Source organism: Panthera tigris, chromosome A1, assembly GCF_018350195.1.
Source record: "Panthera tigris isolate Pti1 chromosome A1, P.tigris_Pti1_mat1.1, whole genome shotgun sequence".
NCBI lineage: Eukaryota > Metazoa > Chordata > Mammalia > Carnivora > Felidae > Panthera > Panthera tigris.
The window spans coordinates 174,523,231-174,595,173 of record NC_056660.1 but is presented as its reverse complement, the minus strand read 5'-3'; the positions used below and the strand labels follow the sequence as shown (position 1 = coordinate 174,595,173).

The 71,943-nt window shown below is 47.0% G+C and overlaps 1 long non-coding RNA gene across 1 annotated transcript; it reads left to right on the top strand.

The window, feature by feature from the left end:
• The first annotated feature begins 34,261 nt into the window (after positions 1 to 34,261).
• Positions 34,262 to 40,286, top strand: LOC122231696. Its single transcript, XR_006208923.1, has 3 exons — positions 34,262 to 34,286; positions 34,610 to 34,708; positions 40,019 to 40,286. It is a non-coding gene; the product is annotated as an uncharacterized LOC122231696 (long non-coding RNA).
• Positions 40,287 to 71,943: the final 31,657 nt, after the last annotated feature.

Sequence of the window (71,943 nt, the reverse complement as noted above, 5' to 3'; positions counted from 1 at the left end):
TGGTCCTGCTCTAACGCCATCGTCCTCTTAACCACTCTGCAAGGTAGACACAACCTGCCCTAAACCCTAACCTCAGCTCCTACCGCCTCGTCCCCTGGACTGTCAGCCCAGCTAGGATGCCGATGTCCTTCCAAACTTAGCTGAGAGAGCAGAGCCCCTGTAGCCATTAATTGGGCACCAAACCTCTCTCACCTTGGGACCCACAGTCCACTCTGGGGTTCTCAGGGGTGGGGGGGACCCACTCTTCTCCCCAGGCCCGACTCGCAAGGATTGGCGAGGGGGCCTAGCCTTCTCCGGGGAGTAACTGAGATCGTTACATTATTTGTTAGGGCGTATGCAGCTGACAGGGACTGGATCATCTCGCAGCCCTGGAGGGGTTTCGCGATGCCTGGGGAAGAAGAGGAGTTCGCTGAATTCTCCTGCCTTGTTAGACAGCACCTCTATTTTTCTTTTTTTTTTTTTCTTTTTTTTAAAAAAAAAATTTTTTTTAACGTTTATTTATTGTTGGGACAGAGAGAGACAGAGCATGAATGGGGGAGGGGCAGAGAGAGAGGGAGACACAGAATCGGAAGCAGGCTCCAGGCTCTGAGCCATCAACCCAGAGCCTGACGCGGGGCTCGAACTCATGGACCATGAGATCGTGACCTGAGCTGAAGTCAGATGCTTAACCGACTGAGCCACCCAGGCGCCCCAGCACCTCTATTTTTCTGAGGAGCAAAGGGAGCCTCAGAAAGGGGAGGGGACTGCTTGAGTTCCCCTAGCTGGGCGGGGTGGGGCCGAGTCAGAGATTGTCCCAGACCCCTCTCTTTTGTTCCCAAGCTCCTGCTTGGGGGCACCGGCCTGGGGCCTTGCTGATGGGGTGGGCTGGGGCCTCCTGTCTGGAAAACTGAGGCCATGCCAGTGGGAGGCAGGAGCAACAGGGTCAGGCTTGTCCCCAGTATGACACGTATGGGGGCCTCACTCACTGAGCCAGGAGGGACAGCTGGAGGCCCAGGTCTGGGCTGAGGGTGGGGCTCGGTGTTCTCAGAGCCTTTATGTCCCAGCCTCGCCCACCCCTGGGGCAGGGGTGGGGGGTGCTGCTTTGCTGATGGCGCTGGGTATCCCACACCGGGGCCTGTCCTCGAGCAGGGTCGGCTGGCCGGGCTCTGACATCATTCCCAACTCAGGCAGCTGCGGCTCGTCGGGGCTGGGCACAGGGCTGCGTGCCGGTCACAGGCTGGGGTCCTGCCGATGGCAGAAAGCCTACCTGGCGCCCCACAGCAGCACCTAAGGCGCCCGCCCCTGAATCAGCACTTCACCCGCACCGCCTCCTCCCTCCGAGCGGGCATCCCCACCCACCCCTTCCAGATGAAGATCCCCATCTGGGGCTGTGACAGGTGATGCGAGTGCCCAGGTCAGGCCCAAGTTGGGGGAGGGAGGGAGGGCGGCATCCACACTGGACCGGACCCCACGGCTAGCCCCCCTTCTGTGGTCCCTTGAAGACTCTCTCCAGGAGGCGGCGGCAGGCCGGGCCTGTTAGGTCAGGCTGAGCCGCTGGGAAGAACTACATGACACGGCAGTGCCAGAGACCAGGACAGAAAGCAGCCCCTGGATTCTGGAGATGCCCTGGCAGCGACGTCTGGTTATCTCTGCCTCGTGGAGGAAGAAGCCAGCAGCCGGGACCCTGAGCGCCGGCCGGGCAGTGTGGCACAGCTTCTGAGCCTCCCAGGCTGAGCAGGGCTGGAGGGCTCAGCAGAGTGCCGCCCCCCTTCCCAGGTTTCCACCCAAGAACCAGGAACCCAGCTGGCCCCGGTCTTCTGGGGCCACACTTAATGGCCCAGAAATTGGCCTGAGTCCCCATCACACGCTTTGAGGCCTCCCCTTGAGAATTCCCAGTGGCCGTCTTCCATCTTCTTGATGTCCCTTGTGCCTGTCCTGCCCCCAACACGATTAGTGACCCCCATTAGTTTCTCTGCCCGAGGCTGCCGCCCTCTCTGCCCCTTCCTTCCCACCTCCAGCCCCTGTAATACTGACTGCGGGTGTTAACAGATTTGTCTTGAACCTGTTTGTCTGGGGCCAGGGGAGTTGTCACAAAGGCCTTAGAGCTCAGAGCAGGAAAACAAGTTATTCCAATCACTGTTCTTAAACCTTCCAGCTGTATTCCACCGAGGTTCTCCAGGGGCCATGTTCTCCCCACAGCCCAGCCTGCTCCCATGTGGTTGGGGCTTTCCTTCTCCCCGGACCCTTTTCCCTGCTTTTCTGGCTCCCCAGGCCCCTCTTCCTTGCCTCCTGGCTGCCCAGGGAAAGCTCCTCATTCCTCTGGTTTGATTATGCAGAGAAACGTAGTGTCCTTCTGGGCCTCAGACAAAGCTCTAAGCTTCCTTTGCTTTAAAACCCCAGGGGCGCCTGGGTGGCTTGGTCGGTTAAGCGTCCAAATTTGGCTCAGGTCATGATCTCACGGTCCGTGAGTTCGAGCCCCTCGTCGGGCTCTGTGCTGACAGCTCAGAGCCTGGAGCCTGTTTCAGATTCTGTGTCTCCCTCTCTCTGCCCCTCCCCTGTTCATGCTCTGTCTCTCTCTGTCTCAAAAATAAATAAATGTTAAAAATAAATAAATAAATAAATAAAACCCCAAAGAGCCTAGAATGAATTTTTCTAAATGAAACAGTCATCCACCCTGGGCCTTTGCCCTGTGAAATGTGGGACCTGCAAGTCAGTTTGAAAGCACCATTGTCTTTTATTTGTATGAGGCCAAATTCTTAGGTCTTCTTTCTTCACCAACTAGACAAAATCCCCTAAGGGAAGCTGATCTCCCGCCCCGTCCATCCCAGGGTACCTGGAGGAGATGGGGGTTTGAGTGAAGGCCACACACAGGGCAGGAACTGGAGGAGAGAAGGAAGATTCAAAGTCAAAGATGTCAGAGCTTGCAGAAAGCCCCAGAACTGGAGCAGGAGGCCAGCTGGCCTCGGCTGCAGAGAAGAATCTCATAGATCAGAGCATAGGGTTAGATGGAGGTGAGGGTGCTAAATGGAAAGAAATGCCTCTCGAACTCTGTGGACAAGGTGGGATGGGGAACAAAGAAAAAAAGACAGGAAATGTTGAAGGTATAGGGTCTGGAGAAATATGGTTTAGAGGATGGATTTCATACAGCTCCACACTGACTCAGCTGTTTTGCTGTCCTGGAAAAATAAAAAAGAAAATCCACAGCTTAGCTTTAAAAGTCGTAACAGAATTGGGGCGCCTGGGTGGCTCAGTCGGTGAAGCGTCCGACTTCGGCTCAGGTCATGATCTCGTGGTCCATGAGTTCGAGCCCCGCGTCAGGCTCCATGCTGACAGCTCAGAGCCTGGAGCCTGCTTCAGATTCTGTGTCTCCCTCTCTCTCTGACCCTTCCCCGTTCATGTTCTGTCTCTCTCTGTCTCAAAAATAAATAAACGTTAAAAAAAAAAATTAAAAGTCGTATCAGAATTAAAATCCACGGAAAGCAAGGACCTGCAGACGCCAGGCAGGTAGTCTGTGTGGGACCAGCCAGCCCCTGGGAAGGCCACGGGGACCAACAGCTCATGGGGGCAGGCACCGTCGAAAGACATGCAAGGTAAAAATACTTAAAAACACTGAGCCATGCAAATAAACACATAGAGGGCAACAGTAGGGTCTCAGCTTAAAGGTCCATTTAGAGGAAGCCAAGAAGGGAAGCTGGGGAACCACTGGTGGGTTTGATGGGAAATCATCACATCTGAAGGTCCTGAGCGTCAGAGATGCCTGCCAGCTTGTGATGTGATTTTGTGGCAGGAGAGCGCTGAGCTCAGTATTAAGCAGCTGGATCCATCCCGAGACACGATTTCTGATTTCCGAATTAATTACTCAGGAGCATCTATAATGTAGGCATCCATTCGCATTCAGGTGACAGCCACCGCCACCTACTCTCTTATGCCCTCCACCTCAAAAGTGCCATCGCCACGGCAGTCATCAACAGACATTTATGGAGCCCCCACTCAAGGCTGGACACCAGACGTGAGAGGTTCTGATTCATCCCACGTCACAGAGGAAGTGAGGGTTTCCTCATCCAGCCTTCCTTCCGTACCGTGGCACTAGGTCCGGTCATGAGATATGAGTGGTGGTTAACTCGGCTGGGAGGGCACCCGTCTGCCTCCTGTCCCCCCCCCCCCCCCCCAAATACACTCTGTCTGCTTCCTCTGACTGCCAACTGGGGATGACAGGTTATACCTACAGCATCCGGCTAGGACCGGGATACAACTTGCAGAATAGAAGCTACGTGCAAGTTCTTGATGACATCAGTGGTGCAAAACCCAACCCATATCTCTGTTTCATGCGAGAGACAACTGTATTCCTATCTTGTCAAAGGCTTTTTTATCTTCCGCTTTTCTATTTGAAGCAGCTGAACATAATACTGACAAGCCCGCACATGTGTGTTTTCTACCCAACATCCATTCATTCTTCTTGTAAACCGCTCCTTAGTTTCCCTCTGTCGGGCCACCTCCTGCACACTGCCTTCCGCCTGGGTCTTTCTGGAGGAGCTGACTGACCCAGGGCTGAGTAATCAAAGAGCTATAACCCCTGGTGACAGGAGTTGATTGATTCGGGCGTCAGCGTGTGCCCTTAAATTTCCAATCAGAACAGATTCCACGATTTGCTAAGAAGGCTACCTCAGCGAGGTGTACATATTTCTGTGGGCTTGTATTTAGGTACCTGAGCCCCGTGAGCTCACATTAGTTATTCATGACAACGGGAGGACAGCTTGCAGAGAAGGAAGCCACAGTGAAGAAAACGAAGCTAATAAGCAGGCAGAGAAGCTCATTCTAGTCACATAATTTTGGCTCTGGATTAAGCCTTGCCTGAAGCCTTCCGGGCTATTTAGTTATATGAGCCAGTAAATTCCTCTTGTTTAATGCATCCAGGAAGGATTTTTCTATCATGTGCATTGAAAAAAAAGCTAAAACTGATGATACGTTAGTTTGAAAAAGAAAATAAGGGTTCCAGTAGGCTACATATAGGAATCGCCACCTGTCCATCTGGAACAACACTGGGAAAAAGAGATCAGTAGGTTTCCCTCAGGACACTTTGAGTCATGGGACAGAGCACGCGTGTCCAACCCATAGCCGTGGTGTACGTTCCAGGGTCTTCCATGATGTGTTGGGATCCAGGCAGGGGACGATGGGTCTCTCTCCACTTCACCCTTTCAGTGTATACAAACATCGGCTTACCAGGCAGTAAGGAACTTTTAGCCCAGTGAGGAAAGGAAACTGCTCTGCCTGGAGCCAGTGGGGAGACTGGGGGTGGGAGGAAATGGGCTGCGGAGGGAGATCGGAGGGAGAATTGCTAAAGTATACAAAGACCCACCCAGCTGTGCCCTAAGGGGGATTTTCCTCTTGTGCAGCGAACATTACGATCCCCACCCCCCCCCCAAAGTTTAGCTCAAAATGAAACACTTTTCCCTTTAATAGTTTTTGGTTGTGTCAGTTCAAAATCCTGTGTTGTCTTCTTAAAACAAGGCTATCGTGTATGGAAACCAGTTTGACAATCAATTTCATCTTAAAAAATAAATAAATAAAATAAAATAAAAAATAAAAACCATGAAACTAAAAAATAAAAAAAAATAAGGTAGAGACTCTTCTTCTAAAATATATCGATTGAAAGAAAATACACAGGAAGCAATTAACGTCGAAAGAGGTACAGCATTTTGGGGAGACTGGGACAGCTACGTGCCCTTGACTGAAGTTTGAGAAAATCACGTTACTTCCTTCAGCTTTTAGGGCAACCCTCCTCTTCTGTGGGGAATATCACACCCATTTTACAGAGCAGGACAATGAAGCCCTGCGAGGAGAAAGGCAGAGCTTACAGTGGGCCTCAAAGCCATTGATCTTTCCATTGCCCACCCCCCTCCCCGTCCTAGGGCACAGGACCTCTGTCCGCTACTCCAGTGAGAAAGCCTGGCCACATAGACCCCACCCCTGGAAACCAATGATCTGGGATGACGCAGATCTCAGAGCAGCGGGCTGTCACAGAGTGGGCCTGCATGCAGGTGATAACTGCCACAGAAAAGAAGGAAAAGCCTGACCTTCCTGGATTCCTGCGCAATCCTTTGTTTGAATAGTTTCCAGGGAAGCCTAATTAATCCCATTGTTGATGCTAATGGGCTGCTTTTTTAAGACTCAGAGTCGATGCTGCAAGCAAATTTCTCTTTGATTTAAGGCTTTGGAAAGAAGACAGAAGTTTTATCAAACGTGCCTGGATTACGCTGTGGGCTCCGTGCACTGAGAAATGAAAGCCCATTTAGCTGTGACAGGGTGGCCAGCCCCCAGGAAAACACTGCGTCTTATGGTGGCCACTTTCCAAAGACCTTTCTCTGTTTGGGTTGTCTTTGGTGGGTTTTTCACTCTGTTGACTTGTTTCACAAACATATGGATTAAGAGCCGGGCCACCACATAAATTTTGTACCCATGACAGCAAAATAATTGTAATAATAATAGTCATTACCATGATAACAATAGCTACCATTTATTTAATTCTTACACATGCGGACATTTAAATATTTGGAAACCGTTGAAATATAAGAAACACTTTCTGAATGCTAATTGTGTGCTCGGCAGACGGAAGGGAATTATTAGACCTAGTACTCAGGGAAGAGTGAGGTACAGACTCATTCTCCAGCAGGCAGGGGATCTTGAGCCCACTGCTCTGAGGTCTGTGCCAATCCGATCACTGGTTCCCAGGGGTGAGGTCTGTGTGGCCAGGCTTTCTCACTGCAGCGGCCCACGGAGGTCTTGTGTCCCGGGACTGGGGACTAACGGAAAGATCAAGGGCTTTGAAGTCCAGTATAAACTCTGCCATTCACCTCTCTGGGCTTCATTGTCCTGCTCTGTAAAATGGGTGTGATCTCCTCCGCAGAAGAGCCACGTGGCCACAAAGTTTCAATGAGATGATGCGGTTTGCCCAGACTTTAGTCATTGGCACATAACTATCCCAGTAAGTAAGGAAAGTGGATTCCTAGTAGCGCTCCGACGAAGTCAAGGACGGCATTCCTAAAATGGGGCCTTTTGGACTGGGGATTGAGTCATAAATAGGAGTGTGCCATATGAGGAGTAAGGATGAGGACATTCCAAGCCTGGGAGAAGCTTATGCAAAAGATGACAGAGTGGAAGTGTAAAAGTCACACATCTATTAAGGGACAGAGCAGGGATTTGAATTTAGGCCTCTTGGACTCCAAAGCCTGGGCTGATAAGCAGGAATCTTTGTTTTGTTGCTGATGTGTTTCAAGTACCTAGACTAGTGCACAACACAGAGTAGGTGCTGACAAAGTATTTGTTAGTGATTCTTGCTGAAGACGTTATTATTCAAAGTTGGTGGTTTTTTTTTTTTAAGTTTATTTACTTATCTTGAGAGAGAGCGTGAGCATGAGCAGGGGAGGGGCAGAGAGAGGGAGCGAGAGAATCCCAGCAGGCCCCGTGATGTCAGCGCAGAGCCCAATGCAGGGCTCGAACTCACGAACCGTGAGATCATGACCTGAGCCAAAAGCAAGAGTCAGACGCTTCACTGACTGAGCCACCCAGGTGCCCCTTATTTTTCAAAGCTTTAAAAAATTACAGTGTATGTAAAAGACACATAAAGAACTAGAGAGAATAGGATATCACACCCCAATACAGCCATCATCAACTCTGACAATTGTCATCCGTGAATAACCTTTTGTCATCCACACCCCCCTCCCATCTGTACCTTGGATGATTTTGAAGTGAACCCCAAACATCCTATCATTTCATCTGCAAATATTTCAGTGTGCCTCTTGAAAAGCAAAAACTCCTGTTGTATTTTAACAGCTTTATTGAGATGTCACTGACATGTAAAACTTGTAGATGGGTAAGCCATCCACCTTGATGTTTTGAGATACATATACATTGTGTACGATCACCACAATCCAGCTAATTAACATGTCGACCACCTCTCCATGTTCACCATTTGTGTGGTGTGTGTGTGTGTGTGTGTGTGTGTGTGTGTAGTGAGAAGATTTAAAATCTACCCTCTTGGCAATTCCAAGTACACAGGATGGTATTGTTAACTATTCACTGGGCATAAATGAAAATTTGCACCCTTTGGCCAATATCTTCCCGTTTCCCCCTTCCCCAGCCCCTGGCAACCGCCATCCTCCTCTCTGTTTCTAGGACAAAAACTCCCCGTCTGAGATAAAAATCACAATACCATCATCATAGCCCCAAACAGTCAATAGTGATTTCTTCACATCATTAATCACCTAGTCAGTGTTTATATTGCCCAGTTGTCTTATAGCTTATTTGTTTGACTTGGGGTCCAAGTAAAACCCACTCTGATCGGTTAGTTGTGCCCTAAGACTCTTTTTAAACTGTAGATTCCGTCTCCATCATCCTGCAATTTATTGTCGCCGAAGGAACAGAGTCATTTGCCCTCTTGAGTTTCCCACAGGCTGGACTTTGCTAGCTGCATTCCCTTGGTAGCATTTAACAAGTTCCTTTGTCCTCTGTAGTTCCTGTAATTTGGTGGCTGGCCCTGGACGCTCCACAGGTCTAGATTTGCTGCTTTGGCAGCCCGACGGTGTATGCTGAACTGTGGGCAGGAAGCAGCTCAGATCCGACCGTACTGTCTCTTTTCCTGAGGTTCACGTCCTCCCATCATTAACGACAAAATCCATTCTTTCATCAGGGGCTGCAAAATGGCGATCGTCCAATTACACCTTCCTTCTTCGCCAGGATAGAAAGAGGACCTTCGCCGCGTCGGCGGAGATGCAGCGTGTGGCGAACTTCTCAGGATTTTTGCTTGTGTCCACACCAGAACTAATCACTCTAGGTGGCGAGACCACTACGCAGGCTATGAATGGAGCAGGTTGGGGACGGGGGGAGGGAAGGTGATAACTTCAGGGCTGTGTCACAGGCTGAGTGGCTTCGTTTGTGCTCAGGGTGGCATCGATGAGGCTAGTGCTAGAGGCAGTGTAGCACCGTCCTCAGTCTCCGGCTGGTAGAAGTCAAGGGACAGGTATTGGCTGGCCCAGAGCAGGTGCCTTCTGCTGACAAGTGGTTGGGTGGATGGATGGACAGATGGACATAAGCGGGGACAGCTGTTGTACACAAAGCGGCTATCTATAATCAAGAGATTGCCACAGGAGAGGGTATTAGACATGTAATTCTCATCACTCTCATACTCTGATCTTTACAACAGCTTAACAGAAGAAGCGCAAAGACATCTTGGCTTAGTGTTTTTCCACTCCGGGACTCAATATCCTTTATTTTATGTCTTCACTTGGAGGCAGAGCTTCCATAACATTTCCCTCCTTAAATTCCCAGGGGCCATGAGTGCTGCCTCGACCTGCAAAACAGCTCCTGGCTTGGCTGCAGCTACCTCCACCTTCTGAGCTCTTGATGTAATGGAGAGTGGAGACCCCCCATCTTGTTCCCTGGCCCCCCATTAAATGGTAATAGCTCGGTAGCTTCGGGGACTAATTGGCAAATCTACAGCTATCTGATCCAAAAGGAGGCAGAGAGAAAGACAGAGATTTAGTCTCAACCGATGAGCAAGAGGCAAAATTATCCTAGTCATGTCTCTGCCTGACGAGAGCCCTGCTCGCATGTCTCTGCCTGATGACAGCCCTGCTCATAGTCCGGAGGGCACGGCTTTCTGATACCCATTCCTGGGGATGCTGGCTGACTACCGCACACCACAGGGTAAGCGACAATGAGAATTGGGCAGACACTGGGCCAGGCACCTGACATGCATCGGGGAAGCCATACAACCTGGTGAGTAAATCTGACTTTTGCATATGGATTCAATTTCTCACTTAGCTGTTGCACGCTGTGTCCATTTGGGTCAGGCATTTAATCTCCCGGAGGCTTGACATCCTCATCTGCAAGACAGAAGAAATAATTCCTACCTCATAATGTATTGGAAATGGTCAAATGAGAAAATGCAAGTTGAACACCGAATGTGGAATCCATCAGTAGTAGCTGTTTCTGTCATTGTCTCTTATCCTGAATTATGCTTTTTAAATTGGGATGCTTAGGCACCCATACGGGGATTCTGATGGTGTTTTAGAGGATGGCTATATACATTTGGAGGATAAAGCTCTTCCTGAAGCTTTGAGGTTTTTAAAATTACGTCGAGGGAAATTTTCAATGATTAAAATAAACATGATATATTACAGACTGGAATGCACATTTTATGTTCAGTTTTAGAAATGTTTATTTACTGTTGAGAAAGAGCACATAAGCAGGGGAGGGGCAGAGAGAGAGGGACACAGAAGATCTCAAGCAGGCTCTGCACTGACAGCAGAGAGCCCGATGTGGGGCTCGAACTCATGAACTGTGAGATCATGACCTGAGCTGAAGTAAGACACTTAACCAACTGAGCCACCCAGACGCCTCCTTTGTGTTCATTTCTCTTTAATTAAAAAAAAATTTTTAAACGTTTATTTTTTGAGAGATGGCAACAGAGCATGAGCGGGGGAAGAGCAGAGAGAGAGAGGGAGTCACAGATTCCGAAGCAGGCTCCAGGCTCCGAGCTGTCAGCACAGAGCCCGACGTGGGACTCGAACTCACCAATTTCGAGATCATGACCTGAGCCGAAGTCGGACGTTCAACTGACTGAGCCACCCAGGCCCCACCACCCCACCCTGCCCTTTATCTTCATTTTTAATGATGACCCTGATTTCAAGGATATTTCATATACGTAGTAGCTACTTTAAACTGCTCCCCCCACCTTCTAGAATTGCCCGTGCATTCTTGTCTGCCTACTGCTCCCCAAAAAGCTTGAAAAACGGACTTCCCACCATCTGGTGCCACGGATACAACAATTGTCCCGATTCTGCAGATAAAGGAGGAGTCTCAGACATCTGATGAGTTAGGAGCCAGGATTTGAAACTTCACCAAGAAGTCTGTGCTCTTTCCCATGCCTGCCATTATATCAGAACTGAAAAGTGAATAATCATATCATATGAGGTGTGTCAGTCAGGGTTCTCCAGAGAAACAGAACCAACAGGGTAGATGTAGATAGACAGAAAGAGATTTTCTACGAGGGGTTGACTCATGCAGTTAGGGAGGCTGAGAAGTTCTATCATTTGCCATCTGCAAGCTGGAGGTCCAGGGAAGCCAGTGATGGAGCGTTCCAATCTGAGTCTGAAGATCTGTGAGCCCGGAGCACTGATGTCTGAAGGCTGGAGAAGACGGACGGATGCCCCAGCTCAGGAAGAGAGCAAATTTGCCCTCCCTCCACCTTAACGTTCTAGTCAGACCCTCGACGAACTGGATGACTCCCACGCACATCGGTGAGGGTGGTCCTCTTTACTCAGTCTACCAACTCAGTGCCAACCTCGTCCTGAAACAGCCTTACAGACACCCAGGAATAATGTTTTTCCAGCTATCTGGGCATCCCTTACCCTCGTCAAGTTGACACATAAAATCAACCCTCCCAGGAAGCATTCCCGACCAAGGCCCCACCTGCCTCCAGGCTCGGTCACTTGGCTTGGGTCTCCGCTGCTGTTGCCTCAGCGACACTTAGCACTGTCTCCATATTTGTAAAGCCCGTCTGCAATGCTAGGGGACTCAGCATCTAAGCTGGCCATGGTGTCACTGTTCCCCCATCCTACCCTCCACGGCACCCATCGCAGCTGGGAGCACCCCAGGGCCAGCAGCCCAGCCTCACAGGGGCTGCCGAGGTCAGGTGACACCATTGAAAAGTGGAGAGTTCGAGCCCAATTGGGGCTGGAGATCGGCAGTTGAATTAGGTCACCCTCCCAAAGCTGACAGAAACTTCTGAGACCCAGATGGGTCCGTACAGCCTTCCAGGTGATCAAGAAATGGTAATGAACGTACTTAAGCAGCTTGTATTGGCTTTCTGTCTTTCCCTACCTCACTTTCTTGCACTCACATTGTGCTTCCCTGACGTCATCGCCCCTTGGCCCCTCATGGAATATTAGCATGCAGCTTTCCCTCAGGCTCTGTTTTTCTAGGGGCCCTATTTTTAACTAGATGTCCTCAGTCTGGTGTACAGCTTCGCTACATTGCTGATGGTTTCCATACTTTTGTGAGGTTTGACTATAGTAAAACATGCATGATTATGGAAAGAACAGAGTAGTATGGGCGTTAGAGTTCTGTCCTGCCCGTTTCTGTCATTTACTCGCTACATGACTTGGGGCAAGTAGCTTCTGTCCTCTTCAGCTTCTTCAACTGTAGCGTGTTGGGGGGCGGGTGCTGCCAGTGTGAAATGGAGAAAGGTGTTCAGGAGACACAGACGTGGGTTCGAGTCCTGGCTTTGTCACCTTCTCGCTGGGTGCCTTTGAGCACATTACTTACTTTTCTCTGGGCTTCAGTGTCCTCTTTTATCAAAGACAAAAAGGAAAATACAGCTACCTGTGACGTTGCTCAGAGGATTACATGAGATAATGTAGGTAAAAGCCTAAACGAGCAATAAATGTTTGGTTAATGTAGAGAAATAAAGGGATTAGGTGGCACAAGTGTTTCTGATTCCTTCATCAAGCATCCCTTCTATTTTTCCCCCCCAATCATTTTAAAAGATTCTGCCCTGCCAAAGAAAACTACTCAGCAAGAGTAATCACTCCCTCATTTATTCATTTTTAAGCAGAGATGCTTTTGGAGCTTCTCATTAGCATAAAGTAAACAATGTGACACCACAGAACTCAGGCTGTTTCTAGCCTGGGGCAAAAACAGCTTCCTCCCTTCTTGCCTTTCTTCCACTCTGTGTTGGCTCTCTGCTGGAAGCTGAAGTTACTAGGATGACCGAAAGCAGTCGTGGTCCCTGCTCCCATGGATCTTTGCATCTAGAACAGAGTTAGATAATCGCCAAACGATCCACAAACCGTATTGTCACAAGTGCTGCCCAGGAGGGACATAGAAATCAAGAGGGACGAGAAACCAGAGAACGAGTGCTAAGGGTAATAGAGCTTGAGCTGGGCTCTGAAGGATGAGTAGGAGTTGATTACAGAAAGAAGGGAGGAAAAACTATTTCAGGCAGAGGGAACAGCATGGACAAAAGCCCTGTGGTGGAAGGGAGCCGGATGTGGACAGGGAATTGATGTAAAAAAAAAAAAAAATCAGAGCACTTAGAACACAGGAGCAAAGGGCCATACAGTGATAGATGAGGCGGGAGCCAGGCCTTGTAAGGCCTTGGCCCTGTTAACGATTGTGTTGTTCATCATAAGATATGAAACCATAGCCGTGATTTAAGAGGAGGAGTGACGCGGTCGGATTCATCCTGCTAAAAGTTTCAATGCAATGTGCATTGTGGGAGGAGTTTGGAGCCGATGAAAGAGAATGGAAGCAGAGACCAGGTAAGAAACTTACAGTTGCCTCTTTGAGGGAGTTTTGGAGTAGGATGCAGTCCAAAGGGATGGAGGGCGGAGGTGTTTCCTGAAGATGTTAGGAAGGGAGAGTCAACAGGGCCTGGTGACGGTCTAGATACACACAGAAGGGGAGATTTGTAGGGTTCCATTGTTTGGGGCTCAGCAGAGGAAACTGCCTCGCGCTGAGAGAAGAATGCCAGGAAAGGAATCCGTTTGTGGGAACGGGGAGTCACAGAGAGGAGGTTATGCCTTCGGGTTGGGACAAGCCAAGTGGGAATGCCTTGAGAGCGACAGAATGAGATGCAGTTTGGACAAGCTTTGATGCAGACCTGGGTTCTGGAAAAGGGGTCTGTGCACGAGGCAGAAGCCTGTGAGTCACAGCTGTGAAGGCGGTGGATGGAGCTGGGGGTGGATGAGATCACTGCTTGACATTTCGGGGAGCGTTCGGTAAATGGAGAAGCGTCATTAAGCTTTGTAAAATACTTAAAAATAGCTTCTGTCCTACCATCTCTTCACCCCCATCACATCAAGAACTTAAAAGATTTTAGAAGGCCAGATCCGGAACCAATAACCTGTTTGGTCTTTCAACGGACTTTGACCGTGGAATCTTCTATTTGTATGAATACGCGCAAAAAATGGTAAAGCCCTCAAAGGGAAAACAGAGCAGGTCTGGTTAAAGGTAGGGCTGTGAAGGGCAGGATCCCTGCTGCTCAGACTTCTCCCGCTCACAGGTATCTCTGTGGACCCTCAGGCTTTCAAGGAAATCAGCTGGCAAACTCCTGGCTTATACGATTTCCCGTTTGCCTCCACCCCTGAAGGTTTCTGAGTCTTTGATGGACTGAAGGGAGTGTAATGGATGTCATCAGTATGTCCGTGATGGCAAACGAGGAACCCAGGATCTCATCAGAACTCTGGGTTATCTTAGCAAACCTCAATTCTCCCTATCCCTGAACTTGAGACACGTCAAAGACTTTTAGCTGACAGAACTCCAAACAGGCCAGCTTTTACATGGGATGTAATTTATTTATTTAAGTTTATTTATTTGTTTTGAGAGAGAGGGACAGAGAGAGAGAGAGCAGGGTAGGGGCAGAGAGATGGGGAGAGAGAGAATCCCAAGCAGGCTCCTTGCTGTCAATGCAGAGCCCAATACAGGGCTCCAACTCACAAACTGAGAGATCGTGACTTGAGCCAAAGCCAAGAGTCGGACGCTTCACCGACTGAGCCACCCAGGTGCCCCACACAAGATGCGGTTTAGAACCCCAGCTTTCATCAGGCAAGAGTCTCCTTGACAGTGAAGGCCTGTTGGGTTTCCCGAGTGGCACCCTCATTAAAAAAAAAAAAAAAAAAAAAGGCAATTTAACTGTCAGCGGAACTAAGGGCATGTGTTGGATACTGCTCAGTGGAATTCATTCTACAGTGACAAAGAAGTGGAGGATGCCAGGAGAAGCTTGTGGGTCTGGGAAGAGGGAAGGGTGGCATTTGGGGAGTTTGCTAGTGCTAAATTTGCTCCATCTGTTGCATTAATAACCAATCAGTCCAGGGGGCTGGGAAAATGGGTAATTGAAGCATACGGTACCTATTAGGACCTATCTGCACATATGCAACTGCTCATTTCATCTGTACAAATGACTGCTTACTTATGCAAATGGCAGGTCTGAACGCCCATGCTGGGGAATTCTGCTGGGAGAGCATTTCCTTCGGAAAGGCTATGCTCAAACCCCTAACACGCTGACAAGTCTAGGACCTACCATGCCACGGAAGCAAAAAAGAAAAAGCTACAAGCGCGGCGGAAAGAGCAAAGATCCGTCGGAAGGCTGTGCTTTGCCAAAAGGGGCTGGTGAGCACGGCTTGTGTTGGTCACAGAGTGGGGCGGACTGACATAAAGGGGAGGTGCTCCACGCTGAGATCACTGAGGGACTGGGGGTCCAAAGTTTGGGAGTGGTTGGGCCACAGAGCCCAGGGTGATTTGTGGTACAGGCACAGGTGTTAGGAATGGTAACGTGACTAGTCATGTGACCCAGATATAACCTGGGGCTCCCTAGTGCTGAGGCAGCAACATGAAAGTCTAATGAGAACCAAGTGTCTCTTCGTGACTTGGGGGAAATTGGCGGGGAACCACTTGTGATTCTGTCTGTCTTCATACGCGTGCTTTCTCGCATGCTGTCACCCTATAATCCCTAGAGACTACAGTCATCACTGCCACTGGTTCCTACAAGGGGTCCACTTTCATTAGCCTTTTGTGGCTTTTGCACACTGTACCGGAGTAGGGTGATGTGGGGACCGTCCAGCCGAAGGTGTCACACCGTGTAGTTCCTTCCTAGTTTTCAGCCGTCTTCTCGCTCCCTTTCTCCCTTTTCCTCTCTTATTCTACCGCCTCATACCCTCCTAAGCAACCAACAGCACCCTCTTTTCTGTTCTGCTCAAGCTGAAATGCTTCACATACTCTGCGCTGACCTCGAACGCTTATCAAACTATTGTTCCCACTAAGACAACGATCGCTTTCTTTTTTTTTTTTTAAACGTTTATTTATTTTTGAGACAGAGAGACAGAGCATGAACAGGGGAGGGGCAGAGAGAGAGGGAGACACAGAATCGGAAGCAGGCTCCAAGCTCTGAGCCATCAGCCCAGAGCTCAACGCGGGGCTCGAACTCACGGACCGCGAGATCGTGACCTGAGCTGAAGTCGGACGCTTAACTGACTGAGCCACCTAGGCGCCCCCAACGATCGCTTTCTAAGAGGAGTTTCAGTGAATTCAAATTGTCGAATGTGTTACGTAAAAATGGACCCTGATCCAAAATCTAACACAAGCTTCTATGGATAACATTGGCCATTCCTCTGTTCCTATTGCCGTAAGGAAATGTGGGTTTGGCTAAGCATTATCAGTTCTTGGACAGGAGGTGACTTAGGATACTTGTGGCTCCCATTCAGATTCTCTTAAATGTTAAGGAAATTTATTATCTCACATCGTGAGAACTGTGGAAGTAAGACAGAGCTCTCCAGGTTGGCTATCTCAGTCGCTCAGTTACCTAATGGAAGACCAATATGTTTCTGCCCTCCACTCTGCCAGTTTCAGTAAATGAAATGTGTTCTTCCCTTGGCTCTTCAAATACACACTAAGTGGTAAAACGCATCCAGGCATGACAAGACACAACCAGGCTCAGACAAGAAAAGAAGCCATACCTTATATATGTCTCTTCAGAAGAGCAAAATTCCATAGGAGACACTGCTTCCTGTCCCCATTGGACCAGTAATCTGCCATATGATCAGGACAATCATTCACATTCACTGGTGTGGTAAGGGGACCCATTTTGATTAACCTAGACTTATCTCTGCAGCTTGAAGGGCAGAGGTTGCCTTCCTAAAGCCCAAGACCTTGGTGGGAAAGTCCCTAAAGCAAGTCTGGACCCTGTTGAGAAGGAGAGAAGAGAGGAAATAAACATTGGGTAGATAACCAATGTTACCTGCTCTGACTAAAAGGCGTTTCATGGAAAACAGAAGGGGGTTGCCATAGGGTTGTGGGCAATGCTCTTTCCATAATTCTGGCCATTACCATAGGCTTTTGCATAGGCACACACATGAAGGTAGAGAATTGAATTTCTTTCTCTCTGGACCACGAATCCTGAGGTTTGAGAAAATCTTTGGTCTTATTCTATCTGCCAGGCAAGCCCAATATCTCCTTGATTTTGTTCTTTTAAAATGACCAACTTCATCAATGACCACTCATCCCTACCCCGACCTTGAGCATGATGGATCCCATTACAGCTCACAGATTCTGATACATCACCTGCATTAACCATAATGGACATGGCCAGGGTGGGGTACAGAGTTAAAAAAAAAAAAACCTAGGTATGGTACACTGAAAAATGGTCCCCCAAAGATATCCGAGACTTGATTCCCGAAAACCTGTAAATATCACGTTATAGGCAAAAGATGCGATACGGTTAAGGATCTTGAGCTGGGAAGATTATCCTGGATTATCCAAATTGACCCTAAATACAATCAAACATATGCTCATAAGAGAGCAGCAGAGGGAGATTTGAGGCAGAAGAGGAGACTATGATGTGGCCACGAAGCAGAAAGAGGTCTGAAGATACTTGTCCCTGGAACAAGCAGCCGCAAGCCAAGGAGGGCAGCAGCCTCCAGTAGCTGGAAGAGGCAAAACCCGGATTCTCCCGAGGAGCCTCCAGAGGGAACGCAGACCTGTTGACGTTTTAATTTTGTCTCAGTGAACCTGATTTTGGACTTCTGGCCCGCAGAACTGTGAGGGATTAAATTTCTACCAAGTTTATCGTAATTTTTTATAGCAGCCATAGGAAACTAACACACCGGATTTAATCAGAATGAGAGCTGGTGGAGGGAGGTGTGGGTGGGAAAGTCATGCTGCCTCAGATTTTTTCAGGGGTTCCATCTTCAGGATACTAGCAAGAGGTGACTGGGACATGGTTGGTGCATGATTGTTTGGCAGATGCCCTATGGAGATGCCCACCTGCCAGAGTATATATTACATAGAGTATATAAGACACAGGAGATATATGAGCTCTGGTCCCAGTACCCGAAGAGAAAGGGATGCTATAAGGTCATTGGGGAAAGTGGCCAAAGGGACACATGCTCTTCTATATACCCAAGGCAACATGCCCTATGTCACCAGGAGTCAGAGTAAGGCATGGAAGGGGCTCCTTTTTAGCAGTCTAGCTTGTGAGCGGGAGCCAGAAGTTCCATTTGGGGGAGTAAGTACTGAGACCTCAGTGTACTTCCCAGGTTCGTGGAGCCTCCGAGGGTGTTTGTTACCTGGGTATTTAGATAAGAGATTGGACTCAGCTCATGTGCCAAGTTTCATTGATAGTGGCTGCTTGGAATGCCATGTTGAGAAGGGCTTAGAAAAGATGCCCATGACTGATGATCAAGGTCCCTCTCTGACCTGGCAGGGGGAGTCAGCATCCCCAGCAGGTGTCGTCAGCATCCCCAGCAGGTGTCTGTCCTCCCTGGGGTTCCTGGTGCTTTCTCACAGTTCCATATTTCCCTTTAGTTCAGAAACCATCTTCCGTCTGACCAACTTACCGAACCATCAGTCAGAATCACGGAGCACATCTATGTTCTAGGATCTGTGCTAAACGTTGTGACAGAAAAGTCCTTTGAGGTGCTTGCTGTCCAGAGGTCATATCTAAGTGGGCGTGCGTCCTTGCTGCATTTGACAGTGTCCTACCTCTCACTGGGATCACTGAAAGGGAAGTTTAAGAGACTCCTCAATGGGGATTTATTCCAGGGCTTTCTACACCTGTAGATTTCTTGGAATAATAAAAAAAAAATCAATAAAACGTTGATTTTGCCAAGTGATGACATAACAATAAACCTATCATATAGTATGATAAAAGGGTAAACTAGGATGATAAAACATGGAGTAAGTTTAGAATTATTAAGACTTTTCTACCCTATTGTTTCTTTTCCCAGTTTACTTCAAACCTCTGACAAGTTTCTCATGGGCTGGCGTTGAAACAGCATTTGGGACTATAGTAACTTCCTCAGGTTGCCGTAATGAAATACCACAAACCGAGTGGCTTCAATGACAGAGATTTCCTGTCTTGCGGTCCTGGGGGTTAGAAGTCCAAGATCAAGGTGTTAGCAGGGTTGGCTCCCTCTGAGGGCTGTGTGGGAGAACCTGGTCTGTTCCCTCTCCTCGCTTCTGGTAGCTTCAGGCACCCTCGGCTTGCAGGTGACAGCCTCCTGCACCCTCACTCCATCTGCCTCCACGTGTGTCTACATTTCTCCTTTTTATAAGGACATCTACCATAGTGGATTCATGCCCACCCTAATGACCTCACCTCACCTTCTTCATTGCCAAGACCCTATCACCAAATGAGGTCCCAGGTACTGCAGGTTAAGACTTCAACATTGTTTAAGGGGACACAATTCAACCCCTAATGGGAGTCTCTTGTCACCTAGCTTAGGAGATGTTATCTCACAGCTGTTAACAAATTCTCACAACAGTCGCGTGGGGCTCCTAAATTACGGATGCCCATCTTAAGGACGAAGACTCTGAAACACAAATCCTGCACAAACCCAATGGCAACCGGTCAGTGTCCAGACAAGGGCTGGACCCAGGACCCAGTCTGCTTCTTGTCCAGGGTCCTTTCGGGAGTCCATGCAGCTTTTCTTCTGGGAACAGTCTGGCCAGAGGGAAGGAGGCCCACCTGAACAGCAACATGGTGACCCAGCAGGCAGGCCCCAGAGCTGGAGAAATTTCTATCTGCTACTATGCTTGCTGCAGGGGAGTTAACCGGCTGAGTTACCTCTTTCCCTGACCGAAGTCAGTTAGAAACGGAGGAAGCTCCTGGGATACCGCTGGTGACTGGTCTTGCCTTGATGTCATTTTCTCCCACTCTGGAGCTAGAGGGCTCTGGTCATGTGCTCCGTAAATTATTTGGCTCATGAATTTCCCCTCCCCCCTCCCATCTCCTGTGGCCGTCAGGAAACTCATGGCTGCACAAGGAAGTGTGTAGAAAGTCACGATCCGCACATCGACACCCCAGCTTTCTCGTGTGATGCATCTTTTCTTTGGCCCTGGTTTTTTTATTTATATAAAACCGCTACTTTATTGAGCGCATTCGTGTAAGCTGCCTCTCTATTCCTTTGTGGATTGAAACAGGTATAAAGAAATGAAATGTTCTCTTTTTCCAGAAAAGAGGATGTTTCGGAAGATGGAAGTCCTTTTCATTTTTTCATGATAGAAACAGAAGATAAGGGAACAGTTATCCAATCGCAGGGGCTTTGTGCTCCGGAGAGAACGCGGCTATGATGCGCGTTACTAAATGCAGGGGCTGCGACATAAGTTTCTACAATTGGAGTAATGGGCCAATATTGTTATTTCGTCTCCATGAACATTTTTGTATGTTGTTATTGGGGGGAAGGGTAGGACTTGAATTCTTGCACTCTTTGTATTCAAAGTCACATTTATTGAGATATAATTTACAAAGAGTAAAACTTCTCTTTATCAGGAGTGCCATTCAGTGCATGGTGACAAAGTGCATTTAGAATCGCGTAACTGCCACCCCAGTCCCCGGTATAGAACATTTCCATCACCCCAGAAAGTTCCTTAGTATCCCTTTGTGTTCAGTGCCCTCTCCCCTCCTCCCCTGCTCCCGCTCCAGCCCACTCAACTGATTTCTGTCCCTGTAGTTTTGGTTTTTCTCCAAGGAATGTATAAATAAAATCATACCTTAGGTAGCCTCTTGAGTCTGGCTTCTTTCAATTAGCATAATGCTTTTTGAGAAGCATTCATGCTGATGCATATATGAGTAGCTGATCCCCTTTTATAGCTTAATAGCATTTCATTGTATTGATAGATTATTCATTCATCAATTGAAGGATATTTCGGTTGTTTCTAGTTTTTGACGAATAGGAACAGAACTGCTGTGAACATTTGTATACAGGTCTTTTGTGGACATAGCATTTTCCTTGGGTAAACATCTAGAGTAAAATTGCTGGGTCATCCATGCAATTGGCGTGCGGCTGTATAAAAAATGGCCAATTGTTCTTCCAAAGTGGCCGGATGTACAATTTTGCATTCCTGCCAGCAATGTATTCCAGTTCCAATTGCTCTGTATGCCTACAAGGTATTTGTCTTAGTCTGTTTGGGTTGCCACAAGCAAGTACCCCTGACTGGGCAGCTCCCAAACAACAGAAACTCATCGCTCACAGTTCTGGAGCTTGGACGCCCGAACTCAGCGTACCAGCAAGGTCAGGTGAGGGCCCTCCGTGGAGCCGCAGGTTTCTCATTGTGTCCTCGTGGGGTGGAGCGTGAGGGAGCTCTGCAGGATCTCTTTTATAATCCCATTCATGAGGGCTTCACCTTTATGACCTAATCACTTCCCACAGAACCCACCCACTAATACCATTACCTTTGGGGCTCAGGATTTCAATATATGAATTTTGCAGGGGATACAAACATTTAGACCATAGCAGCGTTGATGGTTTTTGGTTGTTTGCTTTTGCCATCCTCATTGGCGTGCAGAGCTTTATCCTTGTGGTTTTCATGTGAGTTTAGTTAATGGCTAACGAGGGTGAGCAGTTTTTATGTGCTTATTTGCCATCCCTATTTTTACTCTGAATAATTGTCTATGCAGATCTTTGGCCCATTTTTGAATAGGGTGTATCTTCCAATCATCGAGTTGTAAAGGTTCTTTATATGGTCTGGACACAGGTCAATGATCAAGTAAGTGTTTCACAAATACTCTCTCCCAGTCTGTGGCTTGTCTTTTCATTTTCTTAACAGTGCTTTCTAAAAGACAGAAGATTTTATTTTTAATATAGTCCATTTTATCAATTTTTTTTTTGTCTTATGACTTTTGCTTTTTGGGTCCTACCGTCTTGTACAAATGTTTGCCTAAACCAAGGTCACAGACATGTTCTCCAGTTTTCTTCTAGATGTTATATGTTTTTAGGCTTTACGTTGAAAGCTGTGATTAATTTTGAGTTGATTTTTGTACACAGCACGAGCCGAGTGTTGACATTCATTTTTCCCACATGGACATCTCATTGCTTCAGCACCATTTGTTGGAAAGTCTCTTTCTCCTTTGACTTACCCTGGTGCCTTTGTGAGTGTTCTCGTCCTTGATTGGGAGTGAGATACTGTCATTCACATCCTGCCCTGGCTTTCCAAATCTCAGCCTGGCATGGAACCTAGATGGAGACTTTTGTTGCATTAGGTAACCATCTGTAAAGGGGAAAATGTTTGCTGTAAGTGACTAATAAAAAAGCCTCCTAAAGCTTGATGAATTGGCCTCGACATCTCGGTGCTTCCCCCAGGTTTTAAAAGAGAAAGCTGAAAGACATCTAGTCTCACCTGCTCAAATGAAATTCAGCTTTCTCTGATTGGATGGTCATAAAACCTGCTTTTATCTGCCGCCCTAGTCTCTTCTGAAAGAAATCCAATTTAGCGAGTAGAATATAAAGCCATTTCCGGCTGATAAATACAAGCTGGTGGTGAGCCATGGAGAGCCTCTCTGCTTTGGCACCTGAAGACTGGCTGAGATGAAGGTGGTGTACCCGAGTTCACGGTCAGCCGTTCACCTTGGGGCCTGGGGCCACCTGGGGCCGTCGTAAGCTGCGGCAACGGAGCCTACCGTGTCCAGGGAAGAAGCAGAGGGCTTCAGACTCTTCAGGTTCTGTCACATCTGCATTCTCTGATTTTCGTGACTTGTTTCTCCTTTGTGACCCTGTTTCCTCACCCGCAACCTGGGGATAGTGTCTTCAGACCTGTGTCGGGGTGAAGAAGAGACGCAACACAAATGAGATCCTGCAGGTACTGGTCTAATGCTCAGTACTTAGGAAATTCTCCACGATGATAACCTGGTTAAGAGAAAACAACCAGGTGGACTTAGGGAGGGACCCCAAGGTTTAAATCCTTGCAGTGTGACCCAGTAGGAGACTCTCTTTTCTGATCCTTCTACTTGTAGGGTTGCTCAGTGGATGAAGCATAACCCCAGCCCAGTGTTCTCATCAGGGGGAGCACCTGATTGAGGGTGGTAGTATTTGGGATTATTTTTGGCAGGTGAATAATGCCCCTCCCCCGAAATACATCCTTGTCCTAATCCCTAGAAATTTACACGGCAAAAGGAACTTTGCTGATGTGATTCTGTTAAGGTTCATGAGATGGGGAGGTTGTCTTGGATTATCCAGGCAAGGTCTAAATGTAATCACAAGGGTCCTTATAGAGGAGAGTCAGGAGGGTCAGGACCACAACAGGTGGTACGGTGAAAGCGGAGGAAGATTGGAAGATAGTACACAGCTACTTTTGAAGACAGAGGACGAGGCTACGAGCCAAGGAATGCAGGCAGCTACCAGAAGCTGCAAAAGACAAGGAAATAGATTCTCCCCCAGGGCCTTCAGAAAGAACGCAGAACTTTAAGGAAATGACTTTCCCTTGTTTTAAGCAACGAAGTTGGTGGTCGTTTGGCACAACACCAATACATTATTATGATTATTATTATTTATACTAATTATCGAAGAAATTACAGACCCTTTTCTGTGGATAGCAATTCTGTATAGTTCTCTCCGCCTTGAAATATTAGTTACACGCCCATCGGTCATCAAAGGCCACCTTTGTTGTTGTTGTTGTCGTTGTTGAGGTTTCCACACTCTGGGCTTCATACTTTGAACTTGTGCGTCATCGTACAAATGTACTTCTAGCTTAGTACGGGTGGGCTGTGACTGGAACTTGACAATGGCCCTTCAGCAGCCTGAATGATGCAAAAGTGGACTGTAATGGTAGTGAATGCCCTGGGTAATCCCAGCCCGATGGTTTCCTCTGACCGGCCTCCAATGGGGGCCGCGCGCAAATCAAAAGGAGCACAGACTAAGGAATCCGATCTGGGTCTGACTCCTCCTTCACTCACACAGCCTGAGTTAAGTTACTGAATTTGCCCGAGTCTCAGTTTCCTTCTCTGTCTCAGGGAGAAGTGATTCCAACCTCTCGGGGGAGTATGATGGACCACCCTCCCCGCAGAGAGCATCTCTGGGATGGCCAGCACGGAGGGGTGCAGGGTGGGCGAGCCTCAGTATCCCCAGGTGCTGCGGCACCTGCTGGGCATGGTCAGGCCTTACAGGCCTTTATAAGAGCTTGGTCTGGAGGATTCCACCACTTGGGTCACTGTGATCATACCTTCTGGTCTTTCACAGCTTGAGGCCCGTGGTCAGCGCTGTCCAGGAGAGCTTTCTGTGGTGAGGGAAATGTCCAGAGCTCTCACACGGGTACAGCCGCAGGAATGCCTTGAGCTCTCGGAGGATGGCTAGTGAAACCGAGGAACTGAATTTTTACTTTATTTAATTTTATCCATTTCAATTTAAATAGGCAACCTGACTTGGAAAATCGTGGTGGATTTAAATGGCAACATCTCATAGCAGGTCAAGAATGAGAAAAACCACAAAGGTGCCGGCATAAATAACGAGGAAAGCAGAGCTTTTTTCACCAAAGAGATGCTGGATGTCCATGTTTATAAAAATAGAAAAGAAAAAAAAAAAAAAAGAAGCAGCAGCGGCAATTTAAATTTAACTTTTAATCCATTAAAATGAAACAAAAGCAGGGGCGCCCGGGTGGCTCAGTCAGTTAAACGTCTGGCTTCGGCTCAGGTCATGATCTCGCGGTTCGTGAGTTCGAGCTCCGCGTCGGGCTCTGTGCTGACAGCTCAGAGCCTGGAGCCTGCTTCGGATTCTGTGTCTCCCTCTCTCTCTGCCCCTCCCCTACTCACTCTCTCGCTCTCAACAATGAATAAACATTGAAAAATTTTACAAAAAATTTAAAAAATGAAACAAATTAAACATTTATTTTTTTCACACTAGTTGTATTTCAAGGGCCTGCTGCGGAGGCTGGGACTCTACCCACACTCAGCTCGCTCTTTTCCTCCCTGGCCACGTCCCTGAGTGCTCCCACCCCAGCTGTCTGTGTCAACCAGAGCCACCAGGCTCCCAACCAGAGATTCTGGAGTCGCTTGTGAATACTGGCCTCGCCTTCAGCATTTGGTAGTCGGTCCATTTCTGAAACACAGCTTGCACCTGGGACTGCTAATCTCCCCTGGAAACCGTTCTCCAGCCAAATGTGTCTATGTAGGAATGTCTAAGTGTCTTGTCCGTTATTCACCAGAGTGGAGCATGCTCCCTGCAATTTGCAGGGAAAATGCTCCCCGAGACTGCAGGCTTAGAATGCTCCAACGGTTCCAAATCACACAGCTGCCTGTAAAATTCCACTTGGGCTTTGCCTGGGACCAAATGCCCCCACGGACAGCTTCCTGTACGCTGAGCTCACAGCCCAGGATGCCAGAACATTAGCCGATTTTCCGTTTCTTCCTTCCTTCCTCCCTCCCCTCCTTTCCCTCTCCCTCCCTGACTTCCTTCCATTAGCATTGATTGGTCACATATTATGTGCGAGGAACTGTATGTGTCTTTTTCTTTTTCTTTTTTTTTATATATATATATTTTTTTAAATTTTTTTTTAACGTTTATTTATTTTTGAGACAGAGAGAGACAGAGCATGAACGGGGGAGGGTCAGAGAGAGGGAGACACAGAATCTGAAACAGGCTCCAGGCTCTGAGCTGTCAGCACAGAGCCCGACGCGGGGCTCGAACTCACGGACCGCGAGATCATGACCTGAGCCAAAGTCAGCCGCCCAACCGACTGAGCCACCCCGGCGCCCCTGTATGTGTCTTTTTCTTTTGTAAGCCTCCCAATAGCCCTGGGAGATACCTTTGCTTCTTAGAGGAGGAAATACTTTCATGACGGTAAGTTGGGGAGAGAAGATTCCAGCCACGGCTATTTCACAAGGCAGGACAAGGGAAGGCGCACGACACAGTGTCACTGTGCTGGAACAAACATGCAGGATTCTGGGGTCTGTGAGCAGTCAGGGTAGTCAAGCACCCATAGGTACAAGGTGGGAAATGGGGTGGGGGGGGCAAATGAGGCTGAAAAGAGAAAATGGCATCAGATTTGGAGGACGACGAATGGCAAGCCAAAGAAGTGAACACTTCACCGCGCCGACCACGGGGAGCCATTGACGATTTTCAAGCAGGAGTCTGCATACTTCTGTTTGGATTTAAGGCAACCTGCTTAGGGGGTGGACCGAAGGAAGAGACAAGAGGCAGATAAACCTATGAATCAATCAATCAGCATATAAGAAAGGAAAGGAGGGAAAGAGAATACAAACGCGTCGAACTGGATAATCGGGAGTATTGGGATACTTGAATGGGATTTTGTTGCTGATATTTTTGAGCTGCAGAGACGGGTACACAAACATCATGCCTAAACCTATGGGGCTGTCTCCATATACAAGTAAAGAGCTGGTTGTAAATGGAAGAAAAGCCATTTAACGGGCCTTCCGGTGTCTTACAGAGATCATAAAATTCAGTGTGTGTGTAAATCATCTGGGGCTCTGGTTCAACCGTGTGCGTATAAGATGGGGTCCAAGAACTTGCATTTCTTGGGTTTTTTTCTGCTTATTTATTTTGAGAGAGAGAGAGAATGTGCGAGTGAGTGGGGAAAAGGGCAGAGAGAGAAAATCGCAAGCAGGCTCTGCACCGTCAATGCAACGCCCGACATGGGGCTTGGTTCCACAAACTGCGAGATCATGATGCGAGCCGAAACCAAGAGTTGGACAGTTAACCAACAGCCACCCAGGTGCCCCAAGAACTTGCATTTCTGATGAACGCTCAGCTCAAGTGGAGGCTGAGGGCCACATTAGCAGGACTGAGGACAAATCCCAACATGGTTCTTGCAGTAATTATACAGCATAATTTTTTTTTTCCATTTGGGAAAAACCCGTAAGTGTAAAAGGATATACCTTTTGGACACCATCATCTGCCCTCCTGTCTCCCTGTACAGTTGCAATAACAGAGTAGCATCTGCTGTCTAAACATGGGTTTCGACTTTAAGAGAAGACAGAGCCTGACAGATGAAGGTTTTAAATCTCGGTTCTGCTGCTTAATGGCTATGCGACCTTGGGTAAATCATGTGTCTCCCTGCGCCTTCAATTCCTAGTGGTCAAATGGGAATAATAATCCTCGTTCTAATAATTACAGTTGAAACGGGATACCATTTTTTTCTAGGAAAAGACCTACGTTAGTACCTGTTTTCTGCTCAGTGGGAAGAAATCCACAGAGGATTTGCACTTTCCTGGGAAAAAAGAAACAAGTGAAAACAGTGAGCAGTGTTTGTTTAGCTGTGAGCCATTAACAGAGGCAGCAGGTACCGGGAGCGGGGAGAGCGGCCCCACCAGCTCCTTCCCCGGGCACCACCTCAGCATCTCAGCATCAAACCGCCAGAGTTCTGAACTGTGTCCGTGAGCATCTGTGCTTCATCTCGACTTATTTTGTGCATCCGTTAGCAAGACGTGTCCTCGGGTATCAGAAAAGCCGAGGAGAGGTTATGTTTTGGTTCTGGGAAAGATCAAAACATTTTTTTCCTATAAATGAATGGCCCCTGCTTCTTTGACGTAGGCCATTTGGGCTTATGAAAGGCTTCATAGGACTTCTCTCTTTTCGGATGGTGGGGGAAACCGAGAGCCGGTGTCTGGGCCCCGTGCACTATGGGGTAACATGCTGTGCATGGCCCTTAGCTGCCTTACCCAGAGCACAGACCAGACCCCCAGCTGCTTCTCTGCCTTGGGCGGTATGGATTTAGTATGTGTCACACAGGCCCCCAGGGAAGGACGCTCAGCACCACAGCCTGCATTTTTTTTCAAGGCCCTAAAGCGGCAAGATAAGTATTCTGCCTGGTCGGCCAAAGCATTCTGAAGAGATAAGGAAAACAGACAACAGGCCCCCAAAGCAAGATTCTTGGAGCCAACTACCCGTGATGTAATTTAGAGCAGCTTGAAGATTGGACGGCCTTTCGGCCGTGGAGAAGCGAATGGACGGCACAGCCGTCCGTTTCCATCGCACCCTCCGATCGCTGAGCATGTGGACGAAATGGGGGAGAAAAAAATAAAACATAAAACCTTGCAATCTTTTCCAAGGCGGCGGCGCGGTGCCCACACATCCGGGTGGCTCCGGGTTGGGGCTCTCCTGCTGGCTGGCCAATCTCGGGCGCGCCGCTTCATTTCTCTAAGTCTCGTTTCGTTATCTGTCAAGTGGAGATAACACCAGCTCGCTCCCGGAGTCGCTGGCAATGAGATCACACTTGAGAGAAGAAGCAGTGCCGGGCGCCAGGAATGCCCTGACAAGGCTTTCGGAGTGAAAGACTCGTTATTACCAGGCTCACTGTAAACGCCTGGGGGCCGGGGGAGAGGGGGGGCGCGCAACAGTTTTCCTTCGTGATGTACAACCCGCTGCCGTAGACACAGTAATAGCTCCATAAATGCCTTTTGGGCTAAACGGATGCATCTGTAATGTTTGTGATCGAAAATAAAATAGTCTAGGGCTAAGGAAAGTTGGTCTTTCTTTTTTTTTTTTTCTTTCTTTTTTTTTTACTGTCTCGAGATCGGAGTCATTTTCTTTTAAAGCACAAGTGTGAGCCTGGCCGGCGGGCAGGTCTCCCCAACCTGCAGCAGGGATGCTCAGTCGTTTTCCCACTTAGGGGTCTTGATGGACTCTGGCCGCCCAGAGGGCCGCGCGGGGGAGGCTTCTGGGCCTAATGGGAACGATGCGGGGCCCCTTCACGATGCCAGGCATAGGTGTGGCAGGGGACAAGTGACAGCACATGTACCGGAATTGGACATCCCTGGCCTACAGAATAAAACCCGGGAACACTTAGAATTACAAAACAAAACTTCTGCATAACTCCTGACTTCATCAAGACAGAGAAGAAAGAATATTTTGAAAATACTTAGAGCAGGGTGGTAATAAAAACGCCATGTGACTGAATGTGGGCTGCAGTTAAATTGCTTTTCAGGAGGAATTTTATAGCTTTAAATGATTATGTTGGAAGAGATGAAAATGAGAGAGAAACACACGGACTACATGTCCCACTTAAGAAATTAGAAACAGCACAAGCAAATAGACTCTAAGCAATTAGAAAGCGCGGATATAAAAATAAAAGCAAAAATAAGAAAAATAAGGGAAAAAAGATAAAAGGATATAATAAAACCCCAAATCGTTTTTTTTTTGAAAACTCTAAAAAATTTGGGGCGCCTGGGTGGCTCGGTGGGTTAAGTGTCCGACTTCGGCTCAGATCATGATCTTACGGTCCGTGGGTTCGCGCCCCGCTACGGGCTCTGTGCTGACAGCTCAGAGCCTGGAGCCTGTTTCGGATTCTGTGTCTCCCTCTCTCTGTGACCCTCCCCCGTTCATGCTCTGTCTCTCTCTGTCTCAAAAATAAATAAACGTTAAAAAAAAAAAAAATTAAAAAAAAAAAAAAAAGATTCTCTCTCCCTCTCCCCCGTCCCTCTCCCTCCCTCGTGCGAGCACATGCTCTCTCTCTAAAGTAAAAAATAAAATAAAATAAAATAAAATAAAATAAAATAAAATATCACTTAAAAAAAAAGAAAACTCTAAAAAATTTAATAAACATCTAGCAATATTGACAAATCTCAAACAAGACAGAAGACTCAAATTTTAAAAAGTACTTAAAATAGGAAAACAGACAAATGCAGGTCAGCAGAGATTGAAACAAGAAAAAATAAGATAACCTAGGAATAATTTGATCTTAATAAATTTCAAAGCAGGCATAATGGACAAGAACTAGAAACACATAAATTATTAAAAATGACTCAAAGACACAAAACCTGAATGGTCCATTAACTATTATGGGAGTTGATAATAAAATAAAAAAATTTTTTTTCCATAATGGAACAGGTCGTTTCAAATGCCACCCAAATTCAGAGAAGAGGAAACATTCCCCGACTCACTTTCTGAAGTTCTTGCAACTTGACATCTAACCCAGACAGTGTGGGCCAATCTGATTCAAGAATGTAACTGAAAACATTTCTAAACCAAAACGAATCCCTAAATCAAATTTAGAAAATAGAGTCCAACAATGGATTAAAAAAAAAAAAAAAAAAAGGAACAGGATTTGACCAAATTGAGCCACCCTTCATGCTTAAAAACAAAACAAAGCTTTTCTAGACGTAAAAGGGAACTTTCTTTGCCTGATGAGGTTTGTAGAAAACAAAACAAATAAAATGAAACAACAAGGGCAATAAAGAAACTGCTCAAAATGTCCTCCTCAAAGGTGAACCGTTAAAAGCATTTCCTTTTTATCTGTAATTAAAACAAGGAAGCTTGCTATCTCCACTAAATCTCAGTCTCATGCTAGAGGAAAATAAATGAGCTGTGTGAGGAACGGAAACAAAGAAAGTGTAATTATCTGAAGATGATTTAAATGTCTACTTTAAAAAATTAGGTAAAATGGAAACCAGTTTGACAACAAATTATGTCATATTTTTATTAAAATATATTACATTTCATATATTAAAAATATATTTCATATATTAAAAATATATTTCATATATTAAAAATAAATAAATAAAAATAAAAAGTTAGGTAAAATTATTAATGACAATGGTTAGTAAGACTTTTGGACATTTCCCAAAATATAGAATCAATGGCATTTACATACACCAGCAACAATTAGAAATTTTTCATTTAAAAGATAAGACCTACAAAAGTATAAAATTTCTAAAGAGATGCCAGGACTTTATGTAAAAAACATGTAGGCAATTTTACTTCCCTAAATATATGTTTTTAAAGGCCCAAATGAGCAGGATGACAGGCTGTATTTATAGGTAGGAAGAATCAATATTCTAAGTATATCAATTTTCCCCAAATTGATCTCTAGATTTGATGGCTCACCTGTCAAAATCCCAGCATAATTTTTAACGGACATTGACAAGCTGATTCGAACGTGAAAGCGAGGGGCCAAGAACAGCTAAGTAATTTCTGAAGAATGTTAAGATAGGGGCACTTGCCCTACCAAACAGCAAGACGGTATGACGTGGCAGAGGGATAAACACATAGATCAGTGGGCAAGAACACAGGATCTCAGTTACCCAGAGACACCCTACCCACGTAATATGACTTGATATATGACAGAGATGGCACTGTGGAATAATTCAATAATTAGTGCAGAGACAGTTTGTTAACCATATGGGAAAAATGAAATCGGATAACTGCCCCGTAGAAAAACCAATTGGGGATGGATTAAAGATTTAAACGGGAAAGGAAAAGTTTTAAACTTTTAGATAAATGTAGGAGCTTAGAGGAGGGAAACTTGAAATATGAAATATGAAGTGCAAGCTATAGGGGCACCTGGGTGGCTCTGTCGGTTGAGCGTCCGACTTCGGCTCAGGTCACGATCTCACGGTCCGTGAGTTCAAGCCCCGCGTCAGGCTCTGGGCTGATAGCTTGGAGCCTGGAGCCTGCCTCGGATTCTGTGTCTCCCTCTCTCTGCCCCTTTCACGCTCATGCTCTGTGTCTCTCTCTCAAAAAATGAATAAATGTTAAAAAAAAAATTAAAAAAAATAAGAAAATGCAAGCTATAAAGAATTTCTCTAAATGTAACCATGTGACGTTAAGAAGCCTTCATGAGTGAAGACAAATCACAAACAGGGAAAATGTATTTGAAACCTAAAAAGATTTAGTGTGCAGAATAGATACAGAACTTGTAGGCATCAGCAAGAAAACACCATCACCACCCACCACAGGCAAACAACCTATGAGAACGAGAAGCAAAAAATCTAAACACACAATTTGGAGATGAGGAAATACAAATAGTCAGGAAGCATATGAAAAGATAGTCGATCTTATAAGTAATCAGGGAAATGCAAAATAAGACTACAAATGAGATACCATTCAGTTCCCAAAACATTTGCAAACATTTAAAAAATTAGTTATTATCAGGGGTGCCTGAGTGGCTCAGTTAAGCGTCCGACTTCAGCTCAGGTCATGATCTCACAGTCCGTGAGTTCGAGCTCCACGTCAGGCTCTCTGCTGACAGCTCAGAGCCTGGATCCTGCTTTGGATTCTGTGTCTCCCTGTCTCTCTGCCCCTCCCCTGCTCATGCTCTGTCTCTCTCTGTCTCAAAAATAAATCAAAACATTAAAAAAATTAGTTATTATTAAATATTGGACAACATGTGAAGCAACAGAGAAAGTTGTACTCCTAGTGAGAGTATAAATTGCTGTGAATACTTTTGGAAAGTTTCTGACATTATCTACTAAGTCTTAATATGGCTCACTGTGTGAGCCAAGAATTCTGTTTCTCTGTATATACCCTGGAATAGACAGCCATTTCCACATGGTTTACAATAGCGAATTAATGCAAACCACCCAAGTGTTCATTAACAGGAGAATGGACAAACAAGTTATGAGATACTATGAGACAATGAAAATGAACCACCTCTATACATTAGCTAACACTGATGAATGTTAAAACCAAAATATTGATCAAATATTGAAAAGATGGCACGATATGATTCCATTGGTTCAAACAGCAGGATTTCATCCATTGGAGAGTCAAAATTCCAAATATGTAAAGTACTGATTTGGGATGCATTTACAGATAGTTAATAAGCCTATGAAGACGTATAAGTGAATGGTTAACACAAAATCTGGGGCTTAGGTAGCCTTGGTGGTCTGGGAAGTAGAAGGGTATTATGGGAGAGTTGCAAACTGCTCGCTAATAACATACTGGTAATGTTCCCTTTGTTTAAACTGGGAGGTGGGACATAAGTGTTAAACTTTACTTATTATGTACTATAATATAGATGCCATGTTATTATTTTTATATTTATTATTATATTATTTGCTATTATGCATAGTAGATGATGTACCTCCTAAATTTCAGGATTAATGTGAGTGGGTGTGGGGGGCACTGTATCCAGGAACTTCCCGTCCTTTCTTCTCCACGGAACCATCTGACCCACCAGTCACCTATGTTGCTTTTGGTTCAATATGAAGTTATTTTTTAACTTCGTGTCCCAAGAAAACGATTTGATTTTCCTGTCTTCCCCTTCCATTTCTCTCTCTTCATGCCTAGACCAGACCCTGAAATGTATTTTCTGTGCAACATCTTTGCTATGTGAATGGAATAAAACTGCATTTTCTTCTAGCAGGGTTATTTATAAAAAATTTTTTTCTTGCTTGCTTAGTAATTTGGTTGGAAATAAACGAAAAAAATTAACTTTTAGAGTGATTTGAAATAGAAATATAAAATCTTGGAAGGGACAAAACAAAACAAAACAAACAAAAAAAACACAACATTTTTTTTTGGTAGAAAGCGGTGTGTTTGCACTAGAAAAATGCGGGGTCCGATCCCACCGTGGCTTCCTGTGTGCCTGACTCCCCAAACCCAAGCTCTTAACCATCGCTCCATAATCCTAAAATTGATGACTGTTTCGAGCCTCAGTGTCCTCATCTGTAAAATGCCACTTTATCTCTCTGAGTCTATTCCTTCAGCATTCTCTGTCTCTCACAGGATGTTGTAAGAACAAATGAGAACACGAGAATGGCTCAAACAGGATGGAAGTTCTACAAAAAACTAGAAAGAGAATATGATCCGGCATTTCCACTTCTGGGTATACACCCTAAGAAGTGAAAGCAGGATCTGGAAGAGGTGCCTGTACATCGTTCGTGGCAGTGTTATTCACAATAGCCAATAGGTGGAAGGAATCGAAGTGTCCACTGACAGATGAATGAATAAACAAAGCGTGGTGCGTACAGCCAATGGAACGTTATTCAGCCTTAAAGGGGAAGGGCATTCTGACACATGGCGCGACAAGGATGACTCGTGAGGACATTATGTCAAGTAAAATAAGCCGGTCACAAAAAGACAAATGCGACACGATTTCACGTAAATGACGTCTTGGAGTAGTCAAATTCATAGAGGCGGGAGGTGGACTGGTGGTTGCTGGGGGTGGGGGAGGGGTGAGTAGACTGAGGGAACTGTTTAATGGACACAGAGTTTCACTTTTGCAAGCTGAGAAGAGTTCTAGAGATTGGTTGTACAACAATGTGAATTCACTTAACTCTACTGAGTTGCACACTTAGAAATGTAAGTTAATATGGTAACTTGTATGGGGTTTTTAATTTTTTTAAAGTTTTTATTTATTTTTGAGACAGAGAGAGACAGAGCATGAGCAGGGGAGGGGCAGAGAGAGAGGGAGACACAGAATCTGAATTTTTAACGTTTATTCATTTTTTGAGAAAGAAAGAGACAAACCATGAGTGGGGGAGGGGCAGAGAGAGAGAGAGAGAGAGAGAGAGAGAGACATAGAATCTGATGCAAGCTCCAGGCTCTGAGCTAACAGCACAGAGCCCAACGTGGGGCTCTAACTCACAGACTGTGAGATCATGACCTGAGCCCAAGTCGGACGCTCAACTGACTGAGCCACCCATGCGCCCCTGGTCATTTTTACTTTAGAAGTGCCATTGACAGCTGACCTAACTCCTCCACTGGTGGTTATGACGTGAACAGAGGCAATTATGTATAACATGCTAAAATGTGTCTCCTGAAGGCACAGGACTGCTGCCCCTGCCCAGCCCCAGCCCTGGAACATTGGTTTGTGCCTCTTCTGAAATTAGTTATAGGGCTTCCACACTCCAGCTTTTATGCTGGTGCTGGCATCTCTGTTCATAATTGACAAGGCAGAGAGTGAATTAAAAATTAATTCAAAATGCTTTGAAAGGAAATGGAGCTGATGTTTTCGTCTGAGTGTTACCATTGCTTGGCATGTTCAATGCCTCTGTTTAATCCTGGCTCAGAAAACTCTCAGTGGTCATGCCTGCTTGACCACCTGTTTTCTCTCATGTCTGGAGGAGGACGGGGAGAGAGTTCCCATGAAACGGCCCATCTGATTACACTTACGAATTGCTTCTCTTCAGAATGACCAGAGAAATGGATGGGAAGACAAGCATGTCTCCCTAACGCGTGCTGAAATGGCCAATCATGCTTTCCCCGTTGGTTGTTGATCTGGAATTCAAGTAAATATTCTTCTGCTAGTCGTCTAATTTTCATTCAGGAGCCCATGCCTCCTCTGTGTATCTGAGGGATGAGGGGGAAACCGACTGCACCCCCAGTTCCAGGAATGGGTGCCAGTCAACACCAGTCTCCCAGAGGAAGCCCTTTGTGGTTGTCTTGTCGCCTCAGTTGATCCAATTAGTCGGGCTCATCACACTGTTGTTCTTATTTGGAATGCTGGAACAGATGTTTCCTCTCTTTCTCTCATGGATGAAAAAACAGGTAGCCCTAGGAGATGTTGGCAACCATCTTGTAACAACAAAGGGTACCAAGCTTAAAATGTCACGCGCTATCCGATTCTAAGACTGAAAAACATTATTGTACATACTTTGTCCATTTGTTTCTAGTTGTTTCTGGTAGGAGGCTAAATCTGCTCCCCGGCACTCCATTTTGGCTGGAGGTGGAAATCTGAAGCATCTAAACGTCAAATGGAGGACAAAACCCTAATTGCTACCCCATGGGTCACGCATCCTCTCCTGTGACCTAGATTATGGAGGGAATAAAAGGCACTAAGGCCACACAGAGTGGACATGGGTTAGTTCGTCAGACGAAAGGAGCTCATCAGGCAAGCTGTGCCTATTTTAGTATCTGGCTGGATTGTCATGATGATTAATTGAGAAATTCTTCGAACAAGGATTGGTCTGGTATGAGCAGGCATTTCTTTCGTCTCTGTTTTGTAGTGTTAAGTGTAACAAGTCTTTCATTTCCTTGGTTAAGTTTATTCACAAGGATTTTATTCTTTTTGATGCTATTGTGAATGCGATTATTTTCCTGATTTCCTTCCACGTCTGTCATTGTGTGTGTACAGAAACACAACTGATTTTTGTGTGTTGACGACATCTTGCAACTCCGCTGAATTCATTTGTTAGTTCTAACAGGTTTTTGCTGGTTTTGGGTGGGGATCTTTAGGATTTTGTACATGTAAGATCACATCTGTGGGAACAGGAATCATTTTACTTCTTCCTTTCCAATTTGGTGTTTCATTTCTTTTTCTTGCCTAATTGCTCTGGCTAGGACCATGTCCAGTAGTATGATGAATAGAATAGTGAGAATGGGAATCCTTGCCATGTTCCTGATCTTTGAGGAAAAACATTTTTCATTTTTTTACCATTGAGTATAATATTAGCTGTGGGCTCATTCAGCCTCCTGTCTGCTGTGAGCAACCTCTCCACAGCATTCATGGTGGATGGCCCTTTATCCTCGGCTTGAGTAGTTCCATGAAAAGGGACTCGCAACCTAGTGAAGCACCCATTTTTATCGTTGAATAATTCATCATACCCACTAGGTACATACCCAACCCACAGGGCCTTCACATGGAACCCATTCACCTTCCCAAACCCTTCCCCTCCTTCAACTCCTTGTTCAAACATCACTGGTTTGGTGAGGTCCAACAGGCCACCATATTTCAATTGTAATCTCCCCTCTATCACACCCCAGCCCTTCTGTCCTGAACTGTGGAGTTGTTTTCTTCTTTTTTTTCCCATAGTATTTATCACTTTCTGACATACTCTATATTCTCCTTTTTCATTATGCTTATTTTCTGTTTGCTTATACTAGAATATGAGTTTCAAGAAGGCAGAGATTTTTGTCTGTCTTGTTCCCTGATGTATTTCAAGCGCTTAGAGGAGTATCTGGCATACGGTAGGGTTGATAGCTATTTAATAAATGAATAAATTATTAAGCTTATCTTCAATTTCTCGTATCACTTTTATTCCTTATCTAGTTTTCAGGCCTTTATGAGCCCCGAGGGATAGAAGGATGGATGAGATACTATCCTGGCCATGAGGAGGCTCGGGGTTCTGTGGTGGGGGCACCAGGGAAATTACAAGGCTGTGGGATAAGTATCAGGAGCAGCTCCCGACCCAGCTGGGCTGGGGGCCCTGAAAGGGAGGGATCCAAATGAAAGGATTCCTGCAGACGAAGTTGCCTGCATTCGTATCGCAAAAGAATCGAGAGTTGCCGGATGGTAGGGTTCTCAATGAGCAATTTTCAAAAAAATAGAGAATGGAAGGTTGAGAGAAGTACTACACCTTGTTTTCCTTTCTCCTAACTGAAACAAAACAAAGCAAAGCCCCACTGGCTATGATGATGACTGTAATTATCATAATCATTATTTTGCTGCTTTGCCATAGCATAGTTCAACCACTATAGTCAATGGGCTTATATTGTGGGAAGGAGACAAGGGGACCATTTTTCACTCTCTCATTACTAAGTTCCCCCCCCCCGCCACCCACCCAAATGGAGACACCATTGGAAGGTGACAGCAGAAAACACAGCCATGAATAATTCACTCTGCCTAACCTCACATGATTTCATGTTCTTTATGAGTTACTAATCAGCAAACGCAGGTTATTTAAGGAACAGAAAATAGCTCTTTAAAGTCAGGTAAAAGGATGTCCTATGTTCCCTTGTTTAAAAAGTAAGTAAACAAAACCACCACTAACCCTCCTGAAAATCCTAGAGGGGCTGGCTCCCTGGGCTTGGCTGCTTGTGGGAGCTTCTCAGGACTGCCGTGCTCATGAAGAAGGGGCATTCAGGGGTGGGACATGGTGGATGCGGGCACAGCAGTCATTCTTGGTGGCCCAAATGTCAACACTTCTGTGGAATTCAGGCACTTGGCAAGATCTGAAATCAGTAGTGTCTTGAACACCCAAAGTATTCTGCTGGCATAAGAAGTTTGCACCAGCGTGATGGGGCATATCTACCAAAAGCTTAATGACAATGCCTGAGGCTGTCTGTTAGACAAAGGTGCCTGGGAACTGCCTTCCCTCTTACCTGACATTCTTTCTGAGGGGACTAGCATGAGTGGTGGCAGGGCAGAGCTGGGCACCAAAGAGACCTGATTGTCCGTACATCCTATAAGCTCTTTTTTGACTGCGGAGAGGCCCCAGTGGGATAAGAAATGTCACAATTTTCATTTTTAGCCTGGCACACAGGAAGTGCCGATACTTATACTTGCATTGTTAGCGTTAGAAGTGTTCTTGGTGTTGTGTGACTGCGAGGCACAGTAAGACGAAAATATCAAGGGCCATCGCGCTAGTCATTCTCGGCTTGTCCCCCTCCCTGCTGAGCCCGCGCGGTATCTGGCTCCCTCCCGGCTTTCTGGGGCTCAGCCAATGGGATGGTCTGCTCAAAGGAAAGAGGGGTTGGGCATTCTGTCCTCCCTCACTTACTTCCTGCTTCACTGCTTTTTGGTTGTTTCTACGGCCATGGCTCCTATTAGATGGCCTCTCTTTACTTCCACAGCTGCCTCCAGGCCCTGCATTCCCTGTTCCCTTCCCTTGCTCCTTGGGCCTAAGAAGGTCATAGTTCAGAGGAGTGGGATCAGCCCCTGTGGGTTTGGTTAACCCTGCCCACACCTCCATAAAGAGCTTGGGTGGCTCAGTCGGTTGAGCGTCTGACTTCAGCTCAGGTCATGATCTCGAGGTTTGTGAGTTCGAGCCCCGCGTCGGGCTCTGTGCTGACAGCTCGGAGCCTGGAGCCTGCTTCGGATTCTGTGTCTCCCTCTCTCTCTCTGCCCCTCCCCTGCTTGTGCTCTGTCTCACTCTGTCTCTTAATAAATAAATGTTAAAAAAAAAAAAAAAAAAGAGGCTTTCCATTCGATCCCCTCAGCTAAACCCTTGGGTTTGCAGTCTGTAGCCTGTCGGGACCCTGACTAATCAGTAACTTAAACCAAGTTCCCTTGTAGTCTTGAATATTAAGCAAAGAAGGAGCCAAATGTGAGTATAAGGTGTACATTCATTAGGAGATAGAAATGTGAGATTAGGCCCAGAGCCTTTTTTTTTTTTTAAAGTTTATTTATTTATTTTGAGAGAGAGTGAGTGTGCGAGTGGGGCAGGGGCAGGGAGAGAGGGAGACAGAGAATCCCAAGCAGGCTCCGTGCTGTGAGCGCTGAGCCTGATGCGGGGCTCGAACCCATGAACCACGAGATCATGACCTGAGCCAAAACCAAGAGTCGGGCGCTTGACCAACTGAGCCACCCAGGTGCCCCAGCCCAAAGCCTCTTGATTAATTCTGTCCAGTGTGTGGCTTCCATCTGGCTCGAGGCTGCTTTTATTGGCCAGTCTCAGCTGCTATTGTCCCACGGCGTCTTCAAAGCATCACCTAGCATTGGCATCAGAGGATGTATGAGTTAAGGAAGCCATGGGATGCAAGCAATGGAGCGCCTGACTGGCAAGAGCTTAAGCCCCTATGGGGCTGATTTTTTCAAACAGAAAGTCTGAAGGTGGGTAGTGCCGGCTTGGAGGAGCGGCCTGACAGCACCTGGAAAGACCAAACTTCTCTGTCATTCCATTTTTCCTCGTAGCTTGTTGATGGTCACTCTATAGTAACATATTAGCCACTTGTCCAGGTATCCCATCCAGACTCAGAGAAGGAAGGGAGTGGGAAGCCTGCTATGAGGGCCACTTTTATGTCGAAAACAGCAACTTTCTCTAGAACCAACCGGCAGATTCATACTTAGGTCTCACTGGCCAGAGATCAGTCACACGTAGCCCCTCGCCCCAAGATCAGCTGGGAAAAGTAGCATTTAGCTTCTACGATTGAAAATAACAAGGTCAGACGAGGCAGGCAATGACGGCCGGGTCACACGAAGGCGGACTTACATCACGCTGTCCACACTCTCCAGCCCCAAACCCATCACTCTGCGTGAGAATCAGTAATATTATACCAGCAGTCATTCCCTTTTGCTAACACTGCCGTGACGATAAACAAAAAAAAACCCCGTGTCGGTTTTGCTCACCATTTACATCTCTGGTGTCTGGCACAGCTCTCTAGATGTGGTTGATGTTTAAAGAAATATCGAGTGACTGTAGCTAAGTATTTTTAAAAGTTTTTAGTCTGAGCAAAGAGGCGCACAAGATATATCTAATGTCGTCTTTTAAAAACAGCTTATCAGAAAGGGTTTATTAGTCCCCTTTTAGAGGCGAGGAAACAGAGATTCAGCGGGATTCAGTAGTCAGCCCAGGGCCCCAAGAGCTGGAAGCCTGGTTAGCCTGCTTCCTAGTCCAATCCCTGGGTGGAGGGTGTTGTCGCCTCTGCTGGAGGGAAGACCAGAGAGGACTGCCAAGTGGGGGCGTCTCCATAGGAAGCCTCAGGCCTCCGCTGTGTGGGTGTGGGTAGAAGCTGTATTTGGAGCACCGTAATGCCTCTGTGGCATTCTTGAGTTGTGACTATGGATTAGCACTGAAATGGGGGGGCAGGGTAATGAAAAAAACGGAAGGAGAGGAGACAGAGAACAGGTGTGGGTAACGGACCACGTTTTTTCTGTTTAGCTTCATGAGCTCATGAGAGTTGATCTGCAACACTGTCTCCACTGATGCTCTGACTCTCCTGCTAGACTGTTTGGAGGAAGCCGCAAGCATCTGACCGCCTGAGAACCGGGTGTTTCTGGAGGCTCCGAGAGCATCGTTGGAATAAACTGGAGCTCTGATGAAATCCCTGTGGCAGATACTCTCGTGGCAGTTGGCCAGTCAACTCAAAACCTGCCCAGACTCCACAGAAAGGCTCATTATCTCTGGGGTAGCGTTTGGTAATTAAAAAGGTATGATAGATTACCCAAGGCCTGTCTTCAAATAACACTGTACCTGGGGGCTGGGTCTGATTGCTGCTCGAGGAGTTTTTGCTTATCAGATTAGAAGCAAATGTGTTTCTGAGAGAGGGAAGTGAAATGTCTGGGAAGGCTGAAAAATGCCAAAGCTCCCGATGCAAAACAACCCTCTCACTTCTGTGTCTTTAACAAGAAGACTGTCAATGATCCCATAAACAGGCTTTCTACTTCCAAAGGGGAAGTCTCAAACTGCCTCTTAACAGTTACATAAAACTCTTGTTCCCAGGGCCCCCTTCACTGTCTATCCTTAATGTTCTGGCCATTACGTTGGAGGCTGGAGCCCTCAGCCATGCAAAGAAACAGATGATGTTTCAATGGATCAGTCACAGTCTATCCATCTATCCACCCACCCACTCATCCTGCATAACCATTCCTCATTCAAAGAGTTTATCCATTCATCTAAGCTATTCATCCGTCAGTTGGTTTATTCACTCATAAATACATATGTACATTCATTGATCGAAAACTCCAACCGCCCATCCATCCATCCACCACCTATCAACCAACTCATTCATTTATAAATACATACCTACACTTATTGATTGAAAAATCCACCCTTGCATCTAACCATCTCTCGACCAGCCCACCCACCCACCTACTTATCCACCAACTACTCATCGATTCATTTGACTAAACATTCATTCGCTCTTTTATGCAATGAGGATTTACTAAGAACTGATAATACGGTAAACATCTCAAGATATGTCAGGCACTGTGCTAAGTACTTTATGGGGATGGCTTCATTTGATTCCCAAAACAAGACCCCATGGTAGATGTTATTATCGTTTCCATTTTAAAGATGAGGAGTCTGAGTTTCAGAAAGACTGAGTAATTTTCCCAAGGGCACACAGCTGTTAAGTGGCAGAACCCATGTCCTTTTTGCCCCTTCTTGCCATCCTGCTAGAGTCAGGTCCTGGGTTGGGTCCCAAGAACATGGACATGACACGGTACAGGGCATGGTGCTTGAGATGCTCACAGCTCGTGGAACTGACAGACACATCAAAAGAAAATTAAAACACAAACTTCTACTGCCTGTTTTTGACCAATGGGGACCTGACTTCAGAGAGGATAAGAGTCACACAGATAACACACGCAGATTAGAGTCAAACTCAGGGCTGTCTTATTCCAAAACTACGTCTCCACTCGACCAGTGTCACCTAACCTTCAATTTGTTGGATGAACGTCTTTACAATTTTTTGCCATTCCTCATACCTCCAAATTCTTTGTCTGACATTTTTCTTCAACTCAAAAATGTAAGCATCACTCTGAGCCATATCATCTGTGATAGTGCATTTTGATATGCCAATTATCTTTTTTTTCAGGTACACATTGTATTAGTCTACAAGAGCCTCCGTAACGAAATACCATAGACGGGACGGCTTAAATCTCACAGCAATGCATTTGCTTATAGTTTTAGAGGCTAGAAGTCCATGTTCAAGGTAATGGCAATGTTTATTTCTGGTGGAGCCTCTTTCCCTGGCTTGCAGAGGGACACCTTCTTGCTGCGTCCCCACATGGCCTATCCACTGTGCATATACAATCCTGGTGTGTCTTCTTCTTATAAGGACGTTGGTCCAATTGGATTAGGACTGCCCTGTCTCCAAATGCAGTCACTGTGAAGTTGGGAGCTTCGACGTACAAATTTGGGGGGAACACCACTCAGTCTATAACCCTCATCAATGTGAGTTCAAGTCTGAAAATGTTCATCCACATACCCTCTAACCTCATTCTACACACCGCCCACAGAATACCCAGGGGAACACAGCCCTACCCAGCGTTGAGGCTCATAAAACAGTGATAAGACAGCCGTGGGACGTGCTTGGTCCCAGATGGAGGGAGAAAATTGGGGTAAAGAGGAACAAGGGTCCCTAGTGGAGGCGCAAAGTCATAATTGCTGAGCTGCTCCCTAGGGACACTGATTTCGCAGGAGAAGACGGAGCAAAACAGGTGTCTGGCTAGATGGGACCCAAGCAAGGAGCCATATTTGGCTCAATTAGAAACGTGTTCATTTGTTGCCAATTAGATGCCAGCCAGGCTGCGGTCGTGCGCTGCCCGCTGCAAAGTGGAGCGCGGGTCTTTGCTGCTGCCCTGTTTATCCTGCAGCTGTTCCTTCGTGGAACAAATGCTTGTTGTTCCCATAATGAAGCTGTCCCAGTGTTCCCTCCCTTGGTGGCAGCTTGGTCCTTGATGGCCTCCGTCACTGCAGGCCGGGGTCTTCTTGGATCTTTCACTTGTGTCTGTGATGCTTGAATGAGAGCCTTAGGGCTCATCAGATTCTCAGAAGCCCGAGAGGGTATCTAGAAGAATTGCAGATTGGGGCGCCTGGGTGGCTCAGTCAATTAAGCGTCCAACTTCGGCCCAGGACATGCTCTCACGGTCCGTGAGTTCGAGCCCCGCGTCGGGCTCTGGGCTGATGGCTCAAAGCCTGGAGCCTGCTTCCGATTTTGTGTCTCCCTCTCTCTCTGCCCCTCCCCCGTTCATGCTCTGTCTCTCTCTGTCTCAAAAATAAATAAAACGTTAAAAAAAAAAATTAAAAAAAAAAAAAAAAAAGAATTGCAGACTAACCTAAGAGTTGTTCAGTGAAGCAACCCGGGGACTAATTATAATTCCTGTTGCTCTCATACTGTAATGCCTGAAGTTCCAAAACCTCCCACAAAAGACCACCAGAGTCGTAAGTCAAAGCCAAGCGGCAAGGGTCGTTTATTGCAGGTTCGAACCTGGTCCTCTGCGCACTCGTCGCCGGTGACGCAAAAGGCCACGATCAGGGTTGGTATAGCGTTTTTATAGACAGAGACAAATAGCACAGGGGAGGTTTCAAATTATGAGGGGCCTGATTAGTTGATTTTAAAGTAAGGACATTTATTGTTCTCTAATTGGGCGTCCTTTGTCCTTTGGCAGGAAGGCTTTGTCCGTTACTTGTGGCGGGAGGAAGAAAGGGGGAAGGAGGTAGGTGAGGAATGTGCTAAGCAAGCAGGTTTACAGAAGCGAGAAATGCCGGTTAGTTTATATACAATCACTCATTCCATTACATATCAGACTACATTTAGGAAGTTTTACAGCCCATTCTACTACACAGCGGGTTACATTCAGGAAAGGCCTCACAATGCTCGTAGCAAACAGCAAGCAAAACAGACTTCTCAGCAATTGTATTTCTTATCAAAGATCCATAATAAGCAGAAAAGAGAACCTAGCTTTAAACTAAGGCAGGACTGTCTTTTGGATTCAAAGCTGTTCCTTTCAACACAGGTCTCCACTGTTGGAAGATCTATTATGTGTCAAACACTGGGTGGGGATTTGTATGTATTGGGTCTCTAAGTCAGGTGGCTTCAGAGGCCACATGGCTGATGAGACTGAATGAAGAAAGCCAGGTGATGTATTGGTGAGGACACGCCCCATCCAAATGGTGCCCCTGCTATGTGGCCGTGGGCAAATAGGTGGCCGTGTTGACATGCGGGTCACTATGGCTAGAAATTTTGGATTTTTCAAGAGAGATCTGAAATCTGCATTTTTCTTTGACAGCTCACTTTTTTTTTATTTTATTTTATTTATTTATTTATTTTTTGTTTATTTTTGGGACAGAGAGAGACAGAGCATGAACGGGGGAGGGGCAGAGAGAGAGGGAGACACAGAATCGGAAACAGGCTCCAGGCTCCGAGCCATCAGCCCAGAGCCCGATGCGGGGCTCGAACTCACGGACCGCGAGATCGTGACCTGGCTGAAGTCGGACGCTTAACCGACTGCGCCACCCAGGCGCCCCTCACTTTTTTTTTAAATTGATTTATTTTTAATCTTCATTTATTTTTGAGAGAGAGACAGAATGTGAGCGGGGGAGGAGCAGAGAGAGAGGGAGACGCAGAATCCGCAGCAGGCTCCAGGCTCCGAGCTGTCAGCACAGAGCCCGACGCGGGGCTCGAACTCACGGACCGCAAGATCATGACCTGAGCTGAAGTCAGACGCTCAACCGACTGAGCCACCCAGGCACCCCGACAGCTCGCTTTTTATAAAAATATCAGCAATTACATTTTTACCAAGGGAAAACATGGGGTCCAAAGAAAGTACAGCTGTGGGTTGTATCTGCACTTGGGTACAATTCTTATTATCTAGAACATCTGTGAGCACTGCTGGTTTTGGCCTTGGCCCTGCTTCTCATGCTCCACCTTTCACGGACCCATTTTTTTCTTTGTCTTTTTCTTAAACTGGGAGGAACCCAACAATGGGGATCATGTCTTTGTGTCCCATCTATTCTGTGTGCCACTAGGACCAAGTGCGGAAGGCATGCTAAGTGAACATTTATGCATTTAATTGAATGAAAGCCCAGGACTTGGATATGGAAGCACTGAGTCAACTGGGTTTTCACTGGCTCTGGAAGGTTTCTATGAAGGGTCATCCCAGCCAATCCTTACTTTGCCTGGCACTGGATCTGTGGGGTGGGAGAGTAAGATAGGACTCTTATGCTCCCTTGACCACCCCTTGCCAGCTTAGATCACCTTAATGTCTCATGACCCTGAGCCTTTGCAAATGCTGTTCTTTTTGCTAGAAACACCCTTCCCACATATTTTCGTTGCTTAGCCAACTCCCACCCACTCTTCAGAACTCAGCTTAGGCATAGCCTCCTTTAAGACACATTTACATCTCTTACCAGACAAAATTAATCCAACCTTCTCCTGCAGAAAATACCATCCTGCCTTGTCTTTGACATTCTTCAACTCTTTGTGAGTTCCTTGAGGGCAATGACTCTTGTCTGAATAGATAAGCTAAGTATTGTCCTCAGATTGAGCGTGATTTCAATTACTGGGCTCTGCATGCGTCCTTCAGGAAACTGAAACCTACTCTTTGAAAGCTCAAGCACCTGGGAGTTCATTGCCCCTAAAAGCCACGTCAGACCCAAGCAGGGGAGCTCTGGGGAGCATGAATGGGAGGGCAACCAGATTTCCCCATCGAGGACATGGAAATGCACCGTTCACACTGTCAGGAACGGTCCTGCCTCTGTCTGCCACATGTCTGTCGAGTCCTGCATGGCACCAGCCCAGGTAGGAGTTCAACCAATAACTCTTGACCGGGCAAGCAAAGATAAATTGCTAAAATGTGTGATAAAGAGAACTAATGTCCTATACAACTTGCTTTCAAGAAACTCTCTTTAGGGTGGCTTGCTTGCCAACATAGCATGGCTCTCTTTGTCCTCCAGCTCAGAGTTGAGACCTTCTGAACAAAGTGGGGGTAGTCATCCGGACCTTGCAGGCGCTGCCATGTCCTGGGATTTTGTGTATGTAGATACTGGGATCTCCTCCCGTGTAAGCTGTTGGAGCCGTGGTTCTCCAATGATGCTCCCTCTATGACTCACTCTGGCCTCATCACTGCAACCACTCTCTCTCTTTCGCTAACGTCATTTTCCACCCACGGTGCTCCCCTGATGGGCCAGGCTCTGTCAGATGGAGCGAGGCCACCGTGCCCTGAGGCTCCTCAGGATGGAGACCATTCTTGGTCACCTTGATCCCCCCAGTGCCAACTGTAGTTCTTGGCTTATTGCTTGCGTTCAATGAGCATTTACCAAAATAAACCAAATTGCTTCCCAAATCAAAGAGCCTAGTTTTCCCTCCCCTACCCCCACCTCCATTTTGCCTAATGCGTGAAAACAATGGCTGACACTTCCTCCACAGATTTTCTGCTTACCCTTCAAGCCAGTTTTTACCGAGATGGGACACAAGTGACATACAGGATGCAAACAAAGCAAATCAAAATTAATGAGAAAACTTAGGAAAAGCCACTTGGGCTTAATTTGGCCATTCCTTTTATAATTCGTTATATTTCACAGCCTGCAAATTAACTATATTTAGGCTTTACAAGCAACGTGAAATTACTGGCCATATTTCTGCCAGTAATATCTTTCCTGGTCCAGATGTCCCTTCTTCACAGTGCTCTATGATGAGCCTATGACCTGCAGGGACTCCACCATTTAAAGAAGTTTAAGACCCTCTGTTTCCAGAAGCATTTTGTCATTCCATCCTTTTGTTTTCCACATAAACTCTCTCTCACTCTCTCTCTCCCTCTCTCTCTCTCTCTCTCTCTCATACACACACACACACACACACACACACACACACCACACCCCACAGACGTTTAAAAATATTCCTGTAAAATGTTTTTGGGTGGACATCTGTGTTGAGACATGTGATTAGCTTTTCTGATTTGATTCATGGCTTTTGGAGGGGTTGGAAAGCTTGCAGGCCAAACACATCCATCTCTCCTTCAAACTGGCTTTGGGATTCTGGCCAACTCAGTGCATACAATGTCCAGAACTGTAAAACATGTGGCTGCCCTGCATGGTCTCTACAGACAGAGCTAGGAGTCTAGCATTCACAGAAACTTTGAAGTCAACTCATGTGCTGTTGCTCAAGAGGGCACATAGTGTTTGTAAACCCCAGGCCCCAGCTCAGAGATGCAAGGTGTGAACCTCTTCTATTTGCCCTAAAACTGGCCTTAATATCTGTCTCCAGTCCACTGTGGGTAATTTCAGCTGATTCTAAAAGTTGATATCAATCTAGAGTCTCTTTAACCAAGTCAGGGGCTTTCTTACTCCCCTCACCTCCCCACTGCATCTGAGTTCTCAGAGGCTTATGTAGGACCATGGCATCATGGGTAGTGGGTCATCTGTTCCTAGGTTGCTCTATGGCCATGCTGGTGAGGTCCAAGTGCCCACCACTCCATTTCACCCTTGCTTGTAGTGCCCTCACTCCTGACTCACTCTTTCCAGGTCCTACCCCATCGGCTGCCCTTCTCTTATGCGAATAGGAAAATTTCTGATCACAGAAGATGCGGCATGCTGACCTCTGTCCTTCCTCCTTTGGATGTGACACGTCACTGTTTCTACTCTACTGTGCCTAAGGGACAAGTGACTGAACAAGCTAGTCACCTTCCTGGGCCCCATCTGAAAAGCAAGGAATAGATCTTGTCCACTCTCAGAGAGACCCCCCAGATTTACCTGGGGTTTCCCTGCCTTGTGGTCTGTTTCCTGCCCTAGGGTCACCCACGTCTTTGTCTTCGACCCTTCTCCACCCACCTGAGTCCTTGTTTCATAGATTTATCTAGACTCCCATTTCAGGCTCAAGAAGGCCAGCAGTGCTTGCGTTACCTGGTGGCATGTTCTTTCAAATCTTTTGGTCTCACCAGAACTTCCGGCTTTTAGCAATCTACGGATTTGATGCTCTTGTTCCAGAGTTCCACTGTGTCAGTCTCGTCTTGAGACATTCGTGGCCCCCAGCCGCTAGGAGAACACACACACACACACACACACACACACACACACTCATATCTGCGAACATATCAAAATATCATCCCACTGCGGCTTTATTTGGGGAACAGTGGCCGGAGTGAAAAGAGTCTGTATCTGACAGTTCCCACTGTCTCACTCACATCTCCCAGTTCCTAAGCGGCTGTGAAATCTGCAGACGGAGCCCCGTTTGCCAGAGGGTGATGCGCCTTTCAAATCTGGCACAGTCGAGCTGGAGCTGAAACTGTGGGAGGGGGAGGGAGAGAGAATGAGTTTTCTCCCCTCCACACTCAAGGCTGTACTGCCACACCATCTGGAGCCAGAAGGGGAGAATGGGGCTGAATAAATATAAGGTGTTAACGCACAAAGCGTAAATGCATGAAATTGGCAATGACTAATTCATCATTTCACAAATCTGTCTTTACAAAGAGAAATAAAAATCAAGTCAGTTTGAGCAATATGGAAGGAATGCAGCTCTTCCGAGAATAGCTAATGAAAGAGGGGGGAGGGGAATGAGGAACTGATTGGAAAATATGCAAATTTATGAAATTGGCAGATTCAGATGACACTTCGGGGTGATTAGTATGCTGATTGGTGCGCTTTGGGGAGCACTAAGGAAACATCATATTGTTTCTTTAAAAAAATAATAATGAAGCAGAATAAAAGAGCCCAGTGCTTCCTTACTGGAGGCCAAGTCTGCAATGTCAGCTGTGCCTTTGTGAATGGTGAGAAGTGCTTTGTGTGATCGCTGTCTACATCATGGAGCTGTCTTAGATGCAAGCCTGGCATAAGCTATTTTATTTACTTATTCATTCAGTAAAGGTTTGAGAGCAACTACTCTATGCCAAGCATTGTGCTGGGTGTTTAGGGCACAGGACAAATCAGGCACATCCTCTGACCTTGAAGACCTCAGGGTCTAGTAAGAGAGAGAATGTCAAGTTAGACCCAATGGAATAAGCACTACAATATGGGGATTTCAGCCAAGTGATGCTATAACACAGCAGAAGGAGAGATGCATTAACACAACAGAATGAGTTGGTGGTGATAGGAGGGAAAGGAGGTGGAGAAGCTTCATAAATAAGGCTGACATTTGAGCTGAATTTGAAGGATGCATAGAATTTTTCCAGATGGAGAAGTAGGCAAAGGGTATTCGAGGCAGAAGTAACAGCATAAGCAAAGGCATGGAGGCATGAAAGTACTTAACACAGTTTCTGGAATGACAAGATGCCTGGTAAATGGTTCTTCCTGAGCCTGCCCACCTGAGAGTAGTTGCCAGATGCACTGGTGAGGCAGGGAGCTTCAGCTCCTCAAAGCTCAACAGCAATGGTACGACAGAAATGCCCATGATGGCAGCCGAGCTTGGGACCCATTAGTAGACTGATCAAATTTTCCAACTTTCTGGGCATCTGGCTTCCTGAAGGATAAAAATGGCCACCCTCAATTTTAATTTTTGCACATCTCCTAAAAATCCATAGACCACTTAGAAGAGAAAAAACCCACCCCTGGTCTACAAGAGCTGTAGCTTCACAAGGAGGAAGAGAAGACCACATACTTCAACCTACATTTGAATCAAGAAGCATTGAGCTAGAGTCAAATCCTGACCAGTGCAGGGAGAGCCGTGGGGACTATGTAGAAGAACAGAGTGTGAAGCAGGGGTCTAGCAGTAACAGAACCCAGAACCCATCAACAAGGTTCATCCAGAAAGGAGAGAGACCTTCCTTTGGTTGGGAAGTACTGAGATCAGTTTTAAAATGTGATGGGTGAGCAAAAGAGGGAGAGTTGGAAGGAAACAGGACCAGAGTGACAGTCAGTCATGGGAACACACTGGTTTTTTTTTTTCATCATAATTTTTTTTCCTAGGACTATCTCAGTTTTCATACTGAAAGTCCCACATCCTTGGAAACACCCTCATTCCCAAGCCAACTGGGAAGATTAGTCACCCTACTTTTCTGTAGAAGAAAGAAGTTCAAAAAAAAAACTAAATTTCAAAAGAGATGCCATATATTAAAAAAAATTTTTTTTGCCCTTCATTGTAGAACAGAGAATCTTTGAATTGAGAAATAGAAAAAGTCCCCCAAACACCTCTTCCTCTACCCTTTAATTCAAGAACTATACCAAAATGAAAGACCTGCCTCTCTATGTTGAAAGGGTATACCATGTATTTGGGGAAAATTGACCAAGAGAGCATAAACCCAAAACATCCTGATAAAATTATTAGACTAAATATAAGGAAAAAGTATTCTCTGGACCTCTAGTCAAGAAAAGAAAAGAAAACAAACAGACAAAACTCAAAGTTTTCTCCAAAAGTTAGAAAGTTGGGTTGTCTTGTCAAGAGCAAGAACGTATCTACAAGACATATGAAGAGAAAAAGTGAGTCAAGGATTATTTTTAAGTTTGTTTATTCATTTTGAGAGAGAGAGGGAAAGAGAGAATCCCAAGTAGGGCTCCCCACTGTTGGCATGGAGCCAGCACAGTGCTCGATCTCACAAACTGTGAGATCATGACTTGAGCTGAAACCAAGAGCCAGACGATTGACTGACGGAACCACCCAGGTGCCCCTGAGGATTTTGAGCACAGCTAAACTACTTCAAGTAGCAAGGCAAGAGAAAAAATAGTTTGAATATGCAAGAGCTTGGGGACAACTGTACCCTTGAACTCTTTTTAAGGAATCTAGGAAATCTCCAACTTTACCCAATCAACTTTGGCAAATAAATGATTGCTGGAAAACATCGACTATATTGAACTGTAGAACTAACATGAAAAAGGCAGGCTGCAGTAAGGGGAGAGGAATAGCATGCACATGTCAAATACCTTGACATAATAAGAAGAACACAACTTTTCGGCACTTGGGTGGCTCAGTCAGTTAAACGTCTGCCTTCAGCTCAGGTCATGATCTCATGGTTTGTGGGTTCAAGCCCCGCATCGGGTTCTGTGCTGATGGCTTGGAGCCTGGAGCCTGCTTTGGATTCTGTGTTTCCTTCTCTCTCTGCTCCTCCCTTGCTTGCCTCTCTCTCTCTCTCAAAAATAAATAAACATTAAAAAAAAGAATAATGCAACTTTTAAAGTGGGAGAAGGTGGAGGTAAGAGGGACAATGGGTATGTTCATTGTCTGCCTTAAAGGTAATAGATGAGAATCAAAGAACATCACTTCAAGCTGACAAACCAAATAGCAGAAGGTTAAGCCTACTTAAAAGTGGAAAGATCAAATAAGAAATATAACTCTATAGACTGAAAGTCGGTGGAGGGGAGGGGAGGGAAGAGGAAGAGACTGCAGCCTAACACATACTGCTCAGAGTAGAGAGCCAACAGACATCGTCTAAAGGAAAAAGGGTGACCAAAGGCATTATGTAAAGATAATAATGTAAAGTTAATCACAGGAGCAAACATAGGAATCTTCTTAAAGACTAAAAGAAATACAAAAATAAAATATAAAACAGCAGAGACCAAACATGAGAGTTTTATGATATTTATCTTGTAACAAAATAAACAAAATAACTAGAACTATGACGACATATTAATTATATCAACAAACATAAAAGAGCTTCATCTGGATATTAAATTTTTCCAGTTTCTTGTTTCCCTTTAAAGGTATTGGAACAGGTACTGCTGAGCCCTTGAACTTAAATGAGGTCCCGGGAATTCTTAAACTTGTTGATTGAGGGGTTGTTAGAATGCTGGGGAGGAAAGGGCATTCTTATGAAGACAGGAAGTGATCTGGATCTGCCCATTGTGACTGTTAGAGCCACAAATTTGTTTTTAACTTAGCTCGTGAAATAAGACACACCGGCTAAAGTGAGACCAAGGTCTATGTTGCATGGGCCCCCTACGTATCAGAAGGCCTCCTGCCAGCATGCTCCAACCACAGACAGGTCCCCAAGACTCCATGTCACCACCCATGTGCACTTGAGTTTAAATACCTTTGGTCCCCCGCGTTCCTTGTCTGCTAGATTGTTTCCTTCCGGCACCACCCAACCCTGTGCTTTGGATCCTTTAACCAAAAGGATTGGATTAATCTCTACTCTTCCGAACACAAATACCAAAAACTCAGTCGAAACAGACTTAAGCAAAAGAGAAAACTTATTGGCTCACGTAACTGAAAGGCCTAAGGATGACTCTGACTTTAGCCATGACCATTTTCTTTTGTGATGTTTTCATTCTTAAGAAGGCTCTTCCACAGTGTAGGTGAGGATGACCACGGGCGGCTCCAAATTTAGCACAGGAACAGAGCCCCTCCGTCAGATGTCCTTGGCTTACTTTGAGTCACATGCCCATGAAAACCCATTATCAAGACTTCGCTTACCCAGGCTAGGTCATGCGTCCAACCCAACCTTGCAATGGGATAGGTGAAGTCAGCCTCACTTGAGCCAATGACCTGAGAGTGAAGGAATGGTGATTCGCAAAAGGAAACCCAGACTGAACCAAGCAGATGGCCGCTACAGGGCTGGACTGACATTATATGGTCAAAACAACTTTTCAGCATCGAATCTAAGTCTTAGTTCTGGCTCTGTTGCTTAATGTCCTATGACCCTTGGCAAGTCTCTTAATTTTTCTGAAGCTGAGTGTTTCCTCCTCTGTAAGTTTATCTTATAGCTATTATAATCGGGTCTGTTGTTCACCCTCGAACACCAAGTGGAAGTTCTGCAGTCCCGGCATAAACTTCTGCCCAAGAAATGACACTAGCTTAGCTGAGTGGTGTCAATGGAGCAAACACACTTCCCAGCCTCGCTCTCTCTATGGTTTACACTCAGTCTACATTGGGATCACTCCTCCAACCCATCTGGAGTCCTTTTCGTTTTTTACATGGCAGGCTGAGGGTGTGCATTCGCCACAGTTCAGCAAGGTGACAGCATATTTAGCAACATAATGGAACACCTCTCGACAGGCCCACACTGACGGGAAATCCTGTGTTGCCAATAATAAGAGTTAATTAAAAGTTTATCACGTTCAGTCAAGCTGATATCCCTTTGGAGAGAATCACCAAAGGTGTTAATTACTTAAACTTTGAAGAGCCAGGCTTTAATCATGTGTGCGACACTAATAACTCAAAAGGCAAAAGTTAATGTTCTGGCTTCCCAAATAAGCTTTGGCAAAGTAGCCATGTTTATGGGTGGGATCTCATGTGAATAAGGCCTTCGCAGACCACAGCACCCACCTACCCCATGGCCGAGGGAAACAGCTCTCCATCGTTGTCCAAGGTGGGGTTCGGCCTCTGAATGGAACTGCTTGCATAAAGACCACCAGAGATGTGGGCATATGCTTTCCACTTTTTCTTCATTTAACATTTGAGGCCTTTCAGATGCAGGAGTTCTTGAACTGGATAATGGGACTGCTATGGGCCGAATTGCGTCCTGCTTCGAACTCCCACGTTGAAGTTCTAATCCTCAGTACCTCAGAACGTAACCTGATTTGAGGAGAGAGTTTTTACAGAGGTAGTCAAGTTAAAGTCAGGTCGTCAGGGCGGGCCCTATTCCCATGTAACTGGATCCTTATACAAAGTCGAAATCGAGAGACAGACACACATACAGAGAGAGAGCCATGTGCACACGGAGATGGTCATCTGCAAGCCACAGAGAGAGGCCTGGACCAGACCATTCCCTCACAACATGCAAAAGGAACTAAACCTACCAACACCTTGATCTCAGATTTCTAGGTTCCAGAACCGTGAGACAATAAATATCTGTTGTTTAAGCCACCTGACGTTTTGTTACAACAGCTCTAGCAAACTAATACAGGGACATATTCACTAATGTGAAAATAAAAATGGAGACATTTTTATTCACTGATATTTCTCTAGAAGAAAACATCTAATTGTACTTACCTGGACCACCTAGGTTGGAGGATGAGGACCCCCACCCCCTAGGATATTTAAACCACAAAAGCCCTTTCCTTAACTTCTCTGAATAAAAAATGTTGAGCAATCTGTGTTGATCCCATATGGAGATAGGAGAACACATTGGCAGAGAGGGTGGGCAGATGTTAGACCTGTCCCCGAATCCATTACCCATGCATCTTCGCTGAGATCTATAGAGATTCTCAAAGCGTTTTGCCTACATGGGTTTCCTCTGGACACGAATGCTGGCACTGAGTTTTGTGTCTAAGTTGTCATAGGACCTGAGGCAGAGAAATCGTGGTATATGAGCCCTCTTAAGCTGGGAGAAATCTAATGAAAGAGTCTAGTGTTCTTAGAGCCATCGGATGGTGGCTCATGACAGTAAGATCTGTAGATACAAGGATGTCTGGTCAGCCTGAGTTTTACTGAGAACAGTAGTGATACACACACACACACACACACACACACACACACACAGATGGAATATAAAACATGCACAAGTGTAATAGACATCAAATGATTTCCACAGCCTACACACTGGCCTTCCAACCAGCACAGGCCACAGCAGTACTCCATCATTTGGCTGCACCAACGGACTCGATCTCAGAACTTTGTGCCTGGTTTGAAGCGCAGAGGAGGGAAAAATGATGAAGTCTGTGTGGATTAGTTTGGATCCGTTTGATTTAAAGAAAAAAGATGCATGATCATGGTTAGAGCCTGATAATGTCACTTATCTGTGGGCTGCTCCCTTGCCAAACACTGAGGATATGGAGAGAGACTGACAAGGGCAGAAAAATATAACACAGCGTAATAAAATTTTTTGAAGTGGCTCACATTAGAAGAATGTGAATAGACACTCTAGAACCATCATTTTTTTTTAAGTTTATTTCTTTATTTGGAGAGAGAGAGAGAGAGAGAGAGAGAGAGAATGATTCAGGGAGGGAGAGAGAGAGAGGGGGACAGAGGATCTGAAGCAGGCCCAGTGCTGAGAACCTAATGTGGGGCTCGACTGAGCTGTGAGATCATGACCTGAGCCGAAGTCCAACATTGAACCGTCAGAGCCACCCAGGTGCCCCTGGAACCACCATCTTTTTAAAATCACAATCTAGCAGTTGTATTTGTGTCGGGTCCTCCCTGCTCCCGACACTCTTATCCTCCCACCAAATGCCCATTGCCAGAATGTCCCATTCCATCAACTCCTGAAGCACCATAGCTACTCCCAGGCTCCCCCCAAGACACAGAACAAGGAGTTTCAGTAACGTCAATGTCCCCACCGCATCCCATTAAGAACAACAAGGGTGTGCAAAGAGATCAACAACTGGAGAAAAGGCCAAAAGTTATGTTTCTGTCTTCCTTTTGCTGTCGATCGGGAACTCGCTCAGATAAATTAAAGCCTGCAACTGGAGGCTGAGTCCCCTCGCTGGAGTCTGTCAGTGTGACAGCTTCCGTTGCTTGTCAATCACCCGCCACGAGAAGAAGGCTGGGTTTTGCGGGATGAAAGAAACTGCCTTTCCTGGGAAACAAGACTGGGCACGATACGAAAAGTTCCTACAAGACGATCCTCTGAAATGGAGATGAAGTCAAGAAAAGGGAATCTAAATATACTCCAAACGAACAGAAAAAGAAGACAAAAACTGCGAAGCGAGTCTTCGTTTTTAAAGCTGAGATCCGTTAGCACACGCCCCTCACAGTTCTTTCAGTAAAGGGCTGTTGAGTCATGGCCACTGCTAGGTCCCTTCGCGAACAGTATCCCAAGCACATGCCACAGCTCCGCAGGAGCAATTTGCTCCTCGTTTTGCAGACAAGGCGACTGAGGTGAAGAGACTTGCCCAGAGTCACACAGCTAGAGAGAGACAGAGGGCAAGGAATCCCATCTCTGACTCTGGTGCCAGATCTTGGCTTCCTTTCATGATGTTTCTATCAGCCAGGTGTTGGATTAGCTTTCTAAGGCTGCCGTAGTTACAGAGCACAAGGCACTCAGTGACTTAAAACAACAGAAATGAATTCTTTCCCAGTTCTGGAAGCCAGAAGCCTCAGAACTTGTGAGGTGTCACAGGTCGTGCTCCCTCTTCAACTCTGAGTGGAACCCTTCCTTGCCTCTTCCCAGCTTCTGGTGCTGGCTGGCAATCTTCGGCATGCCTTGGCTGGCAGTGTCGGTTTAATCTCTGCTCTGCCATCAAATGACAATGTCTCCCTGTGGCCCCAACATCCCCTTCTTACAAGGACATCAGCCATATTAGACATCAACCTACTCCAGTATGACTTCATCTAAAGTAATGAACCTTATCTACAGTGAACCTATTTCCAAAAAAAGTCACATTCTGAAGTCCTGGGAGTTAAGATTTCAACATATCTTTTGGTGAACACAGTGCAACCCCTAACATTTCTTTCCCTCTTTCTTTCTTTCTTTCTTTCTTTCTTTCTTTCTTTCTTTCTTTCCTCCCTCCTTCTTTTCTTTCTTTCTTTCTTTCTTTCTTTCTTTCTTTTCCTTCCTTCCTTCCTTCCTTCCTTCCTTCCTTTCCTTCTTTCTTTCTTCTTTCTTTCTTTCTCCAAAGGACAGAAATTCAACCCAAACAGAATTAAGCAAAAATGAAATTGGTTTACTCATGTGACCAATGAGTCTAGAGTTGAAATCTGATCAGAACACATGGATCTAAATGTTCAAGTGGTACATATCCTCACAATGAGGACTCTGTCTTCCCCTCCGTCCCTCCCTCCCTTTCTTTCTCGTGTGTTTCTGTGCTGTCTTTCTTCTAGAGAGGTTATCCTGGTATGGCAGCCCCAAGCAATCCCATACTTACGTTCTACTATTGAATTACTTAATTAAAAAATTTTTTTTGGAGTTTATTTATTTTTAGAGAGAGCGAGCAAGCGAGCAGGGGAGGGACAGAGAGAGAAGGAGAGAGAATTTCAAGCAGGCTCAGCACTGTCGGTGCAGAGCCCGACGTGGGGCTCAACCTCACAGGCAATGAGATCATGACCTGAGCTGAAATCAAGAGTTGGCTGCTAAACCGACGGAGACAACCAGGTGCCCCTATTACTAAGCTATTTAAAAATGCTTCTCTTTCCAAGTATATTCAGCAGGATCCCAGAATGAAGCCTGACTTGCAGGCTTGGGGCATGTGCCCATCTGGAAGAAATCACTGGTACAGCCCAGGGAGGGATGGGGTGGGTGCCCAAGGAAAATTATTATTAGTCATAAAGAATAACTTCATTGGCACCTTCAGAGTGTGATTTGTCTTATGAGTCTATGCACAACATTTCTGAGAACTGAGGGGAGCCAGATTTCTTGGAATTGTTCGTCAGAATGAAGCTTCAGAGGACTTTGTGTGTGATCAATCTCCCAGACATCAAGGCTGGGTCCGTTTACCAAGATCCAGGCAAAGATTTCTTATTAGTCACCTGTTTCCTTATTTCTATGGCAACTGTGAGATGGGAGGCTTGTTTCTATGTGGACCGTGCTGTTTTTATCTGGCTCCATTTTGCAGCTTTTCAGCTAACGTTGAATTTGGGCTGCAACTAAATTCATAGGGTGAGTAGGATTCAGGACTAGCACAATCACAGTAGGAGGGAAAAATACCAGTTCAGTTCAGTTTCAGTCTCTCAGGGTCTCCCAAGCTAGAGGGAAGAAGAGCATTTCTCCACCCTCCACTCCTCAATTTTCTGAGACTCACAGATAGCTGAAAACTGCAGAAAGTAACACATTTGGAAAACAGCTCTAACCTTAGAAGTATCTCTCAGGAACTCTTGAGAGATAGCTGAGGAAATGGTTTTGGAGTCAGATGTAACAAAATTAGTGTCTTTTTATAAGCATTTATGTGCCAAGCACTGTGCTAAGGAATTCTGTATTAGTCAGCCAGTACTGTGTAACAAATTACTCCAAAGCATGATGACTTAAAACAACACAATTTATTATCTCAGTTTCTGTGGATCAGGAATCTGGACATGGTTTAGCAGGGGCCTCTCCTTCTGGTCTCTCACAGGTTGCAGTCAAGTTGTCCTCTAGGGCTGTAGCCATCTCAAGGCTCAACTAGGGATGGATCTGCCATCAAGCTCACTCACAGTTGCTGACGGGGTTCAGTCCCTCATGGGTTGTTGGACTGTGGGCCTCAGTTCTTCACTGGCTGCTGCCTGGAGGTCACTCTTAGTTCCTTGACATGTGGATCTTCCATGATACTTGCTCCATCAAGTGAGGCATGAGGGAAGAGCCAGGAAGGAGAAGAGAAGAAGAAGAAGAAGAAGAAGAAGAAGAAGAAGAAGAAGAAGGAAGAGGAGGAGGAGGAGGAGAAGAAGAAGGGGAAGAAGGAGAAGGAGGAGGAGAAGGAGGAGAAGAAGGAGGGGGAGGAGGAGGAGAAGAAGGGGAAGAAGGAGAAGAAGAAGAAAGAGGAGGAAGAGTAGGAGGGGGAGAAGGAGAAGGAGAAGGAGAAGAAGGAGGAGGAGGAGAAGAAGGGGAAGAAGGAGAAGGAGGAGGAGGAGGAGAAGAAGGGGAAGAAGAAGAAGAAGAAGAAAGAGGAGGAAGAGTAGGAGGGGGAGAAGGAGAAGGAGAAGGAGAAGAAGGAGGAGGAGGAGAAGAAGGGGAAGAAGGAGAAGGAGGAGGAGGAGGAGAAGAAGGGGAAGAAGAAGAAGAAGAAGAAAGAGGAGGAAGAGTAGGAGGGGGAGAAGGAGAAGGAGAAGGAGAAGAAGGAGGAGGAGGAGAAGAAGGGGAAGAAGGAGAAGGAGGAGGAGGAGGAGAAGAAGGGGAAGAAGAAGAAGAAGAAGAAAGAGGAGGAAGAGTAGGAGGGGGAGAAGGAGAAGGAGAAGGAGAAGAAGGAGGAGGAGGAGAAGAAGGGGAAGAAGGAGAAGGAGGAGGAGGAGGAGAAGAAGGGGAAGAAGAAGAAGAAGAAGAAAGAGGAGGAAGAGTAGGAGGGGGAGAAGGAGAAGGAGAAGAAGGAGGAGGAGGAGGAGAAGGGGAAAAAGGAGAAGGAGGAGGAGGAGAAGAAGAAGGGGAAGAAGGAGGAGAAGAAGAAGAAAGAGGAGGAAGAGTAGGAGGGGGAGAAGGAGAAGGAGGAGAAGGAGGAGGAGGAGGAGAAGAAGGGGAAGAAGGAGAAGGAAGAGAAGGAGGAGGAGGAGGAGGAGGAGGAGGAGGAGGAGGAGGAGGAGGAGAAGCAGTGGAAGAAAAAGGAGGAGGGGGAGGAGGGAGGGTAAGCAAGCAAGTGTGAGCTGGAAGTCACCGTCTTGTGTAATCTTATTTTAGAAGTGACATTTCATCATTTTTGCTATGTTCTATTCATTAGCAGCAAGTCACTGGATCCATCCCACACTCAATAGGAGGGGATTACACCAGAGTGTGACTATCAGGAGGTGGGAACCACAGGAGTCATGTCAGAAATGCCTCCCACACCTCCCATATATTATAGAGTGTCACTCTCCATAACATCCTCTAGTCCCCATGCTCCCACCACCCGTATCCATCTCACTTCCCAGGCAAATCCAGGTATAGAAATGAACCTTTCTCTGCACCATGAAAATGAATCCCCTTCATACCAAAACATTAGTAGGAAGTGAAAAGGGACTTTTGTTGCCTCGCTGTGAAAGGCCGTCCCCAGGGCACTGATGGCCTCTTTCCCCACCCTTTCTTCTCTCCTCCAGCTGGGAAGTTGGGGAGGTGGTCTTGGCTCAGACCTGTCTCCTCGCCTTCCTTCACATCTGTGTGACTTCAGAAAGAGTATTTTGGTCTGCTTGCTTGGCTATCTTAGCAGAGCTCTGCCTGAAGTTTGGGCAAGTACATTCAATTCAGGGGAGCTTTCACCAACCCTTTGTCGTGCCTAAGCCAAGTCCTCCAGCACAGCTTTTTCAGTAGTAATGTGGCATTTGATCTCCATCTCTCTGACTCCTGATTCTCGCTCAGGAAGTGCAGGAGGCAGAAGGGTTTACCTACCAAGGGCCACCTGATCTGACCCAGGTTTTCAAAGAACATTTTTCTCTGTCCTGACGGGACTAGACTGTAGGGGCAAGGGTAGAATCAGGAAGGCCTGAGAGGAGGCTTTTGCAGTCTTCCAGGTGAGAGAGGATGGTAGCTGGTCTGGGCTGGTGAGACGTGAGAAGCTTTCACCAGTGGAGCCAACAGGAGTAGTTGGCAGATTGGAGGCAGGTTGTGAGAAAGAGGAGAGCCAAGTCTCTGTGGGACTTGTCCTCAGCTCAGACTGGGCTGGCTGTGTGTGGTGCTGGTTTGTGGGTGGTGGGGGGAGAGCAGAAGTTCGGATGTGGACTAGTCAAGCTCGAGATGACTGTTGGACAGCGTGGCAGGCAGAATCACGGCCCCTGAAGGGGTCCACACCCTAATCTCCAGAACCTGTGAATATGTGACTTGCATGGCAAAGTGGATTAAAGGTTGCAGTTGGAAATAAATTTACTATTCAGCAGACTTTCAAATTGGAAGATTATCCTGGAGACTTGGATGATCCTTATGTCATCGTAAGGTTCCTTAAAAGGAAAAGAAGGAGGTGGAGTGAGTTCCATGTGAGGGCTCAACTGGCCACTGCTGCTTCAGAGATGGAAGAAGGGACCACACGCCGAGCCAAACAGGAAGCACCTAGAAACTGGAAAAGGTAAGCACGAGGATTCTCCTCTAGAGCCTTCAGAGGAACATAAGCCTGCCAACACTTTGATTTTAGCCCAGTGAGACACATTTTGGACTTCTGACCACCACAACAATAAGAATAAATCTGTGCTGTTTTAAGCCATGAAGTTTGTGGTAATTTGTTATAGCAGCAATTGTAAATTAATACCGACATCCAAGTAGTTGCCTAGAGTTGTTGGATAAATAAATAAGTAATATAAACTAACAATGGGTGAGAAACTGGGGGAGAAACAGGCAGAGAGAGAGAGAGAGAGAGGGCTGGAGATGGGCCCTGGCACTTACAGGCCCTCCTTCAAGAACTAACCCATTATTCTTCCCCTATTATGTGAGTAATAAATCCTTTTTCTGCTTAATCTAGTTTGAATCAGTTTTTCTTTTTTTTTTTTAATTTTTTTTAATCCTTATTTATTTTTGACAGAGAGAGAGACAGAGCATGAGCAGGGGAGGGGCAGAGAGAGAGAGAGAGAGATGGAGACACAGAATCCGAAGCAGGCTCCGGGCTCCGAGCTGTCAGCACAGAGCCTGACGCGGGGCTCGAACCCACAGACCGAGAGATCATGATCTGAGCTGAAGTCGGACACTCAACCGACTGAGCCACCCAGGCGCCCCATGAATCAGTTTTTCTTAACTAGCCACTAAATTAGTCCTGACTCCCACATAGGTTTGTGCTGAGGTTTGAATGGGACGCCATCCATAAGGTGCTTGGCTGATACTCAGAGCTATCCAAACACTCTGGGTTATCAGAAGTCTGGTCTCAAATGTTAAGAACTACACCTTCTTCTCTGATTTAAGTTCCATCTCTTCCTTCTATTTTCCTTTTCACTGGTCAGACTGAAGGCCTGGGGACTCAAGAGTGGGGAGAGGCTATAGTCTGGTCTTTGGTTCCTTCTCTCCCTGACCTTGTAAGACAGTGAGCTGTAGCCAGCTCTCTGAGACACCCCCGTCTGCTCCCTCTTCTAGGGTCAAGAAAGAGGAGGAGAAGGAAGAGTACAAAAGTTTCTGCTCACTGGCTGTTTTTGGTCCCCTTGATCTTTTGATCATCACTGCTCCTCTGGTCAACACTGCTGGGGTTTTGATAGCCTCTGTGTGGAAGATGCTGGAACGCTTCTCACATGGGCACATTTTGGGGTCCTGGAGGAGGGGAGGGATGAAGCTCCTGAACTCTGAACTCAGATGATGGCTCAAAATTCCAAAGATCTCTTCTTCCTTGCCTTCTTATCTTCTGCTTTGTGCAGCCTGGAAGGTGTGAGATAGGCTTGGGATGGCTTTGTGGTACTGATTGTGTCCTTCTTAGCAATGCCTCAAGGGCAGTTTAACCTTGGACATCTGAGGACCCCAGTCAGTTGGCCATATGTCACTGACTTCCTGGACCTCAAGCTCTGAGACCGAAACCTTCCCACTTCATGTCTGTGCCAAGAGGCATGAAACGGATGCCAGTGTGCATTGTTGAATGAACAAACGAGGGTCTTTAGTGGTCTGGCAATGGAGAGAAATCAAGGGAAAACGGGTTTGGATAGATCCAAGGAAATGGGACTCATAAGTAACCATCATCTGCCCGGGATGCTGACAAAGGATGGAAAAGTAAGTTCTAACAACCCACAACAGAAAGCAGGATGGGAGAGAAACAACAGCTCATTCTTATAGCCCCACCAGATCCACAGATATTTCAGAAAACATTACATGGCATGGATTATTTCCCTTAATTCTTGCAACCTCCCTCTGGGGGCAGATACTACTCTCCCATTGTGCCGCGTGAAAATGGGCTCCAGAAGCAAAGTGCCTGTGCAAGGTCACAGATGGAGGCTCGGGTGTTCAAATTCACAGCTGCCCCTAGACCTTCGATGGCTCCAGGATGCTGCGATCAGCAATAATCAACGAAGTGCCTTTACTTACAAAGGAGACTCGTCCTGGCAGCTCTCCTCAGCCCTTCTAGGAAGCCAGACGGGGCCAGGGCAGCTGTGTCAGAACATATCTGTGCCTCAAGGTTTGAAGATCTGGGAGTCCTCTGACCTCAAGCCTTCAGAGCCTCTGAAAGGACATAAAGAGACAGTTACCAGCTTCCCCAGCAGAGAGAAGATATTTCTTGGGAGCTCTTTTTCCTGTTTCCTTTTTCATCTTACATCCTAGCCAGCTGTCTCCTAGCCCCCACCACTACCACTCGGTTTTTTCTCAGAAGATGGTCTTAAGAATGGCAGCGTGGTTATTGAAGCAAAGTGATAGGTCCAGGGGAGTCACTGTTAGTCTCTCTGCTTTGGCGTATGTTTGAAGATTTGCACGGGCTGAGGTGCCATAGCAAGGTGGATTTGTGACCTGTGACAGAGGACAGCATGGGTGTCTCACTCTCATGCAGTGGGAGAGATAGTATTTCTGATGCCTGTTTAGGTCTGGAATCAGAAACTATAGCCTGCCTATTGTTTTGCAAAGTTTTATTAGAACGCGGCCAACTCTTTTATTCTATGTTCCTATGGGTTCAAAACGGGCTTCAGAGGCAATTGAGTAGTTGTGACAGAGACCAAATGGCCCATAAATCCTAAGATATTTACTATCTACTCCTTTATTATTTTTTTTTCTAATTTCTTTCCTAATGTTTATTTATTTTTGAGAGAGACAGAGTGCGAGTGAGGGAGGGGCAGAGAGAGGGAGACACAGAATTGGAAGCAGGCTCCAGGCTCTGAGCTGTCAGCACGGAGCCGGACACGGGGCTCAAACCCACGAACCACGAGATCATGACCTATGCCAAAGTCGGCCACTCGACCCGCTGAGCCACCCAGGTGCCCCAGTACCATCTGCTCCTTTAGAAGAATGTTTGCCAATTCCTGGTTTAGATCAGTGTTGATGGTGATGATGATGAAGAAGTAGGTGGAGGAGAAAGAGAAGGAGGAGAAGTAGGAGGAGAAGGTGAAGAAGAAGAAGAAGAAGAAGAAGAAGAAGAAGAAGAAGAAGAAGAAAGAAGAAGAAGAAGAAGAAGAAGAAGAAGAAGAAGAAGAAGAAAGAAGAAGGAGAAGAAGGAGGAGAAGAAGAAGGAGAAGAAGAAGAAAGAAGAAGGAGAAGAAGGAGGAGAAGGAGGAGGAGAAGAAGAAGAAGAAGAAGAAGAAGAAGAAGAAGAAAGAAGAAGAAGAAAGAAGAAGGAGAAAGAAGAAGGAGAAGAAGGAGGAGAAGAAGAAGAAGAAGGAGAAGAAGAAAGAAGAAGAAGAAGGAGGAGAAGGAGGAGGAGAAGAAGAAGAAGAAGAAAGAAGAAGGAGAAGAAGGAGGAGAAGGAGGAGAAGGATAAGAAGAAGAAGAAGAAGAAGAAGAAAGAAGGAGAAGAAGAAGAAGAAGAAGAAGAAGAAGAAGAAGAAGGAGAAGGAGGAGGAGAAAAAGAAGGAGGAGGAGGAGGAGGAGGAGAAGGGGGAGGAGGAGGAGGAGAAAGGGAAGATGATGAATATGATGGTGATGATGAGGTAACGGACTTTCTTCAAGGCAGACCAAACAATATGTGAGAGCTCTCTTGGACCAGATGTAGTCCCAGCAGCAGAGAAAGCCAGCTGGGAGTAACCTAACATTCTGCTGACCAGGAAGAGGCAGCTAGCACTGAATGGAGAGATGGTCCAGAAACGAAGGCCTAAAGAGATGGGCAGTCAGCCGAAAGAGAGACATCACCATTATGGGAGTCACAGCCAGGGGAGTTCTAGCATGGGAGTCTCCTGAGAACCACAGAGGCACTCTCATAGAAAAAGTAGGCTTGAACCCCTGCCTCAGCCGGAGGATGCAAAGCCATTCATCCTGTAGAAACAATCGCTTCCTCTTTCCCCTCCCTGCTTCCACCCCTGCTGGGATATGAAAAGAGCGGCTGGTGAGCGGCATGGGTGGGCAGCCATCGTTAGTTCCAGAACTGAGCTCGCAGCCAGGGACTTACGTGGCTTAAGTCTGTCTCTGATAGCCCAGAGAGGCACAGGGACTGCCCCGCTAATGCAGGAGACAAAAATAAAGCTGCTTTTGGACCACCTCCCAGGCGTCATTCTTGGTCAGGGTAGCAGTTACAACAGTAGCAGCCAATCAGTAACAATGATGTCTTACCGACACCCACACACTCTTCCCCACCTTCTGGACCCCTGGCCCCTTTGATGACAAAGTCCACGACCTGCAAGACGACTGTCCTCTGACCCCACCTGTCTCAGTCTTCCCGTGGCCCACCTGGCCTGTGTGCTGAGCTCCAGTCCTGCAAATGCTGAGCACTCGTTGGTCTCCCAGGACCAGGTCCTTTCTCTGGTGAATGCTTCCCTCTCCTTCCCCAGTGGCCTCCCCTTGAAGTCTCCCTGAGCACCCAGTAAAAGGTCACCACCTCCCTGTCTCGCTGGTGCTCCTCCACAGCTCTTATCACCATCCAATAATGTCATCGTTGTGCAATGCTTGCCACCGGTCTGCCATTGGTGCCTGCCATCGGTCTGCCTCTGCCTCTGCCCTCCTCCCACTGCGCTCCCAGCACTTGGCTCAGGGCCCGGCCCACAGCTATGCTCTCTGCATGCAACCTCCTCTTTTCACAGTACAGGTGCACATTTTTTTAAAGATGCAGGCCAAATAAAACCTGTGTCCAAACTGGATTCATTGCATAGCTGCCTGTCTTGGATGTTCCAGGAAGCTTTCTGAAATCCTAAAGAGGGGGCAAGGGCCCATGGTGTCCAGAGCTCAAGAGGTCACCGGGAAAGGTCCAGGTGAGAAGGCAAGGCGGCAGGTGGAAAGCAATGGAGTTGCTGGAGGAAGGGGGCAGGCTCCAGGTCCGGGGCTCTTTCTGGAACGGCCCCTGTCTCAACACCCTCCGGCCAATGACACTGTCTCTGCCGTCACCAAGGGCAACGGCCTGCCGGCCTCTGCTCCAACTCCGGCTCCGAAAGAATTCTGCCTGCGAATACAGAATATTAGCACACTGGCTTTGTGATGCATGACAAGCGCCCAAAATAGCATCCGTGCCCCCTCCCTTCCTCCCTGGAAAGCCCTAAGGTTCCGCTTCATTATTTTGGTGACACTGTCCACAGTCTGCCCTTTCTACTCCCTTCCTCCATCCTGCACCCCCGGCTAACTCTCAGTGGGAAAGCTGTGAACTCAATTCTTAATTAAGTTCCCTTGCCGCCAAAAATAACTAGACACACACACGCGCACACACGCACACACACAAAGAGGCTACCTGGTCTTTTTCCCTGTGCATCTGACGAAGCTGGATTGGAAGACAGAATCGGGGCAGAGGGTCCCAGGACCACATGTCATTCTGTCCACTTTCCACCATCCCTCATTTCAATGTCGCCGCATTTCAAGGGCAGCCAATGATAGAGCTTGCGACAGTGACGGGCTACTCGGGTTCCTACCGATCTCTGCTGCTTTCCTGCTTGGTGTCCCTGGGCAAGTCACTTCATCTCTCTGAGCCCCAGCTTCCTCATCCACAGTGAGGAGGGTTCTACCCACACAGCATGGCACTCAGTAGACATCCAATTAAATGGGAAAGGCCCAGGGAGGTGGTCCTATTGACTCCCACTTTACAAAGGAGGAAACCGACTTGGAGTAACGCAGTGACTCACCCCCAGCCCCACGGCGTCTTGGGGGCTCCAGCCTGGATTGTAGGTCCCCAGTCTGGTTCACATCTGGTCATGTCACCCAGCTGTTTAAGCTTCTTCGGCCTTTCTCACTGTTGGCGGCCAGAGACCAAAACCACTGCCGATCCTACCAGGCCCTGTGTGGCCTGATTCTTCCTCCCTTAACCCTCTTCACTGAAGCCCCGTCTCAGATCTCTCCTCTTTATCACTTCCTCTGCCCAGGCTCCGCTGCCTTTCTTTTCCTTGCACGTGCTACGTCCCCTCCTGCCTCAGGCAGGACCTTTGCACACCCTGTTCTTCTGCCTGGATGCCGTTCCCACACAGCCACCTGCCTTCCTCTGCTCTTTACCCAACCCCGCCTCACCCCTCAGCTCTCAGTTCAAACTTCCCTTTCCTGGGAGAAACTGGCCCTACAGGTCCCCGGACAGGGTCTCAAGTCTCCATTTCTTGACGTTGGGAACGAAACATCCTTTGTGGGCTAATTAAGATGGCTGTCCCTCACATCAGCCTGGGAGCTGCTCAAGCACAGAGGTCACACGAATCTCATCCACCGTTTGATCTCCGGGCCTAGAATTACGGCGGGCCCTCAGTGGAGGCTCCGTATGTAGTTGCCAATGTGCAGAGATGAACGATGCACTAGAGAGATGAACGTACCCTCACACCCTCTGGAAGGAATTAGCATGGCCTTGAAGACCCCCATCCCTTGGCTGGGGGGCTCTGACACCAAAGGGTTCAGCTACCACTTGGGGAGATGAACCCGTGTGCACCCAACACCCTGCAGATGAGCCCTCCTGGCAAGTCAAAGGAAATACTCATTAACAAGCGACAGGCACTCTGGAAAAATACCCCTCATATTCTTGCAATGCTTCTATGTGGAGCCCAAGGCGGTTTCCATTCAGCTCACCCACCCTGGGATGCTTCTCCGGCCCCCCTGCCCCCCTGCCCACCTCCCTCCCAGCCCCCCCCTCCACCCCCCACCCCCCACCGCATAAGTTCTTGAGCTCTGGAAGGTGCTCTGAAGGCAGGACAGGGGATGAAGACCTCCTTTTGTCTTTCCACTGACGCTGACGAGCCAGCCAGGGTGGATTCTGCTTGGCTAGGGAGGCAGCTTCCGCAGGGCAGGTCCTGCAAAGCAGATGCAGGCAGAATGCTTCTTCCCCTTGGTGGCCGTGCCCTGTCGCAACCCGCCAGGCTCATCCCCCACGCCTTCCACGCCTCGTCTCCTGTCCACTCCACGACCCAAGTCCCCGCATGCTGGGCCCGCTTGTAGCCAGAGTCTGGGGGAGGGCAAGGGTAACTTGGGGCAAGCTTCTGGAACTTTCTGAGCCTCCTTGTCCTGATGTCTGCTTGGAGGACAGGAATAGTGCCTTCCTCACGGGCGGGGCTGCCGTGGGGCTGAGCATAGCGAGCGTTGCTGTAACCAATAACCACAGACTGGGTGACTTCAAACCACAGAAGTGTATCCTTTCACTGCTCAGGAGGCCAAAGGCTCTGCGGCTGTTGGTTCCTTCTGGAGGCTGTGAGATAACATCCCATGCTTCTCTGTTGGCCTCTGGTAGCTGCCAGGACGCACGGCTGACAATCTTTGATGCGTCATCGAATTTAGCCAGGATGATTTCATCTCGAGGTCTGAAGAAACATGAGATGACCTTATTTCCAAATAAGGCCACACTCTGAGGCCCCAAGTGGACATGAGTTTTTGGAGGACACTCTTGAACTCACAAGATGACACCAGCGAAGTTATTACCACCAACGAATCCATCAGTACCAACAATGACAGATGTTCAACCAATACCGAGTGAGTTAAAAGCAGGCCTGCTTGGGGCGCCTGGGTGGTTCAGTCGGTTAAGCGTCCGACTTCAGCTCAGGTCACGATCTCACGGTCCGTGAGTTCGAACCCCGCGTCGGGCTCTGGGCTGATGGCTCAGAGCCTGGAGCCTGCTTCCGATTCTGTGTCTCCCTCTCTCTCTGCCCCTCCCCCGTTCATGCTCTGTCTCTCTCTGTCTCAAAAAAAATAAATAAATATTAAAAAAAAAAAAAAGCAGGCCTGCTACTGGGACAGGCCTATGCACTAGGTTATACTGGCCTGGCTGACCCCCTCATACCCCTTGCTGACATCAGAGCCCCTGGCAGAGCCTGGGATCCGGGACAGGTGAGGATCAGATAGAACGTAAGACATAGGGTAGTGGAGGGGAGGGGAGCAGAGACTCGTATAAGAAAATGTTTCAATGTATTTTTTTTAATTGATTTACTTTTGAGAGAGAAAGAGAGCGAGTAGGGGAGTGGCAGAGAGAGAGGGGGACAGAAAGAATCCCAAGCAGGCTCTGTGCTGTCAGCCCAGAGCCTGACGCGGGGCTAGAACTCACGAATCGTGAGATCATGACCTGGGGCGAAATCACGAGTCGGGTGCTTTAAACGACTGAGCCACCCAGGTGCCCTCAATTTATTTTCAAGTAAGAGGGGAGAAGAATGAATGTTATCCAGCTGGAATTGTACTTATCTTTTCACCAGTATGGTCAGAAAATGTCAGTTTCAAAATGATTTTTTTTTTATGTTGATTTATTTTTGAGACAGAGAGAGACAGAGCATGAACGGGGGAGGGTCAGAGAGAGAGGGAGACACAGAATCGGAAGCAGGCTCCAGGCGCCCCCAGGAAATGGCCAGCAACGTCAGGGCGCTGCCCCAGGCTGCACCGACCCAGGACAGAGCAAAGCCTCCAGACTGGCTTGTCCTGACTCTTATGCTCATTGTACTCAAACTTGTTTCACCGGCTAGGTACATGTCTCTATACCTCAAAAGGACGTGTGGGCCACTTTTTTGTAAATCCACTCCCTGATGAACAGGCAGGCGGTGGCCTTGCCCAGCCCTCAAGAACCAGGCCAGCAGTATTCATGTTTGCTTGGGACAAGCCCAAGGGAGGCTGGAGGGTCCGCTTCATTGGAAAGCTGGATCTTCCTGTGAGGCCCATGGGTCTGTCCCCACACATAGTCTAGGTCTTATTCTGTCCCCAGCCTGGGGACATACAAATCAATGTGATGTAACCCTTGCCCTCCAGGACTGCCACCCAGTCACGGTGGGGAGCACTGAGGGCTTCCCCAGGGGATGACTGTTCAGGTGAGTCCCGAGTGATGGACAGGTGAAGACAGTATGTGAGTATGTGTGTGTATGGAACAGGGTGGGTGGGAACTTGTGTGGAAGGCAGGTAGGCACAGAACATTCCAGAAGGGGACAGCAGCTACAAACTCTGGGGCAAGAAGAGTAGGCCAGTGTGCTGGGGGAAAGACGAGGAGGAGGCCAGAGAGGTGGGTGGGGACCAGATCACGCCAGGTTTCGGGGGGCTTTTCCAAGAGCTTGGATTATATTCTGGGTAAAATGGAAGCTGCTGGGGAATTTTAAACAGGGGAGCAGCATGCTCTGGCCAGAGTTTTTCCATGATCACTCTCACTGCCGTGGAGATCAGATTAGAGGAGGTGGGAGGTGTGAAGGGGGTGTAGGGAGACCTGTTTGGGGGCTCTCGTCATCAGCGGGGTGGCAGGTATTGTGGGCTCAGCCCACAGTGCTGGCAAAGAAGATGCCAAGAAGCAGAAGGATTTGGGACATTTGGTAGAGGAGAAGGAGTAAGCAACTCTTCTGGGGGAGGGACTGAGCTCACAGAATGAATCAGGGGAGGGGACCTCCACAAAGAAAGTGGTGCTGAGTACGGTTTTGGAGATCGAAAAGAAGTGTGCTTAGCCAACGAAGTCTAAGGGGTTTTTCCTAACAGTGACTGCAGCACGGACATCACAGAAGGGTGACCATCAGTGGCTGGACAGCACTGGAACACAGAGACTCAAGGGGGGCACAGCTGGAAGAGAGGGTGCTGGAAAGTGAGGGCTGTGAAGAGCCTCGAATGCCCTGCCCACGGTTTGGTCTCAGTCCCACAGAAAACGGGGAGCTGCTGAAGCCACACGTTTAGTTCACACACTGAATTTCAATGAAAGGACTGGGAACCATTTTCCAGGCAGAAGGCATGAATGAATTACTCCAACACACTGTAAAATCCATTTTTAAAAAATCAAGAGCTGATAAGGATGCCTAGGGAGTGTTCCCAGTTTCTCCTCGCTCCTCCCTTCCCCGTCCCCTCTGCAAGTGTCCATGGCAGGGGAACCAAAGTTGGGGGAAACCTCCCGGGAGGAGTAGCGGTAGTGAGATCATGCTGCCCTTTACCTCAACCAACCCGAAGGGGCTGCCTGACCATTGTGAGTGCAGGCAGGAAGATTTGCCATCAGAACCCGGATGAGTTTGTAAATTTCTAACAGAGACATTTTTTTTGTCTTGCCATGTATAAGAAGAAAATAATAATTAGCTCATCAAAACCATTGTTTTACATATAGTGTTCCCGAGATGGAGCTGGATTTGCAGAAGTATAAGAAAAACGAGTCGACTTGAAGAAGTACACGCAAATGATAGGAGATACTGGCTGTAGTGTAAGAGTTAAATTTGGGGAAACCCTGAGTTCGCCACATTTCTTTGGGGTTTGGGGGATCAGGGGCTGCAAGCCGGATCTCAGTCTGGCAGTCAGAGGTTTGTGAATGCTGCTTTCAAAAGCAGCAGGATGGGGGACACCTGCGTTGACTCTTGATTTCGGCTCAGGTCACGATCCCAGGGTTCGTGAGGTCCAGCCCTGCGTCGGGCTCTGCGATGACCGTGCAGTTCATTCTCCCTCTCTCTCTCTGTCCCTCCCCCACGCACGCTCTCTCTCTCAAAAGAAATAAAAAACGTTAAAAATTAAAAAAAAAAAAAAGAAAGGAGTAGGATATAAGAGACTCTTAGATACAGAGAATCCTGAGGGCTGATAGAGGGAGGTGGGTGGGGATGGGTAGACGGGGGATGGGCCTTACGGAGGGCGCTTGTTGGGCTGAGCCCTGGGTGTTACATGTAAAGGACGAATCACTAAACTCTACTCCTGAAATGAATACTACCCTGTATGCTAACTCATAATTCTTTAACAAAGGAAGTGTATTAGCGAAGGAGTAAGTGATGGTATAATAAAAACATTTATTTTTCTCAAAAAACGAAAAAGAAAAGAGAAGAGAAGAGAAGAAAAGAAAAGAAAAGAAAAGAAAAGAAAAGAAAAGAAAAGAAAAAAGAAAAGAGAAGAAAAGAAAAGAAAGGAGCAGGATGGGGCATTGGCGTGGCAAGGTGGTGATTGGAATTCAGTGTACATGGCCTTGCTCTTTTAGGACCCTCCTGAGTCTGCCCCCCCCCCCCCGCCCCCCGGCACCAGGCTCTGGGTGACAGGCTCACAACACCTCACACGCCCCGAGGTGGGACCACGGGCACAGCCAACTGCAGGGCTCTCTTCTCTGAGTTCAGGCTCACAGTGGTTGGCACGGAGGCCCTTCCTACAGGAAGGACCAGCCAGGGCGTAGAAGGTTGGAAAAATGTCTTCCTTGCTCACAGTAGAACAAGGGTAATAAAAATAACAAAGAACATTTAGTAACAAGCTCATCCGTACTCTGTGCCCTTCTTTACAACCTATTCTCCCCCCAACCCAGCGAGGTAAGCATTCTTACCCCTTTTTCACAAATGAGGAAACTGAGGCTAAGAGTTGCCCATCCTCAGGCAAGTTCCCAGGTGCGTCGGCTGGGGCAGAGCCGGGATTCCAGCCCAAACATGTCGACACCAAAGCCCGGAGTTTGAATGACAAGCTGGAGGCCAGGCTGGGTTGCAGATGTGTTTGGTTTGGCCGGCTCAGTGTTTATTTCTTTTCTAATTGGTTGGCAATATCTAAGGATTGAGAGATTTCACATGAAAATCCATCATCCCGACTTCTCTAAGCAGAGATGGGCGACTGGCCACAGGGACCCACCTTCTAACCTGGCAACGTGCGGGGGCGGGGCACCCCTACTGTCAGTGCCTTTGCTCGGTCCTTTCCCACAGACCCCACCAGTCCACACTGCCTCTCTCACACCTGCCCACCTCACCCACTTCTACAACTAGATGGGGCAGGCATCTGAGTTTGGGATGTCCGCTCTGCCTAGTCCACGGTGGCACAGAGAAGGTCCAGGCCTCCTCAGAAGGGCATGCTTTTTTTCTGCTTCGCCTTGACTTTCACTTTATGCCTGTGCATAATGCTTCCCCGTGTCACAGCCTCAACAGGGAAACAGAGGCCCAGAGAGGGGAAGGCGTGCGTTAGTTTCCTATTACCGCTGTAACAATTTTCCTCGAATTTACTGCCTTGAATCAAAACACGTTTATTGTCTCGGGGATCTGGAGGTCAAGGTCACAACTACAAAGCCGGTCTCGCTGGCTTTGATCAAGGCGTCAG